This window comes from Diaphorina citri, unplaced genomic scaffold (genome assembly GCF_000475195.1).
Source record: "Diaphorina citri unplaced genomic scaffold, Diaci psyllid genome assembly version 1.1 scaffold651, whole genome shotgun sequence".
Classification (NCBI taxonomy): domain Eukaryota; kingdom Metazoa; phylum Arthropoda; class Insecta; order Hemiptera; family Psyllidae; genus Diaphorina; species Diaphorina citri.
The window spans coordinates 1-72,089 of NW_007378084.1; the positions used below are offsets into that span (position 1 = coordinate 1).

A 72,089-nucleotide genomic window follows, 5' to 3' on the forward strand; every position below is an offset into this window, starting at 1 on the left:
AAATGTATAGAAATATAAATTATACAATGTAGGTATCCCCTAGCAATATCCAATTATAATTATTTATATCAATGTCATGGTATAGATATAGAATCTATAGATCATGACCTTTGTATATTGACATCATGTCACGGCGCGGGGACGGGGGGGCAATCAGAACATATCTGTGCAGTGTGCATCTCTCATGTAGGTACCTACGAATATGTAAATAAAATAAAAATAAAAAGAGGTTTGATAGCGGAAACTGTAACTGCTCAGTTCTTATCGTCCTAAAAGCGAAGAGAGAAGGAAGAAAGGATAGGAGAAAGCCATCAGCCGTTCCGAGAACGAACCTTATCTATTTAGGATAAAGTCCTCCCCGGGCGGGAATAGAACCCAAGACCTGGCACGAGCTACCAACTAAGCTAACTAGACGGGAATTCTTACTTAATTAAATTTGTCTTATCAGTGGGCTTTAAAATCTAGCTGCTACCTTACATCATGATTACGCCATCTAACTCTGGGGCGTTTGACGACAATCTAGATAGGTACATACATCGTACAATCTGCATAATCTCTATCGAGATTTGTCTCTTTTGAGCAAAGATCGCAGCACCCAACAAAATGGAGAGGGAGAATCACTAACTGTATCTCGTCTGGCAACATTGAACTTCTAATGTTAGATGAATACTAATAATACCTACTGTATTTCTATTGGAACAGTTCTGCATTCCAATTTGATCAGTAGAAGTTCGTCTCCCATATGTTTCTTATCTCGCTATGTGTTATCACGTTGTTTATCTACTAAACGCCGACCCGTAGTACCTACTCTGTTTTTATTTTAATTCTGTCATCTACATAATTATTATTGTTCAACAAATTCTTATTAGTTGATACGTATGTAGGTACGTAGTGTTTGATAATAAATAAATAATCGACAGTATCTTTATTATTTTCAACCGTGATTTATCTAATTTCCCCAATATTGTTTGTCTACTACCTAATTACCTATAGCTTTTTATTACCTATTATTTTAAAAAGTTAAACAGAGTTTAAAAAAAAGGTTTAATAGAGAGAACTGTAACCACGGAGATCTCATCATCTCGGAATTGAAGAGAGAAAACGGAAAGGATACAAGAAAACCAGGCGGTCTGAGGACAAACCTTATCTGTTTAACATAAAGTTCGCCTCGAGCGGGAATCAAACTCGCGACCTAGCTGTTACAGGGCAGGCGCCCTAACTTGCAATCTAACTAGGCTGGCGTAGCTTGGACATAGATAGTTGTATAATAAACCTGTTTATTTTTACTCGTGTTATCAACACTAGTCAACTAGGGAGAGAAAAATAAAAACAAACAAAATAAGAAGTTTACAACTATAACTATATCGCCTACTTAATTTCTTAGTGCGTAGTAATTAGTGGTCGTTTATACGAGAGAAATTGTGACGCGGTGTTTCGATCTAGAAAAAGTGAAAATGGTTGACACCCCTGGAATAACCTGGATCCGTTGATTGGGTGCGTGACCATATCTCGGTACCTTACTTATTCCTAGACTTGAACTTAAATTATTACAATACCTATCATCTTACCTAGAATATTTACTTATTACCTAGGTACCTGGTGAACTTATAAACCTACATGTCTAGAAAATAACTGCGCGCTTGATTCCCGCTGATTCCTGTAATCCTGGTAATAATGGACAACATGAAACACGTCCTATGGATACTGACAGTGATCTGCTTGTTATTCCTGGAGAATTCCTGTGCATTCCCACCTTACTCATTCCTAGACTTGAACTTAAATTATTACAATACCTATCATCTTACCTATAATATTTACTTATTACCTAGGTACCTGGTGAACTTAATGTGTCAATGTAACTTACATGTCTAGAAAATAACCGCACGCTTGATTCCCGCTGATTCCTGTAATCCTGGTAATAATGTACAACATGAAACACGTCCTATGGATACTGACAGTGATCTGCTTGTTATTCCTGGAGAATTCCTGTGCATTCCGCATCCATTTAATGGTGGGATTTATAGCAAAATTCCCACAAAAATCTCGTCCTCAACACGCTCCCCTGTGCCAGATCCGGGGAAGTGGAATGAAAAACACGCGTTAGTTCACGTCGGGTACGCATCGCACCCACGCCCACGTCGGAATGAAAAACAGACCTATACCACACACACACACACGCGGATTTTCAAAAATTCGAAATTTCCCGCGCAGAAGTGATAAGTGATGTCAAAAAAAGACTGTAGAGCGCAGCACTGTATTGATTGTGGTAGAAATCGTGAACACAGCTGAGTGCTGTTTTCTGTTTTGATTTCGGTTCGGATTTTTGCATTTTGCCTGTCCTCGTTTCCTGCAGCTGTTGTTTTATCTTTTGTATTTTTTTGATCCTTCAAAATTAAATAAAAATCTATTTAACCATTTTAAAACAAATATATTTTAAAAATAGAAAGTAATAAAACACTATGGTATTGAACAAAGTTCAGTTACTAAAGTGATACACTTTGAAAGTTGTGTGGTCTGCATCTCATCTTGATTGACGTGTTTCTCTCCCATTAGAAATAGAACAGAACGCGAAGTGGAAAATGTCCCGTCATGAGGGTAGGTGTTTCATATTGAAATTCTTAACATTTAGTCTTGTCTAAAAACCCTAACAATGTACTGGACCCCCCTGGGCAGGTCATGAAGTTACGTAAACTTTAGTCATAAATAATCTAACTGCAATGTTAGTAAGTAGTTGGACAGTTAGACTTGATCACAGTCAGTGATGAACCTACCCAACCACACTTTTGCCTTCTGCAACAATTCAAGTATTGATTTTTGAAGGAAAGCTTTTACATTCAACATAGTTAGTTTGGAAGATAGCAGGACTACCTTGTAAACACTAGGTCAGGGTTCTATTACCGCCCAAAGAACAACCTCTTTTCACCTTAAATCTATTATTTCATGTCTGTTCAATGTGCATAGTCATATCTTACCTTTGTAGTTTTCTCTGTGGATCTCTTGAGTCGTGATAATTTATCCATTGAAAATTCTCAACATTTTGTCTTGTCTCATAACCCTAACAATGTACTGGACCCCCTGGGCAGGTCATAAAGTTACGTAAACTTTAGTCATAATTCATAAATAATCTAACTTCAATGTTAGTAAGTAGTTGGACAGTTAGACTTGATCACAGTCAGTGATGAACCTACCCAACCACACTTTTGCCTTCTGCAACAATTCAGTCCAGTTATTATGAGCATATTTCTTAGGTCCACCTTTCACTCGGTCAGATATATTCATAGATGCAGTGTGAGGTTCTTCATTGGAATCACCAGGCTGTTGCTTGTTCTCCTCATTTGTTTTGATAATAGTGTTATCTTCCACATGAGCATCAGGTATGTTTTGTACATTATCATAAGGAGAGGCAGTTGTATCTCTATCATAGGGAATAGGAGCATGTATTTTGTCACCAATGAGATTGCACTAAGGAACCTCTTAAATAGCTCTTGATCTAGAAATATTTGAAAATAACTTGAATTTCAGGTGTAAGCTGTGACTCATGCTTGAAAGGCAACTTCCGAGGCAGAAGATACAAGTGCCTTGTTTGTTACGATTATGATCTGTGTGGGGCATGCTATGATGCTGGTGCTACTACAACAAGGCATACAACAGAACATCCAATGCAATGTATTCTTACAAGAAATGATTTAGGTAAGTTTTGAAATGATTTCTGGGTTAACACAGTTATGCCCCCTGGACTACATATAGGACAGCAGAGGTTCTCTTTGTTTTTGATTTTTCTAATTAATTCAGCAAAACTTTCAAGATCAATTTTTTAACACATCCATTCACAACAAAATAGACAATGCATCACATTACAGTTTTAGTAAGGGCAATGACAAAATAGGAAGGTCTGAAATTGGAGAAAAAATTTCTCTTTTGTAGAGCCTTGGATTTGGACAGACAAACTTGAATAACTAGTTCATTATTTAATATTGTGAACTATTTATAATGTAGCTTCCAAACAATATTTTTTAAGATGTAGATCGGTCTCTGTGAGGGTCTGACAGACCTAAGCCGTGATGGATCAATGCTATTCTACCAATGGACAATTACTTTACTTGATAGTAAAACCATTTTATAAAAAAAGGTCCAAAAATGGATTGAGCGAATGTCCTTTGGGTGCTGAAAACGTTAGTTCAGGAGTTATGGTGAAACAAACAAACAAACAAACAGACAGACAGACACTCTAAAGGAAAAATGGTCGAGCTAAAACTTAGAACGACTTGGCTCAACAATACTTACCCCTTTGGATTTGAAAACGAGTTCTATAAGTTGATACAATAGTTGTTCACTCTGACTTGTAGCTCCTGAGCGAATGTCCTTTGGGTGCTGAAAACGTTAGTTCAGGAGTTATGGTGAAACAAACAAACAGACAGACAGACAGACAGACACTCTAAAGGAAAAATGGTCGAGCTAAAACTTAGACCGACTTGGCTCAACAATACTTACCCCTTTGGATTTGAAAACGAGTTCTATAAGTTGATACAATAGTTGTTCACTCTGACTTGTAGCTCGATGTATCATGGACTGAATGAAACCGTAGAAACACTTCTTATCCTCATTATCACTGAAACAGATAGGGATATAATATTGTACCTACTGCTACCTTTTACTATTACTTTGCTCAAGACACCTTAACTTTAACACTTATTATACAAATCATGTCTGTTACACTAAAAGACCGGTTTTTGTCTACTTTTCAGTGGGAAAAGATCGACAGGTTTCCACAAAAAAAATGTGGTTATTAAGAAGAAAAATAATGTATAGAATACAAGTTATACCTACTTACTTGAAATCATGTGGTTATTAAGAAGAAAAATAATGTATAGAATACAAGTTATACCTACTTGAAATCATCATAGGATACTTACAATGTGAAAGGTGTAAGCAACTCTATCTCATGCATGTAGTTGCTATCTTCACTGCAGTAGAACTTGAAATCATCATAGGATACTTACAATGTGAAAGGTGTAAGCAACTCTATCTCATGCATGTAGTTGCTATCTTCACTGCAGTAGACCTATGTATTTTGTCACCAATGAGATTGCACTAAGGAACCTCTTAAATAGCTCTTGATCTAGAAATATTTGAAAATAACTTGAATTTCAGGTGTAAGCTGTGACTCATGCTTGAAAGGCAACTTCCGAGGCAGAAGATACAAGTGCCTTGTTTGTTACGATTATGATCTGTGTGGGGCATGCTATGATGCTGGTGCTACTACAACAAGGCATACAACAGAACATCCAATGCAATGTATTCTTACAAGAAATGATTTAGGTAAGTTTTGAAATGATTTCTGGGTTAACACAGTTATGCCCCCTGGACTACATATAGGACAGCAGAGGTTCTCTTTGTTTTTGATTTTTCTAATTAATTCAGCAAAACTTTCAAGATCAATTTTTTAACACATCCATTCACAACAAAATAGACAATGCATCACATTACAGTTTTAGTAAGGGCAATGACAAAATAGGAAGGTCTGAAATTGGAGAAAAAATTTCTCTTTTGTAGAGCCTTGGATTTGGACAGACAAACTTGAATAACTAGTTCATTATTTAATATTGTGAACTATTTATAATGTAGCTTCCAAACAATATTTTTTAAGATGTAGATCGGTCTCTGTGAGGGTCTGACAGACCTAAGCCCCAAGCTTTTTCCGCCACACACATTCCGACGGTCTGACACCGTGGTCTGAGTGCAAGTGGCTGGCCTGACAAGGTACTTGATCTGAAAAGTGATGCACTTTAGTCGTATCTGTCAATCCCACCCTTACAGGCAGTACTTGTTATAGTGACAGATTAGAAAGAACTGTTGAATATGTATACATATTAGGGATTTCTTTTTGGCCACCACCCTTACAGGCAGTACTTGTTATAGTGACAGATTAGAAAGAACTGTTGAATATGTATACATATTAGGGATTTCTTTTTGGCCTGACCGAATCTTTGAACTTCAAAAGGGGATTTGTCCCTTAACCCTTTAAATCCCCAATAGTAAACTCGTCTGAGCGTGAGAGGCGGGCAATAGGACTGGTTGCTGACTGTCTTGTTGTCATACCAAAGCTCTAAATGAGTGTCAAAAGCATGATCTGACGATACACATCAAACATTTTGTTGAATATCACAGAAAATATGGGATTTCATAAGATTTTCCAATGAGACTGCCATTTAATTTAAAATTATAATGGGTTCAACCAAATTTTCTTAAAAATAAATATATTCAAAACTAAAGAATATGATTCAAAATTCCACAATTTTTAATGACTTCTTACAGCATTTTCCTATAATACCTCAATTCCCAAAACCTTGGGCATTTGTGCCCACTGGACTATATATATAGGACACTGCTTTTTGGCATAACGACGGGCGGTAATTCTTCTTTTCCTTCATATATGTTCTTCTGAACACTAAAGGATCTCATATTTCAATTTTCATCAAAATCGGAAACAAAAAGTTTTCCGGGCATATCTGGGTTAAGTAACATGTAAAAAAGTCTGAGGTGAATCACCCTCTTATCAAACTAATAAATCCCTCTTTGGACACTTGAAAAAAATTCCTGTCAGCCATTGGTAAAACTCACCAGTATTAAGTAGTTAAGTACTCAATACTTCCTATTTATCAATTAGGTGCCAGTTTTAATGAATTTATTTAATTTTGACAGTAGGTGCCAGTTATTATAAAAAGAGGATTTCAAAAGTGAAATATTATTTTGTTACAGAACTGTACTATGAAGGAGAGGGATTGGAGCAGCAGCAATCATTCACATGTCCGTTCTGTGGTAAGATGGGCTTCACTGAGTCGGCACTTCATGAACATGTCACCGCTGATCATACGGTGTCTACATTTGAAGTTGTAAGTATCGGGTCCGTTGTAAATACAACCAACATATAAAACAGAAAGATTATTCTTATTCTCACCTCCTGTGTCTGGTTAAAAAAACGAAGAAGACAGGGAAAAGCAAGAGAACAATGACAAAAAGATTTTTTATTTTATCAGTCCTTTGCAATAGGTATTCAATTTTTTTTGTCTCAACTGATTTCAAGATTCAGAAAAACTTGAATTTAGTGCCTGCAGATAATAATTCCATTCCATTCTCTGTTTTATTTGCAGGTGTGTCCAATCTGTGCTGCACAACCAGGTGGTGATCCAAACTTAATCACCGATGATTTTGCATCTCATCTGAGCTTAGAACATCGGTCAGGTCCTCGGGATTTGATTTCCTTCCTGGATGAACCATCTGGTTCTAGACACTCTGTGCGGAGAATACCTCATCCTACTCGCGGCATGGGAAGCAGTAGGAACCGGAATCGAACCAACATGCACTTTAGGTGAATATAGACAAGTGGTCCAGAATATAGACATTAGAAAGGGGCCCCAGCAAGACCTTCAAAGGAGCCAGGCCCATATTTAATGAGAAAATTTCCTTTATGTGGTAAACAGACTTGTCAAGTTAATCTCTTCGGCATTTACAGTAAAACAAACAATGCTACACACAATCTGAAAGAATAATTGTTGAGTCAAAACTAACTTCATTTGTAAAGGATAATTTTCACTTTTCATTCCGTTCAAGACAGAGAGAGGAAGATGAAAAATTCTGTTTGTGTTCTATGAAAATTTTGTCTGAATGATATTATGACATTGTGTTTCTGTTCTCTTCCTACAGTTCTTCTGGCAATGCAACTTCTTCACTCACTACTCGCGAAACTGTGGATCCTATTGCAGAACTTTTGTCTCAACTGAGTGGCGTCCGTCGTAACACAGGCTCAAATAGTTCTACATCACCGAATGATATTATGACATTGTTTTTCTGTTCTCTTCCTACAGTTCTTCTGGCAATGCAACTTCTTCACTCACTACTCGTGAAACTGTGGATCCTATTGCAGAACTTTTGTCTCAACTGAGTGGCGTCCGTCGTAACACAGGCTCAAATAGTTCTACATCACAGCTAGCACAAATCCAGATGCAGCTGCAAATAGAAAGACAGCAAGTCAGGGTGAGTAATCATATCAACTAATCATGTAGTGTACTTAATCAACCTTGTATCTACATTATTTAGACCCTGTTTTACCCTGTGACAAGCTACCTTCCTCAATGGGTGACTTTAACCTCACCCAGTCTGAAACTCAGAATAGAGCTGCAATGCCAGCAGTTGATAATTGATGTCCAGGAGGTCAGAGGTCACCCATTCGGATACCTACCTCGCGCTATGTTGCTTAGCTTTAATGGGAACATTGACAACTGAAATGATCTATGATGCTTTACTTAAATTTGTCATTACCACTTTTAAAGATGGGTAAGATAAAATTTCCATTATTGTTATGTACTTATTGTATTGAATGAATTTGACAGGCCGCCAGGCAACAGTTGGAGAGATTACCGCGTAGACAGAACCAGACATCAAGCTCTGGTGCAAATCATACAGGCAGTGCATCTACCAATAGTCATAGCAATGCCATGGGCAATACCAATAGCGAGAGTACTGCCACTAGCGGACAAAACAAGCAACATGAGTTTCTGCTATCCAAGTAAGTACCTTCCCCAACAACTTGCTTTTGGCCGTGGTTATGAACAGGGCTGAGATAGGCCATTCTGAGATGTTCTTGGCAAGTGGAAAATGATGTGGTAACTTAACACAGAGAGCATGTTTCTAGTAAAATCAACATTCCATTGAACAGTTTCCAGGATAATCAGATTTGTCAGTTTGAATATTTCAAACGGCTGTCATTTTGTTGTTTCCATCATTATTGATCAAAAACACGGAACACGATTTTTTAGATCTCTTTTTGTGGGTCTTTGCCTCATTTTTACATTCCTTATCCTATGAGATATAATCAAGAGGTTATCAAACCATTTTAAGCTCAAATCAAAAATGGACTTCTTTTTAATGCTCTACAATCCGTTTTCATAGTAACCCAAAACATTGTATACCTACCTCACCTCATTGTGTATCCTTTTTATTTTTTATTTTTCAACATGTAATTGACGATTATACTGTACTTACTTACCTATGTTAAGCTACCCTTCATAGGTAGACAACATGGATTTTATAAAGAAAGTAATTTCTTGTTTCAGAACATTGAGTGAGAGTGTGAGTGAGGGGGAGAAGAATAAGCAGGAGCAGGAGAAGTTACGCCGTCTAGTGTATGTTCATTCTATTCTCCTCTCATCTCTACGTAGTGGTGTTAAGCTTGGTTCTAATCAGGATATGGGCACACATCTGCCTCAGCTAGAACTACTGAGTCTATCTGCCCCAGCTACTAGCTCTGATGAACAGGGTGTCACTAATATCACCGTGGGTGATACACCCTGTACTCAGGTGAGTCTGAACATACAACAAGTCTTAGTTATACCTTAGCCTGAGGAAAATGACCTGATAGTGAATTCCCAGCATTTGATACCAACCATACCTTAGCCTAGTTAGCTTCGAAGATAGCGCACCTGCTTTGTAGACACTAGTTTGCGGGTTCGATTCCTGCCCGGGGTGAACTTTATCTCAAACAGATAACGTTCGTTCTCAAAGCAGCTGGCTTTTCCTATCCTGTCTTCCTTCTCTTTTCGATTCCGGAAGGATAAGACCACCGGTGTTACAGTTTCCTCCCCATATATGATCCTTTGGGCTGAATGAATATCTGTTGGTATCTTAATGAGTTGATTATAATTCCAGATGGCGTCAGTGAACCCCACCCCGATGACTGGTCCTATCCTGTCTTTCTTGTCTTTTCGATTCCGGAACGATAAGACCACCGGTCTTACAGTTTCCTCCCCATATATGCTCCTTCGGGGTGAATGAATATCTGTTGGTATCTTAATGAGTTGATTATAATTCCAGATGGCGTCAGTGAACCCCACCCCGATGACTGGAGGGGTGTCACCCATCCCGACTGCCACTAGCACCCCCACCCCTACTCCTACCCCTCTCACGAGAACCATTTCTATTTCCCCTCCAACCAATCCGAGTGATGTGAGCAATATTGAACCAACCAATGGCATGGCGAGGTCTACCAATGCCAAGATCCTATTGGCTAATCGACTAGTGAACAATACGCGACCTACAGGAATAGGTATGTACTATGTAGATGTACCTACTATTTGTTGGTACCTAATAGGGGATTAACTTATCGTTTGCCATAGAAAGGCACACCTTCAAGTCTTCAACACACATTACACACATTTTGAGTGTAGTTTGGTATAAAATGGAGGGGCAAATCATTATGTTAACAGAACGTTATCTTTCTCAATCGAATTTATATTTCGCCGACTTCAAACACAATTTCAAGTACAATTAAATAGGTGAAATCCCAGTAGAAAAACTATGATCTAATTCACACAATAATATTAGGGGTGTCACCCATCCCGACTGCCACTAGCACCCCCACCCCTACTCCTACCCCTCTCACGAGAACCATTTCTATTTCCCCTCCAACCAATCCGAGTGATGTGAGCAATATTGAACCAACCAATGGCATGGCGAGGTCTACCAATGCCAAGATCCTATTGGCTAATCGACTAGTGAACAATACGCGACCTACAGGAATAGGTATGTACTATGTAGATGTACCTACTATTTGTTGGTACCTAATAGGGGGTTAATTTATCGTTTGCCATAGAAAGGCACACCTTCAAGTCTTCAACACACATTACACACATTTTGAGTGTAGTTTGGTATAAAATGGAGGGGCAAATAATTATGTTAACAGAACGTTATCTTTCTCAATCGAATTTATATTTTCGCCGACTTCAAACACAATTTCAAGTACAATTAAATAGGTGAAATCCCAGTAGAAAAACTATGATCTAATTCACACAATAATATTGTTCACTTTACAGGTAACATTCGACAGATGGTTGCCGCTAAATCTAGGGCCGCCCAGAAGAAACCAGACCCCCCCTGTGTTAGAACTGCTATACAAGTGAGATCTACCCCGAACTGAAATCCAGGCACCACAAGACACAGAGGGAGGCGTTGTGTACTATTCTTCCCCTAAACCAAATGCTTTGTCCCGTGTGAATGATTCCTGAACTACCTGTGAGTTATGAAATGAAACTGATATAGTTACCTAATCCATATAAACTGAAACTAGATAACAAATGTCACTTAGGTCCTACTCCATTCATAAAGGAGAAGAACATAAACAATGAATTTTTCTTTAATTTGCTATAAAACTAAAATGAAATGAAATACTGAAAAAATGTTCATCAAGACCATTACGATTTATAGAAGGTGTTTAAATTGGTAAGCTTTCAATATGACTCAGGATATCATCATCAGAAATGAAATGCTCTTGCTTTGTTATAGCATATCACTGTACACTCAGGATATCATCATTAGAAATGAAATGATCTTGCTTTGTTATAACATATGACTGTACAGCTGTACACTTATGAAAATATGAAATGCTCTTGCTTTGTTATAGCATATGACTGTACACTTATGAAATGCTCTTGGTTTGTCATAGCGTATGACTACACTTGGGGCCGGCTCCCTCACCTGCTAATAATTCGAGGCAGATTGTCTTTGAAACTCATTTACATATCTTTTGAATCTCATCGGAACTTGAATTTGGAACCCTATCAATAAATAATGTTTACATGAAAAATAGGACTAACTGTGCATATAAAACCAAAGGCGGTACCTCTTAGGTTCTAATTTCATTTTTCAATAAACCTTAGCTGTGTCCACACATAGTCGACAGTTCATACTGCCTTGACAACATACAACATAGATTCACCTCGTCGATTGACGCAACGTCCGGTCGACTGTTGAAACACACCTTTCGTTTTTTTTTTACATTCAGAAAAGGCTGTGATTGTTAAGGGCTGACTGGTCCGAATTCTTTGCTCTCAAATGAATAGTTCATAAGGCACTACAAGCAACAAGCAAATAATTCAATACAACTCCCTCCACATCCTATGTTTGGTTTGAACGTTTTTCCTTGTACCGTTCCTGTTATCTCCTTAATAAGAAAGGTACAGCAGACTGAAGCTAATATTTCAAGATTACGATACTTGCTTGTAAAATATGAATGAGACGGTATGTTTCCTTCTACTTCTACCCTTATCTCAGGCTCAGATCTAAGAGTCCAATCCTTTCTCCAAATGAAACGAACTGACCTCAGGCAGTCAGCGGCGAGGCGATAGTATTTTGAATAATAAAGTTCCCAATGAAGCACAGAAGTTAAGCAACGTTACGCGTGGTATCCGAGTGGACAATCACGTGCTGCTATCTTTTCCCGGCTTTTCAAGTGATACGCTCCCTGACTATCCAGACACTCGTCACACTCGACTCTGCTTAACGTGGGTGTTCTATTTGTATATTTGGTGTAACGAAATTATAATAATGAAATTGTCCCTGCCAGTATTGACCGTTCTATTTTCAATTCCCAGCATTTGATACCAACCATACCTTAGCCTAGTTAGCTCCGAAGATAGCGCACCTGCTTTGTAGACACTAGTTTGCGGGTTCGATTCTTGCCCGGGGTGAACTTTATCTCACACAGATAACATTCGTTCTCAAAGCAGCTGGCTTTTTCCTATCCTGTCTTCCTTCTCTTTTCGATTCCGGAAGGATAAGACCTCCGGTGTTACAGTTTCCTCCCCATATATGCTCCTTTGGGCTGAATGAATATCTGTTGGTATCTTAATGAGTTGATTATAATTCCAGATGGCGTCAGTGAACCCCACCCCGATGACTGGTACAAAATGTATAGAAATATAAATTATACAATGTAGGTATCCCCTAGCAATATCCAATTATAATTATTTATATCAATGTCATAGTATAGATATAGAATCTATAGATCATGACCTTTGTATATTGACAACATCATGTCACGGCGCGGGGGCGGGGGGGCAATCAGAACATATCTGTGCAGTGTGCATCTCTCATGTAGGTACCTACGAATATGTAAATAAAAAAATAAAAAGAGGTTTGATAGCGGAAACTTTAACTGCTCAGGTCTTATCGTCGTAAAAGCGAAGAGGGAAGACAGGATAGGAGAAAGCCATCAACCGTTCCGAGAACGAACCTTATCTATTTAGGATAAAGTCCTCCCCGGGCGGGAATAGAACCCAAGATCTGGTACGAGCTACCAACTAAGCTAACTAGACGGGAATTCTTACTTAATTAAATTTGTCTTATCAGTGGGCTTTAAAATCTAGCTGCTATTTTACATCATGATTACGTCATCTAACCCTGGGGCGTTTGATTACAATCTAGATAGGTACATACATCGTACAATCTGCATAATCTCTATCGAGATTTGTATGATTTGAGCAAAGATCGCAGCACCCAACAAAATGGAGAGGGAGAATCACTAACTATAATTATCTCGTCTGGCAACATTGAACTTCTAATGTTAGATGAATACTAATATTACTGTATATCTATTGGAACAGTTCTGCATTCCAATTTGATCAGTAGAAGTTCGTCTCCCATATGTTTCTTATCTCGCTACCTATGTGTTATCACGTTGTTTATCTACTAAACGCCGACCCGTAGTACCTACACTGTTTTTATTTTTATTCTGTCATCTACATAATTATTATTGTTCAACAAATTCTTATTAGTTGATACGTAGGTACGTAGTGTTTGATAATAAATAAATAATCGACAGTATCTTTATTATTTTCAACCGTGATTTATCTAATTTCCCCAATATTATTTGTCTACTACCTAATTACCTTTAGCTTTTTATTACCTATTAGTTTAAAAAGTTAAACAGAGTTAAAAAAAAAAGTTTAGTAGAGAGAACTGTAACCACGGAGATCTCATCATCTCGAAATTGAAGAGAGAAAACGGAAAGGATACAAGAAAACCAGCCGATCTGAGGACAAACCTTATCTGTTTAACATAAAGTTCGCCTCGAGCGGGTATCAAACTCGCGACCTAGCGGTTACAGTCCGGACTTCAAATCTAACTAGGCTGGCGTAGCTTGGACATATAGATAGTTGTATCATAAACCCGTTTATTTTTACTCGTGTTATCAACACTAGTCAACTAGGGAGAGAAAAATAAAAACAAACAAAATAAGAAGTTTACAACTATAACTATATCGCCTACTTAATTTCTTAGTGCGTAGTAAGTAGGTAGTAATTAGTGGTCGTTTATACGAGAGAAATTGTGACGCGGTGTTTCGATCTAGAAAAAGTGAAAATGGTTGACACCCCTGGAATAACCTGGATCCGTTGATTGGGTGCGTGACCATATATCGGTACTCCTACCTTACTCATTCCTAGACTTGAACTTAAATTATTACAATACCTATCATCTTACCTAGAATATTTACTTATTACCTAGGTACCTGGTGAACTTATAAACTTATATGTCTAGAAAATAACCGCACGCTTGATTCCCGCTGATTCCTGTTATCCTGGTAATAATGGACAACATGAAACACGTCCTATGGATACTGACAGTGATCTGCTTGTTATTCCTGGAGAATTCCTGTGCATTCCATGTTCAAACCTACATGTCTAGAAAATAACCGCACGCTTGATTCCCGCTGATTCCTGTAATCCTGGTAATAATGTACAATATGAAACACGTCCTATGGATACTGACAGTGATCTGCTTGTTATTCCTGGAGAATTCCTGTGCATTCCGCATCCTGGTGCTGTGTCCACACATCAGTCGGAGTCACTTCACTATATTTGAGTCTATTGCTAAAGGTACGTATAGTGTTGTGTAAGCCCAGTAGCTACAATCACCAGTCCACTCTGCATATTCTAGTACCTATGTACTGGCGAACGCGGTGTATCCGGTTTCGCATTTTGACGAAATGGGGCAAATAATTTCAACACCTAAGGATTCTATTGGACTTAATCATGCCCTGGAGAGCTCCATACGGACTTTTTCTGTAAGCGTTCTACAGTTCAATGAACAACTAGTAGGTAAGTTCTTATGCTTATTGAGCTTGATGTTCATTTAGACAACGAGCAACAAGCTGTTAACAGCTTATGGCGGACCACAAGCCACTAATCAAATATATATCCACTCATCCCTACCTCTAGTACCTATGTACTGGCGAACGCGGTGTATCCGATTTCGCATTTTGACGAAATGGGGCAAATAATTTCAACACCTAAGGATTTTATTGGACTTAATCATGCCCTGGAGAGCTCCATACGGACTTTTTCTGTGAGCGTTCTACAGTTCAATGAACAACTAGTAGGTAAGTTCTTATGCTTATTGAGCTCAGGTACATACATCGTACAATCTGCATAATCTCTATCGAGATTTGTCTGATTTGAGCAAAGATCGCAGCACCCAACAAAATGGAGAGGGAGAATCACTAACTGTATCTCGTCTGGCAACATTGAACTTCTAATGTTAGATGAATACTAATAATACTGTATATCTATTGGAACAGTTCTGCATTCCAATTTGATCAGTAGAAGTTCGTCTCCCATATGTTTCTTATCTCGCTACCTATGTGATGCTGCTGTCTTTTCCCGGCTTTTCAAGTGATACGCTCCCTGACTATCCAGACACTCGTCACACTCGACTGTGCTTAACGTGGGTGTTCTATTTGTATATTTGGAGTTTGGAGTAACGAAATTATAATAATGAAATTGTCCCTGCCAGTATTGACCGTTCTATTTTCAAATATGTCACATTGACCCGATTTACAAAATGTATAGAAATATAAATTATACAATGTAGGTATCCCCTAGCAATATCCAATTATAATTATTTATATCAATGTCATAGTATAGATATAGAATCTATAGATCATGACCTTTGTATATTGACAACATCATGTCACGGCGCGGGGGCGGGGGGGCAATCAGAACATATCTGTGCAGTGTGCATCTCTCATGTAGGTACCTACGAATATGTAAATAAAAAAATAAAAAGAGGTTTGATAGCGGAAACTGTAACTGCTTTTTCATACGAGTAATATTGTTAGTCACCAACAGAATAAATATTCTTCAATATACATAATTATGTACGTACTGACCTAAATACATGTTAGTATCCCATATACTAATTTAGTATGCACCATGTACACTCACCTGCTAATAATTCGAGGCAGATTGTCTTTGAAACTTATTTATCTTTTGAATCTCATCGGAACTTGAATTTGGAACTTAATATCAATAAATAATGTTTACATGAAAAATAGGACCAACTCTGCATATAAAACCAAAGGCGGTACCTCTTAGGTTCTAATTTCATGTTTCAATAAACCTTAGCTGTGTCCACACATAGTCGACCGTTCATACTGCCTCGACAACATAGATTCACCTCGTCGATTGACGCAACGTCCGGTCGACTGTTGAAACACACCTTTCGTCTTTTTTTTACATTCAGAAAAGGCTGTGATTGTTAAGGGCTGACTGGTCCGAATTCTTTGTTCTCAAGTGTATAGTTCATAAGGCACTACAAGCAACAAGCAAATAATTCAATACAACTCCCTCCACATCTAGGTATGTTTGGTTTGAACGTTTTTCCTTGTACCGTTCCTGTTATCTCCTTAATAAGAAAGGTACAGCAGACTGAAGCTAATATTTCAAGATTACGATACTTGCTTGTAAAATATGAATGAGAAGGTATGTTTCCTTCTACTTCTACCCTTATCTCAAGAGTCCAATCCTTTCTCCAAATGAGACGAACTGACCTCAGGCAGTCAGCGGCGAGGCGATAGTATTTTGAATAATAAAGTTCCCAATGAAGCACAGAAGTTAAGCAACGTTACGCTAAGAGTCCAATCCTTCCTCCAAATGGGACGAACTGACCTCAGGCAGTCAGCAGCGATTGAATAATAAAGTTCCCAATGAAGCACAGAAGTTAAGCAACGTTACGCGTGGTATCCGAGTGGACAATCACGTGCTGCTATCTTTTCCCGGCTTTTCAAGTAATACGCTCCCTGACTATCCAGACACTCGACTGTGCTTAACGTGGGTGTTCTATTTGTATATTTGGTGTAACGAAATTATAATAATGAAATTGTCCCTGCCAGTATTGACGAGTCTAGGATAGTAATAGTTCAGTCAGTCGTTAGGAAAAGGGTCTCCGAACTCCCCGATGGCTCAATAGGGCCTAAAAACTCCAGTAAATTCCTATATGTATACAGTGAACATTTTTGCCAACTTTCATCGAATTCGGATAAATCGCGGAATGTCCGATTTCGATAAAGGGCAAAAATGTTCACTGTCTAGAGGAATTTGTTGTCTTTTTAGGCCCCATTGAGGCATCAATGACCCTTTTTCTAACGATTCACATTCCAGACATACAGGGATCAAACAGTAAATCGTCCATTTGAAACTAGGAACTTTTTTGTTCTATCTCAGTTTAACTCTCGGATGAATCAACCTGATTGGTTGATTTTTAAAATTTTCAAAAATGTAGTCAAATTAGTCAATCAAATTGCTTAAACTGAGATTAAAACTTAAAGGGAGTTTAAACTCATTTTGGGGAGCCGGCCCCAAGTGTAGTCATACGCTATGACAAACCAAGAGCATTTCATAAGTGACATAAGTGTACAGTCATATGCTATAACAAAGCAAGAGCATTTCATGTCTGATGATGATATCCTGAGTGTACAGTGATATGCTATAACATACTGGTGAGTTTTACCAGTGGCTGACAGGAATTTTTTTTCAAGTGTCCAAAGAGGGATTTATTAGTTTGATAAGAGGGTGATTCACCTCAGACTTTTTTACTTTTTTTACATGTTACTTAACCCAGATATGCCCGGAAAACTTTTTGTTTCCAAGAGCATTTCATAAGTGTACAGTCATATGCTATAACAAAGCAAGAGCATTTCATGTCTGATGATGATATCCTGAGTGTACAGTGATATGCTATAACAAAGCAAGAGCATTTCATTTCTGATGATGATATCCTGAGTCATATTGAAAGCTTACCAATTTAAACACCTTCTATAAATCGTAATGGTCTTGATGAACATTTTTTCAGTATTTCATTTCATTTTAGTTTTATAGCAAATTAAAGAAAATTCATTTGTTCATGTTCTTCTCCTTTATGAATGGAGTAGGACCTAAGTGACATTTGTTATCTAGTTCCAGTCCATATGGATTAGGTATATCAGTTTCATTTCATAACTCACAGGTAGTTCAGGAATCATTCACACGGGACAAAGCATTTGGTTTAGGGGAAGAATAGTACACACAAGTGACATTTGTTATGTAGTTCCAGTCCATATGGATTAGGCATATCAGTTTCATTTCATAACTCACAGGTAGTTCAGGAATCATTCACACGGGACAAAGCATTTGGTTTAGGGGAAGAATAGTACACAACGCCTCCCTCTGTGTCTTGTGGTGCCTGGATTTCAGTTCGGGGTAGATCTCACTTGTATAGCAGTTCTAACACAGGGGGGGTCTGGTTTCTTCTGGGCGGCCCTAGATTTAGCGGCAACCATCTGTCGAATGTTACCTGTAAAGTGAACAATATTATTGTGTGAATTAGATCATAGTTTTTCTACTGGGATTTCACCTATTTAATTGTACTTGAAATTGTGTTTGAAGTCGGCGAAAATATAAATTCGATTGAGAAAGATAACGTTCTGTTAACATAATTATTTGCCCCTCCATTTTATACCAAACTACACTCAAAATGTGTGTAATGTGTGTTGAAGACTTGAAGGTGTGCCTTTCTATGGCAAACGATAAGTTAATCCCCTATTAGGTACCAACAAATAGTAGGTACATCTACAAATCTACATAGTACATACCTATTCCTGTAGGTCGCGTATTGTTCACTAGTCGATTAGCCAATAGGATCTTGGCATTGGTAGACCTCGCCATGCCATTGGTTGGTTCAATATTGCTCACATCACTCGGATTGGTTGGAGGGGAAATAGAAATGGTTCTCGTGAGAGGGGTAGGAGTAGGGGTGGGGGTGCTAGTGGCAGTCGGGATGGGTGACACCCCTCCAGTCATCGGGGTGGGGTTCACTGACGCCATCTGGAATTATAATCAACTCATTAAGATACCAACAGATATTCATTCAGCCCAAAGGATCATATATGGGGAGGAAACTGTAACACCGGTGGTCTTATCCTTCCGGAATCGAAAAGAGAAGGAAGACAGGATAGGAAAAAAAATCTACTTTTATGTATTTTTTATCTAGCATACCTCCAAAGCTATTTCCTTAAGTGCACCAAAAACTTGTGTTCTTATCCTATGTTATAGGTACAGAAATAGATTTTTCTGCTAGGTAGCATCGACTTATGCACTGAGATTTTTTATAGGAGTCTCATGCATCAAGCTGCGAGGTACTAAGATTCCTATGAGGGTCTCATGTACCAGACTACAAGGTACTGAGATACTCCTAGGGATCACGTGGCATCCAATGTGTTGAATAATTTGCTGCGTGGCATCCAATGTGTTAAATAATTTGCTGTGTGTTTTCCTAAACATTATTATCTGATTTGATTAAGTACTTTCTCAAAATTTAAAGATCGAGCTTTCCACATAATTATAGCCCATCCTTATGCCTAAAATTATAATGACTCGGATGTGTCTATAATCTGGATGAATATTGTACAGACAGGTTTTACTATTCATTTTACATATTGTTCATTGTAAGCTCAAAGCAGTGAGAGAATAAAATTCTTTCCAAGGAAAAACAGCAGACAGACCCCGTTCTAAATAACACTGCACTTCTTAAAAGTTCTGACATAATAATACAAAAGGCTTGATAAAGAGAGACTTTCGGTGTATACGTAGGCCGAGTCACAAATGTTTGATTTGTAAAATTATAAAACTAGAAAAGTAAAATTATATTATAAAATCAATTAAATTATTATCTTTGTAATTCCTACCCACTTTTCTTATTTTCATTTTAGTTTCAGAGCTTTCATATGTGAATCAGATTTATTTACTAATTCTTCATTAGACTGCCCAAAACATTTTTGTACGCTACCTGACCCTATGAGAAATATTAGACATGATAGTGCACCTTATTGATAGAATAAATGAGTTCCAAATTTCAACCATTTACGTTTTAACATATCTTCTGAATAATACATGTATGTTAAATTTGATAAACTTGTTCAAACACAAAAGAAAATGCTGAATACACTACTACTACTACTAACTTGAATAATTCATCGCGTACTACAGTCCTAAAATTGACGATATATTTAGTGAGGTTATGACTATGGAAGTCGCTTTATCTTCTGACTGATATATGTATGTTAAATTTGATAAACTTGTTCAAACACAAAAGAAAATGCTGAATACACTACTACTACTAACTTGAATAATTCATCGCGTACTACAGTCCTAAAATTGACGATATATTTAGTGAGGTTATGACTATGGAAGTCGCACAGATTTCTTTTCCATTAATGTCATTGTTTTGCATTGTGTTGTTAATGAGTGTGATGTAGGTATATTGTATTTGTATAGCACATCACCAGGCAGGCAGAGGCAGCAGGAACACCTCTGTCATTTAGCATCTTACATTTCACATCAATCTTATTTTGACACCATCACCACCAGGCAGGCAGAGGCAGCAGGAACACCTCTGTCATTTAGCATCTTACATTTCACATCAATCTTATTTTGACAATATTGTTTCAAGACATCACCAGGCAGGCAGAGGCAGCAGGAACACCTCTGTCATTTAGCATCTTACATTTCACATCAATCTTATTTTGACAATATTGTTTCAGGAGGCAAAGAGTTTTCTCTTCTTCATTTAGTCGACAACTTGATTTGCATATTTTCATCCATTTCTCTCATCCCATCCTATTTATTCTTTCTTCTCCACTGTTGAGAATGAGGTTTCTCTATTTTCTTCCTGTCTGTCTGTCTTTTAGATTAAATGAATGGTTTTTGTGTTTGTTTTTCCATCTCGGAGGTTTCTGCTCTTCCTCTCCTGTCTTGTGGTCTTTTAGATTAAATGAATGGTTTTTGTGTTTGTTTTTCCATCTCGGAGGTTTCTGCTCTTCCTCTCCTGTCTTGTGCCCTTGTATCTAGAACAGTATCAAACGTTTTGTATCAAATGGATTTAGCTGCACGCTGGATTTTGAACACTCTGATAATTAGGTATCTTACTACAGTATCAAACGTTTTGTATCAAATAGATTTAGCTGCACGCTGGATTTTGAAGACTCTGATAATTATCTCACGGGCTCTGATATACGTACGAGAGGTTAGGTATAGTTTATCAAACTCGACAGTAGATAATACTATCAGACAGTAGCCATGCCTTTTTTCTATTGCATTTTGGAACATGAGAGCAACACTCTTTATGCCACTTCACCTCATTGCTACGGTTTCAGTCCTCAAGAAGCTGAGTAGATGCAACACATGATGTCCCATTCGGTCACCCGTCGTTATATTCACGCACGACACGTTGCTCAAGTCAAGTGGTCTGGTGCATTGAATATCGCGTGTCTAAACGAACTTGCTTGAATAAATATGACAGTAAATATATATACATAGGTAAATACGAGTAATATTGTTAGTCACCAACAGAATAAATATTCTTCAATATACATATGTACGTATCTCTCCCTTACTGACCTAAATACATGTTAGTATCCCATATATCTACTAATTTAGTATGCACCATGTACACTCACCTGCTAATAATTCGAGGCAGATTGTCTTTGAAACTCATTTACATATCTTTTGAATCTCATCGGAACTTGAATTTGGAACCCTATCAATAAATAATGTTTACATGAAAAATAGGACTAACTGTGCATATAAAACCAAAGGCGGTACCTCTTAGGTTCTAATTTCATTTTTTCTATTGCATTTTGGAACATGAGAGCAACACTCTTTATGCCACTTCACCTCATTGCTACGGTTTCAACTGCTCAAAATTGTCCTCAAGAAGCTGAGTAGATGCAACACATGATGTCCCATTCGGTCACCCGTCGTTGTATTCACGCACGACACGTTGCTTAAGTCAAGTGGTCTGGTGCATTGAATATCGCGTGTCTAAACGAACTTGCTTGAATAAATATGACAGTAAATATATATACATAGGTAAATACGAGTAATATTGTTAGTCACCAACAGAATAAATATTCTTCAATATACATATGTACGTATCTTTCCCTTACTGACCTAAATATATGTTAGTATCCCATATACTAATTTAGTATGCACCATGTACATTCACCTGCTAATAATTCGAGGCAGATTGTCTTTGAAACTTATATTTATCTTTTGAATCTCATCGGAACTTGAATGTTGGAACTTATCAATAAATAATGTTTACATGAAAAATAGGACTAACTGTGCATATAAAACCAAAGGCGGTACCTCTTAGGTTCTAATTTCATGTTTCAATAAACCTTAGCTGAGTCCACACATAGTCGACCGTTCACACTGCCTTGACAACATAGATTCACCTCGTCGATTGACGCAACGTCCGGTCGACTGTTTAGACACACCTTTCGTCTTTTTTTTTTTTACATTCAGAAAAGGCTGTGATTGTTAAGGGCTGACTGGTCCGAATTCTTTGCTCTCAAGTGTATAGTTCATAAGGCACTACAAGCAACAAGCAAATAATTCAATACAACTCCCTCCACATCCTATGTTTGGTTTGAACGTTTTTCCTTGTACCGTTCCTGTTATCTCCTTAATAAGAAAGGTACAGACTGAAGCTAATATTTCAAGATTACGATACTTGCTTGTAAAATATGAATGAGACGGTATGTTTCCTTCTACTTCTACCCTTATCTCAAGAGTCCAATCCTTCCTCCAAATGGGACGAACTGACCTCAGGCAGTCAGCAGCGATTGAATAATAAAGTTCCCAATGAAGCACAGAATTTGTTCTATCGATTGTGTTCAGCTAACTTCAGCATAATACTCGTTGTGTGTTCCAGGATATTAAAAAGTTCCTGGATGAGTCAGTGAATGGCGTCATCTACTTCTCCATGGGTTCCATCATTCAGGGCAAATCCTTTCCATCAGACAAGAGGAAAGCGTTCCTGCGGGCATTCGAGCAGATTCCTCAGAGAGTTATCTGGAAGTGGGAGGGAGAGAATATGTCTGGGAAGATAGACAAGATTCTTCTCAAGTCTTGGGCACCGCAGCGAGATATTCTGGGTAAGTTTGAAGCCGAGGGGTTTTCCGGTCTAACCTTCGAATCCAGTTGGTATTAGTGCACCAATTATAAATGGCTTTGTTCTCTAACAACTCCTTTCTTTCCCTCTGTTCATACTTCTATCTCCGGTCTATAGATAAATTGGATCTGCCAAGATTATTTCCACAATCTAAGTACCAATCTAGTGGCTACTTACTAACGATAATTTATTTTATTATGAGTGCTCTCACCGTCACAAACATGTTTTATTTGTCTCCAGATCATCCCAATGTGAAAGTGTTCATATCCCATGGTGGTTTTCTCGGTACAACTGAAGCACTGTACTCCGGAGTTCCTATCATAGGAATACCCATGTTTGGGGATCAGAAAGCAAATATTCGCGTAGTAGAGAAAGCTGGCTTTGGAGTGACTCTTCCTTATGATCAGATCACGGAGGAAACTGTGCTGGTTGCCTTGAGGACTGTGCTGGGTAACCCAAGGTAAGAAGAGACATAATTATCCCATACGATGTAGGTAGCTCATATAAATTGTGCAACTTCTAATATAGGTATAACTATCTGTAGCATCACATTCAGTTTGCAATCTCTCGTAGGCCAAGATGAAGTTTAGGTAAGTATTTAGGCTCTCTTGGATTTCCGGGCACACAGCCCTCAATGAGTAGATATACCCATACATACATACTATCGTATACGTCACACTCTTAGTAACACACTGCTTCATTGCTTTTGTTTCAGTTATAAGAAGAGAGCGGAGAAGGTAGCCAGGTTATTTCAAGACCGTCCCATGCCTCCCCTAGACACGGCAATCTATTGGATAGAACATGTCATACGGCATGGTGGAGGTGCACATCTGAGACCTGCTAGTCTAGAACTTTACTGGTGGCAATATATTCTACTTGATGTTATTATAGCCCTTATCCTACTGATTGCTGCTATGGTTTGGTCTATACAGTGGTTAGTGAGATATGCTCTCATTACTTACTACAATACAGTCGATGATAAGAAGAGGAATTGAGATACGACCTGGTCTATACACTGACCCCTGACACTGGAGTTATACTGTTGTTGTGATCAGGTTGATTGACTGCTGACGTAAATGGACTTTCAACTGATGTGTAGGTAATGATTTCAATAGAATTGAAATCTATTTTACCTCCCCTCCAGTCGAAGACCAACGCGTAGGTATGACTGACTCTGAAATTTGAACTTGATTCGATGACGTGTTGGGTAAACAGAAAATTGATCTGAAATTCAACACCTCTCATTTGACAGCTTGGGGTTTTAGGTTTTTCTGAGAAGGTGATGAAAACACTTCTAAGTTTTCCATAGGTTACGCCTGACGAGGTGACTACAGTTTTAAATGGGGTGATTTTTCGAGGGGAAAATAATACGGTGAAGGTGTGAAAACTCAAATGAGATTAATTTCAAATTAAGTTTCATTTAGGCCTGGGGGTGTGAAGGATTAGGATTGTAGGGTTTGTTGAATTGTGAAGGGGGCGTGATCTAAGACATCCATACTGTTTTGTTAGTTCTTCATGTTTATGATATTCTACACATAAAGTTCACAAGAACCTCTGTATAATATTATGAACGTAACTTCAAACAGATGAAACAATTGAAACATAGAGCAGCTGCACTGGGGGAGTTATCTCCGTAGCTACGTGGTAGAAATCACAGGAAACCAGTAAGCTTGCTTCAACCTGGGTTACAAAGTAGGTAAGCTTGCTTCAACCGGGGTTACAAAGTAATCTTGCTTCCTGGGTTACAAAGTAAGCTTGCTTCAACCTGGGTTACAAAGTAATCTTGCTTCCTGGGTTACAAATGTTTACCAGACGAGCGCCTTGACCACTACACCACCGAGGTAGGAGTACGGTAGATTTCGCATATTACCTAACCCTGTAATGTTATTCCGGGAACACATAATATGGATTGTAAATAGGACAGGGCGTTAGGTTTAGGAGCCGGGTTTGAATTTTCACACCGCGTTAAATTTTGCTTACAAAGGAAGGAAGTCACCCCCGTTCTGTCTGCACAGAGAGTTGACCTCTATGATAATGATAAGCGCCGTATGTACATACTCCTAGTCATCAAGTGTTATGTGAGCTAGTTACTGGTTCAATATACATGGTGCTTACTGGTTCAATATACATAGGTAGTGCAGTAATGTTTACTATGTGATACATTAACATACGACTTGGATATTGTGAGGCGTGCACTGGTTCAATATAGGTACATAGTGCTTACTGGTTCAATATACATAGGTAGTGCAGTAATGTTTACTATGTGATACATTAACATACGACTTGGATATTGTGAGGCGTGCAATACATACTCCCAGTCATCAAGTGTTATGTGAGCTAGTTACTGGTTCATTATACATAGTGCAGTAATGTTTACTATGTGATACATTAACATACGACTTGGATATTGTGAGGCGTGCAGACCAAATAGAGGATACGTGAATGTTGTGTTACTAAACGTGACTTATGAAGGTTCATTGGTTAGCGTGACATTACCTTTTAGCGGCATTTTTTTCTCCTTATTGGATATTTGGCAAGCCTAGTATTAGGTATACAAATCCGTAAAACTAAATGCTTATGCCACGGTTAGGGAAAATCTCACCGGCGTATTAGGTATACAAATCCGTAAAACTAAATGCTTATGCCACGGTTAGGGAAAATCTCACCGGCGTTTTAATGGTGTCCTACATTAGGGGTCATCTAACTCATTGGATAACCTGTCATAGAATAACCTGTGAACATCCGGATATGAGATAGGACAATCTCCTTATTTCTTAAATTTTCGATATATAACTATCTAATAAAAAATGCAATATGGTATTACGTATACAAATCCGTAAAACTAAATGCTTATGCCACGATTAGGGAAAATCTCACCGTGTTTCTAATGGTGTCCTACATTAGGGGTCATCTAACTCATTGGATAACCTGTCATAGAATAACCTGTGAACATCCGGATATGAGATAGGACAATGCTACTCAATGTGTGACTCGGAACTATTATTATTATTACTCAACCTTCACTTCCGCGTAGGAAATTATGCTGAAAATCCTAGGGTGACCACTCGAGTGTGAATTCAGACTCCCTACTCAACCTTCACTTCCGCGTAGGAAATTATGCTGAAAATCCTAGGGTGACCACTCGAGTGTGAATTCAGACTCCCTACCCCCCTCCTCACTTCTCCACCTCAGCTTTATTTATTTATTTTTCACATTTTTCCTACGCGTTCAACATCAACCGACGAGATAATTCTCGAGTTACATTGAAAATAAATAGTCGTTTTCGGGGGGCACCTTTTAAAAGAATATTACTCTTCTATGCTAAGAATTGCAATTGGCTCTCGCGCTGAAAGTTATTTCCAATGTTTCACTTCTGATGAAAAAGTAAAAACCACAAAAAATTTCCATTTCAAAATGTTGATTTTTTACTGTACCTACTAAAACTGAAAAATTTCCAAATTGCATTAAAAATTTAGTTTCTTTTGCCTCCCTATTTCTTCCAATAAATTCTTCCTCTAAAAGGCCACGGCTATACTGTTGAATGATTGCATATTGCATAGGGATGCGCGCGGCACGGCGCTATGATTGCAGACCGCGTGGCGAGGAGAAAAGTTTCATACATTTTATCATACTCCTCTCAATCTCAATGCTGACACTTGCTCAGACATTTTCTCCTTTTCATTTCAGTTCGCTTTCATACGCGCTTGAGATAGCACGCCACGGTGGAAAAAAAAGTTGTTTTCATTTACGATTTTTCTCATTTGAAAATAAATTCCATCTACCTCTGCGAATTCTGAGTGTTTCTAATTTATTAAATATTTGCATTATCCTTAATTTCTTTAGGAAAAAATGAGCTGGTCCCTTGGATTTTCGTTTATCCAGGTTCGACTGTATTTTGTTTATCTGTTTTTAATAATAGGTATTCACCTATCGTTAACCTAACTGTATAAAATTATATATACATAAATAGATTTTTAGCTAAATCCCCTTTTCTTTAGTAGCAAAAATTTAGTAACATCTGTGCTTTTGTGCTCCATGTACATAACTACTGTTTAGTTCCGAAATCAATTTATCTACCTACTTTAATAATATTTATTCGCATTTTGACTATTTTCACGTTTTAACCCATTAATCTACTTATTCATATATTAAGCTAGGTATACACTTATCTACCGATTCATTTTATCCATTGCAACACCGAAAAGGAGCACGATAAAAGTTCTAGTACCTACGATAGGTATTGGTGTTTCTACTTTTATGAGAATGTGAGCTCACAACTTTTTCTCAAAAGTTACTGTAAACCAAAGTGAGAGGTGAAAAAAAGTGGCTTAGAAGGACGACATTTGACGCTGATAATTATGAAGTGGCTATCTGTACACACATGGATTATCCAACTTTTGTTTTTACTTCATGAAAAAGGTGAGTGAAAATTTGAAGAGTAAGCTTGCTTCAACCTGGGTTACAAAGAGTGGGCGACTTATCAAAAGGAACGCTGATTAAAAACAAATTTGAATATAATATCAAAATTATGTTTTTAAAAATTAAAATAAAACCCACAATGTTCAAAGAAGTTGAAATTGAATTTGCATGGAGTTTTCTTTAATTTTGAAAATTTCCTAAAGAAAAGATAAAGTTAGGTAAAGGAGGGAGAAGGCGGGGGGTATGTTAGGATTTGAGCGACAATATTTCGTGACCCGAATAGCAAGTAGATAATGTTCATCAGTGGATCTCATGCGGTGCAGGTGAGTTGAGTCCCCTGTGAAATATTAGGATGTCACCACCCAGCCCGGGATACAATTTACCTGTAAATAGAACCTGGGACGCAACACGTATGCCACTGTCTCAATATGAAGGAGGGAGGATTATAGTGATCATGAATTCTTCTCATTTTCTTCTTCATGGAAATATAACCTTGTCGTTACGTTATGCGGTAGTACACTGTATGTTTGTAATATCTCCCCATCAGATTGGCGGGGAGAAGATTATCTTGAACCACCCTGTTGTTAGAAAGTTTTCCAAATGAAAGATGACCTGAGTAGCACTAAGTTGCGTGTCACTCGTTTATATTTATTCAGGGAATATTATTTCCAAACTAGAAAGCGTTTCTGATACGGAAGAAATACTAGAGAGAAGTTTTGAAAAGCGATTCCAGGCGGTGATAACGGGGTGGAATTTATCGCAATGTCGTGCACTCTCAATCATGTGAAAATATTTGTCCCCCTCAGTCCAGTGGTGTGTTGGGAATTTGGCTTGAAACTAATTAGGGTAATAGCCCGATACTGCATGACCTTAGGGATTTGGTATGTTATAGTGACAAGCCTATCTAGACTCTAGGAACTCTTCACAGATAGGTAGGTAGTAGGCACCTGCCTAGATTTAGGAAGGAATATGAGATCTGTTTGGATAAAGAATTCTGACATGTTTTCGTTTCCAAACTCAATGATACCGGTTTGGACAGAGTGAAGAGCGCGTGTGGCTTTTATTCAAAGGAATGCCAGGTAATATATCATGGGGAAAAATTTCATTTGACCAGAGCAACTTTTGAACTCCAGGGAGTGTCCACATTCTAAGAATATTTCACATACGAGTTAGTATTAGTACACTTGCTAATAGATACTTCATTGTACCTAAGTTAGTTTTGTTCCATTTAATTCTACCACAACAAGAATTACCTCAGCTTACATATAACTACTTGTAAAAGGAGTAGTAGGGAGGGAAAACAATCTTAAATAATGACATCTTGGTTTCTGGTTGTCCTTGTCATCTATAATTCTATATTATAAAGCTTACATTGAATACCCTGTATTGTTATTTTTTGCTTCAGGCCTGAATGTTGGCCTGACGTTTTCAGGGGTCTGTTTCATTGACATTTCGTTTTGATAATAGTATTTGATACACCTGCCTAGATTTAGGAAGGAATATGAGATCTGTTTGGATAAAGAATTCTGACATGTTTTCGTTTCCAAACTCAATGATACCGGTTTGGACAGAGTGAAGAGCGCGTGTGGCTTTTATTCAAAGGAATGCCAGGTAATATATCATGGGGAAAAATTTCATTTGACCAGAGCAACTTTTGAACTCCAGGGAGTGTCCACATTCTAAGAATATTTCACATACGAGTTAGTATTAGTACACTTGCTAATAGATACTTCATTGTACCTAAGTTAGTTTTGTTCCATTTAATTCTACCACAACAAGAATTACCTCAGCTTACATATAACTACTTGTAAAAGGAGTAGTAGGGAGGGAAAACAATCTTAAATAATGACATCTTGGTTTCTGGTTGTCCTTGTCATCTATAATTCTATATTATAAAGCTTACATTGAATACCCTGTATTGTTATTTTTTGCTTCAGGCCTGAATGTTGGCCTGACGTTTTCAGGGGTCTGTTTCATTGACATTTCGTTTTGATAATAGTATTTGATAAACATAATTGACAAATGCAATACATCTTTTTCCAAAGGGAGACAGGCCTCCCAATGAAAACAAAGTAGAATGGCTAGGGGCTCATTTGATTAGGAATGGGAATTATACAGGAGGGAACAATGCAGCAGTTGTGAAGGTTATTTTAATTTGTTAAGTGGGTCCCTCGGGATCACCAAGTCATCCCCTGAACTCATGCAAACTATTGAGTATTGCCAACTCTGATGTGAAAATATCACCCCTGTATCTGTAACTAAATGTTGAATTGTTTATTAAGTTCTGCGCAAGAACGCGAAACGTGAAAAAATTTATCTAATATCAAGATGAAGTCAACATAACACTGTATAGATCCGAGGGTTAAAATAGCGGAGTTTTATTCGAATTGCATTGATCAAACTTTGGCTCTCTGCTAATCATGTAGTAATAGTAATAATAGTGCTTATTTATACTGCTCGCATAGGACTGAAAAGTCCCTTTACTCCAGCAGTAGGCTACTACTATTATTGTGGTCAATTTTTTTTTTTTTTTCACATTTTCTCACACAAAATAATGAGCTCTGATCTTGAAATTTGTCGCGACGACCTATGAACTCAAAGCGAGTAAGTTTTAGATAACACTTCAGTCGATCATTTAAGCCCGGTTTTAGCGTTACCTATGTTAAGCTACGCCGAGGAAGGCCAATAAATGGGTGGGTGGCTTAAAGTTAATTGGGTAATTGTATTTTTTTTTTTTTTTTCACATTTTCTCACACAAAATAATGAGCTCTGATCTTGAAATTTGTCGCGACGACCTATGAACTCAAAGCGAGTAAGTTTTAGATAACACTTCAGTCGATCATTTAAGACCGGTTTTAGCGTTATCTATGTTAAGCTACGCCGAGCAAGGCCAATAAATGGATGGGTGACTTAAAGTTAATTGAGTAATTGTGGGATTTTTTTTTCACATTTTCTCACACAATTGAGCTCTGATCTTGAAATTTGTCGCGACGACCTATGAACTCAAAGCGAGAAAGTTTTAGATAACACTTCAGTCGATCATTTAAGACCGGTTTTAGCGTTACCTATGTTAAGCTACGCCGAGCAAGGCCAATAAATGGATGGGTGACTTAAACCTTATATTGGGAATAAAGGGAGAACGGGCTCTAGTCTTGATTTTAAATCATTACATGAAAGTAAAATCAATAAATCAAATCAAGAATGATAATAAACTGAATATTAAACAAATTAGGTAGGTACATAGGTACCTACTGATTTTCTCTAATCACTACGGGCTGAAAAATTCCCGGAGGGACGGACCCTGCTTGTTTCGTTTAAGGCGGTAAATACAACATTTTCTCGTTTATAAAGGTTTAGCAAAGTGGAAGAGCAAACTGATGAAAGCATGACAAATTTAAACAAGTTAGAGAAAATTCTGTTTTTGAGATTATTTTAAAGTTTAAAAACGTCTCCCGAATTTTTTCTGGGACAAAAACGGAAATTCGGGACAAAACGCCCCAAAATGAAAAACTGAACGGGACGCCGGGACACCCCTTGAATTTCGGGACTGTCCCGGCCCATTCGGGACGTTTGGCAAGCCTACCTAATACCATATTGCATTTTTTATTAGATGGTTATATATCGAAAATTTAAGAAATAAGGAGAAAAAAATGCCGCTAAAAGGTCATTCACGCTAACCAATGACAATGAACCTTCATAAGTCACGTTTAGTAACACAACATTCACGTGTCCTCTATTTGGTCTGCACGCCTCACAATATCCAAGTCGTATGTTAATGTATCACATAGGTAGTAAACATTACTGCACTATGTATATTGAACCACTATGTATATTAACTAGCTCACATAACACTTGATGACTCGGAGTATGTACATACGGCGCTTATCATTATCATAGAGGTCAACTCTCTGTGCAGACAGATTAAGTGGGTCCCTCGGGATCACCAAGTCATCCCCTAAACTCATGCAAACTATTGAGTATTGCCAACTCTGATGTGAAAATATCACCCCTGTATCTGTAACTAAATGTTGAATTGTTTATTAAGTTCTGCGCAAGAACGTGAAATGTTCTGAAATTTATCTAATATCAAGATGAATTCAACATAACACTGTAGATCCGAGCTTTATTCGAATTCCATTGATCAAACTTTGGCTCTCTGCTAATCATGTAGTACGGTAGATTTCGCATGTTACCTAACCCTGTAATGTTATTCCGGGAAACACATAATATGGAGTGTAAATAGGACAGGGCGTTAGGTTTAGGAGCCGGGTTTGAATTTTCACACCGCGTTAAATTTTGCTTACAAAGGAAGGAAGTCACCCAAGATTATTACCTATTTCTTTTTCAAAATTTAATCATAAAAAAAACCTACACTTAAATCTACTATCACATCACAGTCACAATGCACTGATGGAAAAATAAATACCTACCTACATAAAAAAAAAGAGTTAAATCTGATTAAAATATAAAAACTCTTTGTATGTACTTTATCTATGTGATTATTTTCAACACGGTTTATTTAAATTAGTCTGGAACCAGAACATAAATGAATTCACTTAAATTAAATTTCCCACCTACCTACCTGTTTAATTTGTCGAATAAATTAAGTAGGCACATGGAGCATACAGGGTTTTTACGACATAGCTTGTATCCAAAACTGCTAAAATCTAGAGGTACATAATTTGTTATTGGGTTCAGTTTAAATAGGAAAATACCAGCACTAAAAGGCTGGTGTGTAGGTAGTGGTGAAATTGGAATTTGGTAATGGCCCGATACTGACCTTAGGGATTTGGTATGTTATAGTGAATATAGTGGCAAGCCTACCTCGTCTCTAGGAACTCTTCCCAGATAGGTAGGTACCTAGATTTAGGAAGGATAATAAGATCTGTTTGGATAAAGAATTCTGACATGTTTTCGTTTCCAAACTCAATGATACCTATGTACGTATCTATGTAGACTGAGTGAATAACGCGTGTGGCTTTTATTCAAATGAATGCCAGGTAATATATCATGGGGAAAATTCCATTTGACCAGAGCAACTTTTGAACTCCAGGGAGTGTCCACATAATTGGAATTCAAACAAAATTAAACGAAAAACATAATAATTAACACAAAACACACAAAGCTAGGTACATTAAAAAATATTTGCACATAATGAAAAACAAAAACCTATCTAGTTATTGCAGCAGGGTAGGTTGGTATTGGTACCTGTAGTTTTAATTAAAAATTGAATAGAGAAGAACTCAGCTTCAGCATTGCTCAATTTTGTGTTTTCGTTGTCATTAGATCCACAGGTATTGTACCTAAGTTAGTTTTGTTCCATTTCATTCTACCACAACAAGAATTACCTCAGCTTACATATTATGTATAATTACTTGTAAAAGGAGTAGTAGGGAGGGAAAACAATCTTAAATAATGACATCTTGGTTTCTGGTTGTCCTTGTCATCTATAATTCTATATTATAAAGCTTACTTTAGCCAGCCTAGTTAGCTTAGTTGGTAGTGCGTCTGCCTTGTAAGCGCTAGGCCGCGGGTTCGATTCCCGCCCGGGGCGGATTAAAATTTGAAAAAAATTACCACTTGACAAGACTTCATTTTCAGAACCTTCGTACATTATCTCTCCACAGAAACATCGCAATTTTTACTTTCCTTATCCTATATTTCTGGATTCTTAAGAATAAACCGCGACTACAAGCGAATTTGCGATATCCACAAAAAGTTCGCGGTTTCTTTCGTTCCAAAATGGTGGAGATGTCAGATTTACAATATTCATGTTATTGGTGGAGATGTCAGATTTACAATATTCAAGTTATTGGTGGAGATGTCAGATTTACAATATTCAAGTAGGTAATTGGTGGAGACGTCAGAGTTACAATGTTATGGGTAATTAGTGGAAATGTCAGATCTACCATAGGGGTATTTTTTTTGTTTGAATGTGATGAATCCATCGAATCCAGATTTATTGGATTCGATGTTTAAAATTAGTGGAGATATGTATCAGATATACAATGATAAATTTGGTGGATATGTCAATTTTGCAATTAGTGAAGATGTCAGATTGAAAATATTACAATTGGTGGAGATGTCAGATATAAAATGGTGAAATTGGTGGGTATATCAGATTTACAATGGTAAGAAATGGTGGAGATGTCAGATTTACCAAGTAGGTATACCTATTATAAAAATTGGAAAAGATTATTAGGTGATTGGTGTGTCTGTGCTGGTTGATGATACTACAGAGGAAGTTGCTGGTAATGTTGAGACCGACATGGATGCTAACACTAGTGTCCGATATGTCACTACTAAGGGTATCCCTCATCATGCTGAGGTTCCTGACTGTGATGTTACTAGCAGTGTACAACGTTATCGTGATTGGTGTGTCTGTGCTGGTTGATGATACTACAGAGGAAGCTGCTGGTAATGTTGAAACCGACATGGATGCTAGCACTAGTGTCCGATATGTCACTACTAAGGGTATCCCTCATCATGCTGAGGTTCCTGACTGTGATGTTACTAGCAGTGTACAACGTTATGGTGAATTAACAATAGATCATGAGGAAGTAGTAGATGAAGATGAAGAGGAGTATGCGAGGTTCATAGTGTTCTGATTGAATTAACCTGTGATATTAATATCAGTGTTTTCATTAATAAAGTTATGAGTATTAAGCTTGGACTATGAAAGCTTCGTTTTTTTTAATATTTGGTAGACTCACCGGATGAAAGTTACCTGTGGGTTTATTTACTACCTACTATAAAGTTGGTATTTCCATGAATATTTACAAATACGTACATTAAATATCTATACATATGTAGAGATCTACATATTATATGGAAATTGGAAAAGTGAACATTGAGATTGTTTTAAATGGCTCTGAATGTCTCGTTTCCTTGCTGTTTTATTTCATATAAAATAAACGTAACTAATGTTCGCCATATTGCCATGATGACTTATGTATTGTACATATTATACATTACTTACATAAATAATATTATATGAAATGTTAAGATCTGCAATATGGTGTCTGGTCTCTGTTCTTCTTGCTTTTAAATTAAATTACTCAAAGGAAATGTTTGTCTGAGCTGGAAAGGTGCCTAATAAGGTTTTGGGAGTTCCGCATTCACGGCCTCAAAATTGTTCTTTCAGTCCAAAAACTGCATACCTCACAGCTATTATTAGGTACTCGGATTAATTGGAACGCCAGAAGATATGAAAACCATTTGGCCACATAGTGAAGTGTTCAATGGAGTGTTAAGTCATTATTGCATAATATTATTTTTTATCGAGTGTTTTATAGTTTTTTACGAGCATGCTATTTCAGTCCAAAAACTGCATACCTCGCAGCTATTATTAGGTACTCAGATTAATTGGAACGCCAGAAGATATGAAAACCATTTGGCCGCATAGTGAAGTGTTCAATGGAGTGTTAAGTCATTATTGCATAATATTATTTTTTATCGAGTGTTTTATAGTTTTTTACGAGCATGCTAATTTGTTCTTTCAGTCCAAAAACTGCATACCTCACAGCTATTATTAGGTACTCGGCTTAATTGGAACGCCAGAAGATATGAAAACGATTTGGCCACATAGTGAAGTGTTCAATGGAGTGTTAAGTCATTATTGTATAATATTATTTTTTATCGAGTGTTTTATAGTTTTTTACGAGCATGCTAATAGCATCATTACACAGCACACATGTTTTCATATTAATTTTCTCCCGAATGCAATTTAGCTTTTTTTATATCTCTCAACAAACATGGATTTCCATAATAGGTATTAAAAAAAAAATTGATTGTATCAGATTGTAAAATGTCTGAATCGATTACAAAATGCGCCAATATGCAAAAATACTCATACCTATACATATACACACAGGTATTCCTCAATATGTAATACCTAGTTATGCTGTCAATGCCAATGATGTTCATTTTAAAAACAGAGGAGGGACCATGAACTCATCTCATCACCGAATACTAAATTGTTCGAAAATCATCTCCCGAGGGTTCCGCAAATGTTTAGCCTTATTTCAATGAAATGTAACGTACCTAATCTGAGATGAAGCAAGTACCTACACATACCAGAATTCCAATTGTGCGCAAAAGTTCTTAACGACTGAGATTGTAAAACAAACTAAAGCACAACACAACATCAATGAAAATCTGCATTGTTTAAGTATGTACATGTACAATTGTACATCCGATGCGATGTTTACTACTTGTAAACCAAAACATTATTAGGGACATTTATCTCGAGCAGTTCTGAACTCAATTTGTGATTGTAAGTACCTATTACCTAACTACTTCATAAATTCAATTGCACGTAATCAGTTTGATTGTATCAGATTGTAAAATGTCTGAATCGATTACAAAATGCGCCAATATGCAAAAATACTCATATACATATGTATACACAGGTATTCCTCAATATGTAATAGTTATGCTGTCAATACCAATGATGTTCATTTTAAAAACAGAGGAGGGACCATGAACTCATCTCATCACCGAATACTAAATTGTTCGAAAATCATCTCCCGAGGGGTTATAAACAAGGAAGAAAACTAGAATGTCTACAGATGGGATAACAAAGGTGTTGCCATGGCAACCTACGAAAAAGAAAAAAGATACACTGGAATGCAAACTAGAAAAACAGTAAAAAGTCAATCAATTACTGCATTTTACTGCAGTTTCGTACTCACGAACCAACCAGCACACTATAAGGAATCACTATGCAAAAATTCAGATTAAATTAGGCACTTTTTCCACCAAAAATATAGAAAAGAAACACAACGAAAAATCAGACGTGTCGACACGACGAAGCAGCAACCGGGAATGAAGACACTCCTTTCTTCAACAAATTGGAAGGAATTTTCTAACGCTGTCAAATCGTTTGATGTTGTTATCTACAAGGTGGTTAGTTCTAATCTACTTTGACTGAAATGTTTAGAACTACCATCTCGACCTTTAAAGTCTTTCTAACTATGACTATGAAACTAATTGTCAAAGTCATAACTATGAAGAGAAGAAAGAAAGGAGGACCTTTTTCAATGGAAAATAGAACAACAATGACCCTCTTTTCAAAGATGTCCTCAATACTCTTAGACCAGGGGCACTGAAAAGTGCTGCAAAGGTTTTGCTGCAAACATTTGAATTTCATCGCCATTAAGTTTCTTCTTCGGAGATAATTATTTTATATTGTTTTTTAAAAGACAACATGGCTCGAGCACCCCATGTCGTTTCAGAAGAATAAAACTTAATTGCTCCGGAAAAAACTAAAGTGTTTTGAAAGAGAACCTACCTTCCTATAGGTACTTGGGTAAACAACATTTAAAACGAAGGAAAATGAGGAGTGGGAACAAGAAGGAAGTCAATTATTATATTATGCTTGTGTTCCTGGGCTAAGTGATATAGGTTGGGTGGAAGAGCTTGAGGAAAAACTAAAAGTAGTAGGTAACATAATTATGCATGTCATATACATAGGTCCCCAGGTATCGTGGAAAAGCCTGATAATGCCTTGTCTTTTTTCCCCAAGGATGATGACGGACGTATTTTTTTAAAAGGACAGCATTAGAACGAGCCAAAAATATTTCAAGTTTTAATCTTCCAAAATATGTTTTTTTACTCCCAGTTCCCAATGTTAAGTGGTTCGTTCCTGTTAGTATGTATATTAAGATCGCTGAAGATCTTTCTTTATTATGTTCTTTAGGTATTGTTTATTTCTTGGCCAAAATGGATTGGTGTTGGTGGCCTCAATAGCTTGCTGTATGGAGGTACTTTACCTCTACTAATTTTAGCCAGCCAATCTGACTTTTCCAAATAAAATACTCAGTACTCACTACTATGAGACAAGTGCTTTTAAATCACACCTCAAGAAACTTTCAAGTGGCCCCTTTTCTCTCTTTCTCACTCCCAATATAACAAAGGAATCTGAACATCACCCAAGTAAGCGCAACTGATCTATTGTTTATTAACGCGAGATGTTCTGAAATTTATCTAATATCAAGATGAAGTCAACATAACACTGTAGATCCGAGGGTTAAAATATCGGAATTTTATTCGAATTCCATTGATCAAACTTTGGCTCTCTGCTAATCATGTAGTACGGTAGATTTCGCATGTTACCTAACCCTGTAATGTTATAGCTGAGCAGGGTCGGCTGGGTTTCTCGCAGCCTCGTCAACATTTTCGTTGCCCCTGATTCCGCAATGGGAAGGACACCATATGAACTGAACTTCTTTATTATTCGTTGACAAAAGTTCCCAACAAGAATAAACTTTAGAGACCAGAGGGTTGGTGAAACCTATATTTGAGAGAGCAGAAAGGACACTTCTGGAATCAGATGCAACTAGAAATTGGTATGAAGGGTGATCTTTGATGGCTTCAAGACACAGTAAAATGGCGATAAGCTCGGCTGAAAATATGGAAATAATTGGGTTCAGTCGTTTCGAACAGATTGTGCCATCAACACTGAAGGCGCAACTGGTAACATCGGCGGTTTTTGAGCCGTCTGTGAAACACATAATGTGGTTAGCGTATTTTGTGCTGATTGTCTCGGCAAATTGCTGTTGGTATATGACAGGGGGGGTGTTTTTTTTAAGTCCTTTGCCGAGACTTAGATCAACAGGTGGTGAACTATTGAGCCATGGGGGTACTGTTCTTACGTAGGGAGCGAACGAACTGGAGGAAACGTGGTACCTAGCAACGAGTACCGGAAATCCCCTCCCCATCTTAATACATTGTGCATTTTATTTTATTGTTTTCTGAGACACATTACATGACTGCAAGAGACATTTGACTCCTATTTCAATTGTATAGCTATAGGTAAGGTACCTCGGTACAATTGAAAGCTAGTTTGTATGTCGTGTTGTTCTAGTTGCATAGTAATATGTTTCTAGGTAACTTTGCTTAGCATAACATGAGTACCTGCATAATATCAATGATATTGAATGTCAACTTCAGTAGTACCACCATGTAACCTAACTGTATAAAATTATATATACATAAATAGATTTTTAGCTAAATCCCCTTTTTCCCCTTTTCTTTAGTAGCAAAAATTTAGTAACATCTGTGCTTTTGTGCTCCATGTAGCTACTGTTTAGTTCCGAAATCAATTTATCTACTTTAATAATATTTATTCGCATTTTGACTATTTTCACGTTTTAACCCATTAATCTACTTATTCATATATTAGGCTAGGTATACACTTATTATCTACCGATTCATTTTATCCATTGCAACACCGAAAAGGAGCACGATAAAAGTTCTAGTACCTACGATAGGTATTGGTGTTTCTACGGTATAGTACCACCATCATCATGCTAATAAATATTATTCACTATTCAAGTGGTACCTAACTACCTACACATTTTATCTTGTTTTAGTCAAGAGGAAATCTAGATCTACATGATATAAAAGATAGGTAACAACCACGCACGCGGTAGCTGAATTTCAGGGATCTGTCAAGCGTCGGGAGACTCGGGAGGCTTTTTGTAGGTATTGTAAATTTTAACTGGGCGCCGTTGAGGGTTAACGTTGGTGTGACTGTTTTTCTTAATCTGTGAAAATCGATACAAACAGATTTCCCTGGGTCTGTAGAAAAGGTGACTCCATTCATCTCAGACCATTTTTGAACATCATCCAAGGTACGTTGGAAGCGGTCTAGGACAATATCCATATTTTTGCCCCTCGCGATGATCAATAGGTCGTCGATGAATAAAGTGCGTTTTAGGGGCGGCTTGATGATGTCAAAAATGTCGTTCATGAACACTATGAATAACAGAGGACTCAACGACGAGCCCTGTACAATCCCGTTTTGGAGGTCAAATTTGTCAGAAGCTTGCCCATTGCATTTTACAGATATCTTTCTATTGTTCAAAAAGTTGTGCAGATACTTTAGCATGAATCCATTGATGCCGAAGCTTTCGAGGGTCTTTATAATCTTGAGCCGCCAGGTGACGTCAAAAGCTTTTTGGATGTCCAAAAATGCCGCCACTGTGTGCTCTTTTTGGGCAAATCCTTTGGCAACTTCATTTTCCAAAATTACTAAATTGTCCATGGTTGAACGCCTGAGCCGCCCACCACTTTGAAACGGACTGAGAAGATTTTTCTTCTCCAAAGACCAGAAAAGTCTCTTGTTGACCATTTTTTCCATGATCTTGCCTGAGCAGTTAAGAAGTGAGATGGGTCTGTAGCTCGATGGAAGTAAACGATCTTTCCCTGGTTTCAAGAGCGGAATAATAAGTGCTTCGCCCCAAGATTTGGGAAATATTCCATAGCGCCATATCAGGTTATAAAAGATTAGCAGTTTCTTTAGGGCTTCCACAGGTAAGTGTTTAAGGAATATAAAAGAAATGCCGTCAGATCCGGCGGCTTTAGACACACAAGTACTCAGAGCAGAGGACAGTTCAGGGTAAGTAAGAGGGCTGTTATAATCTTGATTGGAACTGAAGTCAAAGACAATAGGTGTAGCCTCGGAGGATAGTTTGTGGTTCAAAAATTGGGTAGAATAATTGTCATTGGATGAGACAGAAGCGTATTGTAATGCTAGAGATCTGGCAATGGAGGGGGTATCATAATTAACCTTTGTAGGATCCGAGGGGTCTTGAAGAGCTGTGATGTGTCTTGGGGAATATTTTGAAGACATGTATTATAGTGAGGATTACATGGAAGAGCATCAGTCTGTCATGTTCCAATATGAGGAGGCTGTTACTGTTATCACTGGGGATGATGTGGTGATTGGTGTGTCTGTGCTGGTTGATGATACTACAGAGGAAGTTGCTGGTAATGTTGAGACCGACATGGATGCTAACACTAGTGTCCGATATGTCACTACTAAGGGTATCCCTCATCATGCTGAGGTTCCTGACTGTGATGTTACTAGCAGTGTACAACGTTATGGTGAATTAACAATAGATCATGAGGAAGTAGTAGATGAAGATGAAGAGGAGTATGCGAGGTTCATAGTGTTCTGATTGAATTAACCTGTGATATTAATATCAGTGTTTTCATTAATAAAGTTATGAGTATTAAGCTTGGACTATGAAAGCTTCGTTTTTTTTAATATTTGGTAGACTCACCGGATGAAAGTTACCTGTGGGTTTATTTACTACCTACTATAAAGTTGGTATTTCCATGAATATTTACAAATACGTACATTAAATATCTATACATATGTAGAGATCTACATATTATATGGAAATTGGAAAAGTGAACATTGAGATTGTTTTAAATGGCTCTGAATGTCTCGTTTCCTTGCTGTTTTATTTCATATAAAATAAACGTAACTAATGTTCGCCATATTGCCATGATAACTTATGTATTGTACATATTATACATTACTTACATAAATAATATTATATGAAATGTTAAGATCTGCAATATGGTGTCTGGTCTCTGTTCTTCTTGCTTTTAAATTAAATTACTCAAAGGAAATGTTTGTCTGAGCTCTACATTTATTTTCTGCCATTATAAACATACCTACTAATAGCAACAATTTTTTTCCTTGGCTTTTGGACTTAATGTAGAGCGAGAAAAAAATGTCAGCTTTCATTTTAAAAGGGTAAAAAAAACTAATACCTCTAAATGTCTGACAAAATGACTGACTAATTTCATGACGAAAATGGCTCTCCGTTTTTTATTTCCTTTGAATTTATTTCTGCCTTGTAATTTTGATCCTAATTAATGTGACTTGAAACTGGAGAGAAAAGTAATTAAAAGCTAAGACCAAGATGACATGATAATAATTACTACCCATTATCATTTTTATTACCTCTTTTGTGTTCCTGTGTCGATCTATCATCCTTTCACTGCATTGGAATTGAGTGGGTCATTGGGTATACTGTCCCTTATCCTTGTAGGTAGGTTGATGATGAGTCATCAAGTCTTCATAAGTACCTACTGTGGAAATCATCATTTTAAATTCTATATTTTTAATTTTTCTCTCTGTCACTTGAATTGGAAGAATTTTCGATGTAGAATAGAAAGTTATTAAAATTAAAGTTCACCGTAGTAAACTGAATACAAAATTCTATACCTACATACTTATCTACCCGTAGCGTAGGAAAAATCAGAAGGTATGTTAGATATAGGTACGTTAAAACGTTTATAGGTCTTGAAAGCAGAGATATATATTTCAGATGACAGAAGCATTAGGAATCCATTTCCTTTGCGTCACTAACGTGGAAATTCGGGGTTTTGAATGTTTTAATGGAGATACATACCTACCTACTTGGTATTTGTTTCTTAGAGTTTTTACTGATGCTAAGATACAAATAATATTTAGAGTAAATATCTAATAACTGGACTGATCTTGTCGTAAAGATACCCTTAGGATTGTTCAATTACTGGATGGAAAGGTGCCTAATAAGGTTTTGGGAGTTCCGCATTCACGGCCTCAAATTTGTTCTTCATTTCCTTTATGCTCCTGAGTCCTGACACAATTGACATTGTATAGATTGGAACTTTCATCCCGGAACATTAGATATAAGGGAAGGCAAGGGTTTGAGTGTTCAATGAATTGGAAATTCCCTCGGGATAACACTGAACAGTGAAACAAAGGCCTCTGTACACAGTCTAACAAGAAAATAAAAAATAATAGACTTGCCTGGCATAATGAAATGAAAATGACAGGTTGAGTCTAATTCTGTAACGAGTTAAATTTACTTTCGGCTGAGGAGGAAAATTGAAAACGGAGGGAAATTCTTTTTTCTTTCCGAAAAAACCCTTTTACCGGCCCTTTCGTTCCGTCGTGTGGTGAAAAGCCTGTTTCCTGTTCAAATTACCCACTACTTCCTGTTTAAAAGTCCTTTACCATCAAAATTTAAAATAGCTCTATTACTTATAGCTACTATCAAAGCTTGTATTTTATTTTATTTAGATAAAATAAAATACAAGCTTTATTTATTTATTTTTTTTTTTAGACAGGTATTCCTCAATATGTAATACCTAGTTATGCTGTCAATGCCAATGATGTTCATTTTAAAAACAGAGGAGGGACCATGAACTCATCTCATCACCGAATACTAAATTGTTCGAAAATCATCTCCCGAGGGTTCTGCAAATGTTTAGCCTTATTTCAATGAAATGTAACGTACCTAATCTGAGATGAAGCAAGTAGGTACACATACCAGAATTCCAATTGCGCGCAAAAGTTCTTAACGACTGAGATTGTATATATTGTAAAACAAACTAAAGCACAACACAACATCAATGAAAATCTGCATTGTTTAGGTATGTACATGTACATCCGATGCGATGTTTACTACTTGTAAACCAAAACATTATTAGGGACATTAATCTCGAGCAGTGATTTCCTCTCCTAGGTAGGTATGTAGCATTTGTGTCGTACAGTCAACTGAGTAGGTCCTTACGCACTTACCTGATGTTGACCTACTTACCTTAACTTTGAAGTTTAATTCAAATTAAGCAGTGTTGTTAGGGAAATACTTTTGCTTTCCAACTTGGAAGGTTTCTGATCAATTTTCCTCTGAACTACCGAATAAATAATAAATACAATATGTCAATATACCACTTCTAGAAGGAATAGATACAGTTTCCTTTCCTTTTCCCTTGGTTGATAAGTACAGACAGAGCAGGTTAGAGTTACCTCTGTATATTTCATTTTCCATATTGTTCTACAACTTTTCACCTCGACGTTAAAATATGACATCGGAGAGTTCTATTTGAAATAAATTATGATTTCCCTTTTCAATATAAATCATCATCTCCTACCATACCACCTTCCCCTCACAGAAAAGAAGAAAAAAAGGCATAGACAAGCAAGGTAAGGGGGAAATTCCTTTATTTATTAAAAATAAAATAAATCAAATTGAAGTGAAAAAACAAAAGCACAAAGAGGAAGGTGTGGGGGGTAATGGAAAGGCGTGAGAGGGGTCGAGGGGACCCCACATCTCAGCAGCAACACTCATAAAACAAAAATTCTTGACTTTAGCACGCGAAAGTTTTATTTGTTATGTATTGCTAGGGTACAGTTTGCATTAATTGTCTTTTTATAGTGAGATTACACAGTACCGGTATAGCATTACCAGGAGCAGTAGTAATAATAGCAGTTACACTACTAGCAGCAGCAGCAGCAGCAGTAGTAGGTACAGGAAAGCAAAAGAAGGGTAATAAAACAGTGCATTGCATTCTGAAGGCAACTGCCCCCGTAGCATTACCAGGAGCAGTAGTAATAATAGCAGTAACACTACTAGCAGCAGCAGTAGCAGTAGTAGGTACAGGAAAGCAAAAGAAGGGTAATAAAACAGTGCATTGCATTCTGAAGGCAACTGCCCCCCTCCCACCTAGCAACTATTGGAATCCAAACAAAATTAAACGAAAAACATAATAATTAACACAAAACACACAAAGTTAGGTACATTAAAAAATATTTGCACATAATGAAAAACAAAACCCTATCTAGTTATTGCAGCAGGGTAGGTTGGTATTGGTATACCTGTAGTTTTAATTAAAAATTGAATAGAGAAGAACTCAGCTTCAGCATTGCTCAATTTTGTGTTTTCGTTGTCATTAGATCCACAAATGTGTTGGTTTGTTATGTGTGGTTTAGTATTTCCAATAGAGAGAAACTTAAATTTGAATTTTTTTGTCATTAGTTTCACAAAATGTGTTTGTAATTTTGTGTGTACAATAAAATATGCTTCCTGAATACATCTTGGGTAGGTAGGTACCTACTTAGAAAGAAATTTCCTGAAAATTTCCAACACATTTTCATGTTCTACGTTAGGGTCAAGAACACATTTTCCAAATTATGCTGAAACACCAGTTCACACATTTTTCAGATAACAAGAAGAAGGTAGGGACAAGTGCTTTTAAATCACACCTCAAGAAACTTTCAAGTGGCCCCTTTTCTCTCTTTCTCACTCCCAATATAACAAAGGAATCTCTCTCTCTCTCTCTCTCAGCAATACGGTTTCACAGAGTACCTACCTACGAGGGTTTCCTGGAAAACCTAATTTAATTTCAATCAGAAGCCTGAACACGAGGTTTTTTTAGCATGATAAAAGAAAGAAAGAAAGCAAATATATTTTCGTGGGAAATAAAATGGCGAGGAAGTGCCAAAAACGTGTTGTGAAATGCAAATAGTTACCATTACTTGAAAGAAGTATAAATATCACATATCTACTTGCTTGGATTGTAAAGAAATAAAACATAACTGCAGAGGTGCATACAGTAAGTTAGCGTCACTAATCAGAAGCCTGAACACGAGGTTTTTTTAGCATGATAAAAGAAAGAAAGAAAGCAAATATATTTTCGTGGGAAATAAAATGGCGAGGAAGCGCCAAAAACGTGTTGTGAAATGCAAATAGTTACCATTACTTGAAAAAAGTATAAATATCACATATCTACTTGCTTGGATTGTAAAGAAATAAAACATAACTGCAGAGGTGCATACAGTAAGTTAGCGTCACTAACATTTTATGTTCTTACCTATACCATTACCACCTACACAACGTTCATCAACATATTGTACCTGGATAATTATGTAGGTAGGTACCTACCTATACTTAGGTACATATCTACCCACGTAGTTACCTACCTACCTATACTTAGGTACATATCTACCCACGTAGTTACCTACCTACCTATACTTATCTACCCACGTAGTTACCTACCTACCTACCTATACTTATCTACCCACGACTCCCAGTTCCCAATGTTAAGTGGTTCGTTCCTGTTAGTATGTATATTAAGATCGCTGAAGATCTTTCTTTATTATGTTCTATGAAAATGCCCAATAGCTAGCTAAATATTTTTTAGGGCGTTTGAAAGTTGATTTCTGTTGGCTGGTGCCTTTCTGCTTAATGATACTGACCAAAAAACCTCCTCATGATAACTATATAAAATTATCATCTTAGGTACGTTGGTACTACCTAATACCAGCCCATTGAATACACAAGTATGTACAAACCTATACAACTATACATGTAGGTACATTTTGTAAACTCTAATAGGATTTGAAGTATGATTCCATTAGTTTAATTGTGTAGTAAATTTTAATACCTAACCTATACTTCCAACTTTTTCTCCCCAAAACATATTTCCTTGTACGAATATCGAATATGAAGTTTTTTTCACAACATACGAGGTGGGGGTATAAACTTTTATAATAGGTACATATTATAATATTAGAAATTAGATGAATGTACTCTATCTAAATTACCATAAATCTGCGAGTATGTCGTATGTTGCATATCAGTGTATACGTAAAATACGTTATATGTGTGTCTTGGACTTTCTGCTAAGGGTGATTTTTAGATTTAGATACCCAACTTTTTTTTTTTTTTAATGAGTTTAAATTTATCCATTGCTATACTTAGATTATTGAGGGTTTCCTTTACCTGCATAAATCTGCGAGTAGGTATGTCGTATGTTGGATATCAGTGTACGTAAAATACGTTATATTTATGTGTGTGTGTCTTGGACTTTCTGCTAAGGGTGATTTTTAGATTAGGATACCCAACTTTTTTACTTTCTATTACTACAGTATAGCGGAGCTATACTAGTAATGAAAGTATTGCAATCGGTCCAAATTTTCAAAATCGGGATTGTATCATATGAAGCTATACTGGGGTACGTAAAATTGATAGGACTTACATATTTCCGCTCGATTGCTGATAAAATGTGGCAAACGATTCCCTTTATGCTTTTCCTATCAACATTAACCTTGACACAACGTTATGATGCAATGGCCAAATGCTCAAATCAAAGGGGGGGGGGAATTCCTTGTCTCGGCTGGGATTTGAACCAGTGCCCTCACGCTTATGAAGTGAACACCTTCCCACAAGGTATAGTGTATACCTATCACTTTATACATACACAGAAATGAAAAGTGATAGGTTATACCTACGTACCTATGTTTGTATAAACATTAGAACACATAACACAGAGGTTTATATCTACCGACATATAGCGGTATATAGATATTTACATAGGACGTGAAAGTGTATTGATGATGGCAGAAAGCATCATGTTCAATTATTGGAAGTGCTTTTCCAGGATAATGTAAACCCTCTTCCACCACTCTATATATCCATATCCACTACCTTCATATCCACTGGAGAAACATCTTTCTCAATTGATCTTGCCAGGTTAAAGTCCTCTTGATTCAGGGTTTACCTTTTTTCTCTTTAACAATAGAGAGAGAGAGAGAGAGAGAGAGAGAGAGAGGGAAACACAATACAGAGAGAGAGAGAGAGAGAGAGAGAGAGAGAGAGAGAGAGAAAGGGAAAGAGAGAACCCTGAGAACTGAACTTTAAGTTGAATTAAACTTTTGCTCCTTTTTTGTTCTCCTCTTTCAACAAAAAAAAAATAGAGGGAGAGAGAGAGAGAGAGAGAGAGAGAGGGAAAAGAGAGAACCCTGAGAACTGAACTTTAAGTTGAATTAAACTTTTGCTCATTTTTTGTTCTCCTCTTTCAACAAAAAAAAAGAAGTTTGTCGGAATTTTATCGGAAAGTCAAGCAGGTTCAATGGTCATGTTGTGCACATTTTGACAATCTTCTTTCTTTGAAGTTTGTCGGAATTTTATCGGAAAGTCAAGCAGGTTCAATGGTCATGTTGTGCACATTTTGACAATCTTCTTTCTTTTTACTTTCCATAACATTCCTGACAAGTGTTGGAATCGAGTCAAATTTTCAAGCAATAGAATCGAAATCTGCAAATAATAAGTGGAAATATCCGTTTTTGAGGTCCCCTGGTCTGAAAAAGTGATTTTTATTATCACTTGATGGCGTGTAGGTAGGTATCTGGAGATTGTTGTATCTTAGCTTTTGTCCCTTTCATGTGGGCTGTGGGGTCATTTATCTTGGGTTCATTTTCAAAAGTCCGAAATATTTTTTTCTTTGTCAAAATTTTTCTTTCGAAATTAATTTTTTACAGTTACTTTGTAGTTAATGTAATAGAAAGTCGTGTGATGTTCAGACCAGACTTTTTTTATTTGATGAACAATATGATGGTATTTGTCTGTGCCTTTGTGTAAAGGTCGATTGAGCATTGAGCATTTGCTAGATTGAGCCTCAGTGATGTGAAACTGATCTGCTTGTTCGTTGAGTTTGGAAACCATGATGCACATTAGGACAATCATGTTTCATGACGTGGTATTATGGATATACCTACATTATACCTACATACATATGTACATACATAGTAGGTAGGTATGTATGTTTTGTATCTCATGAAAAAAATTTTTAACCCAGGATATTTTCCCATGATTATGAGAACTTAAGAACACTGGTAACAAATTTATTTAAAGGCCGCTTAGCGCCTAGTTAGCTTGGAAGGTAGCTCACCTGCTTCCTAAACTCTTGGTCCTGGGCTCGATTTCCGTCCGGGGCGAATTTTATCCAAAGCGAATAAAGTTCGTTCTGGCTTCATCCTATCCTGTTTTCGTTGTCTCCTAGGTATGTACCTCGGCTGTTGGCTCTTGCGGCAATTCCTTTGCCCTTATAAACAACTTAACAAATTGGAAGCTTTTATGAAGAATATTTTCGCTCTCATTTCGGTTGTTCAACTTTTGAACTCATAATTCATTGGCGACACCATCATAAAAAACAACTTATTATTATTCCTTGCTCGCATTGTCTTTTCCTGTTAGTTTTTCTTTAACAACCTACTTTTACTTTCTTATAAAAAGAGCAGCAAGTTTTCTACAATATCCATTCTAGGTAAGAAGGGGAGAGAGAGAGAGAAGCTAGGACCGAATTTGTTTCCCTCCTTTTCTGATTTTTTTTTTCTCTCAACTCATTTAAACTTTTTAAATTAAAATTTCAAATGTAATATCACACTTATTTATATTTCAACTAAATACTATGATTATACCTACATACATACATAGTAGGTAGGTATGTATATTTTATATCTCATGAGAAAAATTTTTAACCCAGGATATTTTCCCATGATTATGAGAACTTAAGAACACTGGTAACAAATTTATTTAAAGGCCGCTTAGCGCCTAGTTAGCTTGGGAGGTAGCTCACCTGCTTTCTAAACTCTTGGTCGTGGGCTCGATTTCCGTCCGGGGCGAATATTATCCTAAGCGAATAAGGTTCGTTTTGGCTTCATCCTATCCTGTTTTCGTTGTCTCCTAGGTACATACCTCGGCTGTTGGCTCTTGCGGTAATTCCTTTGCCCTTATAAACAACTTAACAAATTGGAAGCTTTTATGAAGAATATTTTCGCTCTCATTTCGGTTGTTCAACTTTTGAACTCATAATTCATTGGCGACACCATCATAAAAAACAACTTATTATTCCTTGCTCGCATTGTCTTTTCCTGTTAGTTTTTCTTTAACAACCTACTTTTACTTTTTACTTTCTTATAAAAAGAGCAGCAAGTTTTCTACAATATCCATTGTAGGTAAGAAGGAGAGAGAGAGAGAAGCTAGGACCGAATTTGTTTCCCTCCTTTTCTGACTTTTTTTTTCTCTCAACTCATTTAAACTTTTTAAATTAAAATTTCAAATGTAATATCACACTTATTTATATTTCAACTAAATACTATGACACCTGCACCTGACGATTTTTCTTTGCTTTCGTTTGTGCCTTATTATGTTTCTAAATTTTTCCTTCTAGTTACTTTCACATCCTTCAAATTCTTACTTCCCTAATTCTTCTTCCTAATGTTAAGGATGGGATTGACATAGGGGACATAATAATTATGTATCTTAGGAAATAGACCTATTTCTCTAAAACGAAGAGCATACTTGGCTATACATATACCTGCTTATTAGGTATAAAACTATAAATCCTGAAATTGTGGTGCCTTTGTTATGTTTCTAAATTTTTCCTTCTAGTTATTTTCACATCCTTCAAATTCTTACTTCCGTTATTCTTCTTCCTAATGTTAAGGATGGGATTGACATAGGGCACATAATAATTATGTATCTTAGGGAGATAGACCTATTTCTCTAAAACGAAGAGCATACTTGGCTATACATATACATATACATACCTGCTTATTAGGTATAAAACTATAAATCCTGAAATTGTGGTCTGTTTTTGGTACCTACTCGTGTACTGAGGGTGTAAAGGGACTTGTAGGATGTACGTCTTGGATTACAAAGTCTTGCCTCTTTTTCCTCTCCGATTCCTCTTTATGATGGAACATAAATTTTTATTTGTCTATCAATTACAATGTAGATACCTACCTAAAAAGGAGAAAAAAGTTGTAGGGGAAGAGGAAGAGGAAGAAGAAGAAGAAGAAGAAGAAGAAGAAGAAGAAAAAGAAGAAGAAGAAGAGGAAGAAGAAAGTGACGGTTAGTTGTAAAAAACTGAACGTTAATTGATCGAACGATGGGAATTTCAAGTCTATTTATTCGTTCCGTGATGGTAACTATCTCTCAAAAGGTTTGCTCTGTTTTGTTGAAGTTCGGCAAAAACGTTAAACAATCATGATGCCTTAAAGGAAAGAATACTCAATAGATATTGTGAAAAACGAGACACGAGCTGCTCAGAAACACAAGATGTTCATCACGTGGAAGATAAGGTTGAAACGAAGAGGAAAAGTTATTAAATTAAAAGTAAAGAATAAAGAAAAGCCAGAGAGTAATCCAATACGAAACATTAAAGCCAGGATTCCACGGAACGTCACAATACTTCCAGGAAATCTCGGAATATTTCCAGGAATCGTAACAAGTGGAAAGAATACTCCCTAGATATTGTGAAAAACGAGACACGAGCTGCTCATAAACACAAGATGTTCATCACGTGGAAGATGGGTAAGGTTGAAACGAAGAAGAAAAGTTATTAAATTAAAAGTAAAGAATAAAGAAAAGCCAGAGAGTAATCCAATACGAAACACAGGATTAAAGCCAGGATTCCACGGAACGTCACAATACTTCCAGGAAATCTCGGAATATTTCCAGGAATCGTAACAAGTGGAACTAAGCAACCAAGTCCACAAAAACCGAAGTTTTTCTCATTACTTTATTGTGGGGTAAGAATTAGGGATCCACATGCTTCCCAGGGTAATAGCTGAAACATTACTTGGGTATCTGGGTTAAGGTGCAGAAGTTTTATTCTAGAAAAAATCACAGCAGTACCTAAGTATGTACCTACCTACTCGTATATTAGGTACTGGGATATCTTAAACTGAAACATCTCAAAGAAGATATCTAAGTGCAGAATCTAGACATGGTTAAAGGTTTGTGAAATGCCATGGGGAGATGATACTGGTGAGTTAAGGTGCAGAAGTTTTATTCTAGGAAAAATCACAGCAGTAAGTATGTGTATATTAGGTACTGGGATATCTTACACTGAAACATCTCAAAGAAGATATCTAAGTGCAGAATCTAGACATGGTTAAAGGTTTGTGAAATGCCATGGGGAGATGATACTGGTGAGTGACTTGATCAAGGAAAATGCATATCAAAGCCAAATGAAGTGAAAGCCTTGGAGCTGTATTGAACTTGTTCCTAGCTTACCTAGTAATAGAAGTGAGTGGACACCTAGGTAGCAACAAGGTTCTGAAGAGAATATTAGGAAGCGAAGAACTAAACCGAGACGAAGCAGAAATATAGAAGAAATATGAAAATAATAAAAATACTTGCATGAAAGTAATTGAAAATGAAATAAGAAAGATAAAAGAAAGAGAAGAGAAAAAAAAGGAGCGAAGTTTCCTACGTGCATGGAATTACAGAGGAACATTTTCATTGTAAATGTATTTCGAATTTGCCATGCAGCCCGTCCGCAGTTTCTCTATTGCCATCCCTACACCTTCAGAACATGTAGTAGTGCCTCAAGAATTTCCAAGTATTTGCCATCAGGGCCAGAGCTAGTATTCTGGTGAGTCAGAGGCCTTAGAATAGTCCCTGGTTTCAATTCCATTTCCCTTGTTCCTCTCATCTCTTAGAATAGTGCCTGGTTTTAATTCCATTTCCCTTGTTCCTCTCACCTCTTAGAATAGTGCCTGGTTTCAATTCCATTTCCCTTGTTCCTCTCATCTCTTAGAATAGTCCCTGGTTTCAATTCCATTTCCCTTGTTTAATATAGTGACGACATTGCAAAAGTCAAAAGTTATCAGTCTGTAACATTTGGTATTAACACAACTCAGCCCCCTCTCTCTCTCTCTCTCTGAGACAGATCTCTTTCTTTCTTTCCATTTCTCTCTCTCTCTCTCTCTCTCTCTACATTATATCAGTCATGTTCTAGAGTGCCTATATTTATTTATAGGTTCAGTGCTGTTTGTTATTGAAATATGTAGGTAGGTTAGAGGTTATCTATTTGCATTCATTATTAGACTAGTACCTAGTTCTGTGAACTGTAGACCTCACTCAGATTCTTTTGATTCTTTTTGCAATCGCGAGTTATAGCGGAACAAACACACAAAGTCCTAAACCAAATGCTTTGTTCCTCTCATCTCTTAGAATAGTCCCTGGTTTCAATTACATTTCCCTTGTTCCTTAGGTAGGATGTGCGTCTTGGATTACAAAGTCTTACCTCTTTTTCCTCTCCGATTCCTCTTTATGATGGAACATAAATTTTTATTTGTCTAACAAACACAGGCACAGGGTTTCTATAGTCGAATGTAGGCTGTGCACGAGGCAGAGGAATGCTATCTTCTAGATCTTGGCATTCCTACACAATAGTGATGCTTTCAGCTTGAAATGAGAATATAATTATTATATTTGAGGCGTGCTGCTGGGAGAATGCATGCTATTACAGGACTGGTATGGACAGGACAAATGTACCTCAATGAGTATTAGGAGAGGGAGGTACTGAGGTAGTATTGAATTACTTCGAGGGAAAATTAATGAGAAGAAGGCACATATTGGATAATGATATGAATAGCTTTTTCTTCAAAGTCAAAGGTATTGAATGCATGCTATTACAGGACTGGTATGGACAGGACAAATGTACCTCAATGATTATTAGGAGGGGGAGGTAGGTACTATTGAATTACTTCGAGGGAAAATTAATGAGAAGAAGGCACATATTGGATAATGATATGAATAGCTTTTTCTTCAAAGTCAAAGGTATAGAATGCATGCTATTACAGGACTGGTATGGACAGGACAAATGTACCTCAATGAGTATTAGGAGGGGGAGGTACTATTGAATTACTTCGAGGGAAAATTAATGAGAAGAAGGCACATATTGGATAATGATATGAATAACTTTTTCTTCAAAGTCAAAGGTATAAGAACGGCGTGAACGACCTGGTATTCCAGAGTTAAAGCGCCTCAAAGGGGGGAAAAAAGGTATAAGAACAGATTTGTCCCTGCCAGTAATACCTCCTTCATTATTTCAGCAATGCCCACAGTTTTTCCCCAAAGAATACAAACCTATCTGATACACTCTGATACAGCTTACTCAAAACCGCTTAAAAATTAAAGGTCAGGAACGTGTAAGTAACCTAATCCGTGGACTCTTTCCATGATAATAATAGACATAGCTATCTGATAATAGGTAAGACATATTTACCTGATAATAATATAGCTTATATAGCTATATTAGTCTACGTCAGCTCCCAAACGGTAGAGGATTAGGCAAACAGGCTAAGCCTTGCGGTCAATGAAACCATCCTTCCAACCTCTCCTTCACAACCTTTAGCCTTCCCTTTATCCTTTCTTACCTTAACCTTACCTAACCTAACCATTTCCAGTTTTAAACTATACCCTTCTTCTTAATCCTAAGACATAGATAATAACCCTATCCTCTTTGTCTTACTTTACCTTACCCACTTCCTATATACCTTTGTTCATTTCCAATTTTAACCTTACTTTATCCTTCCCTCTTCCTAACGTATCCTACCTAGTTCCAACTTTATCCTTCTCTCCCTTTGCAATGGGGCACATCCCCATTTGTTTGTCAATCCACAAATCTCGAATGTTGCCGATTTATCTTCTTCTGCTTTCTCTAAAGCTAAACTTTATCCCATTCTGTGTGGCATCGGATGCCGACCTATCTAATACATAAATAATTAAATATGTAATATAAACATTAGGAGGTATCTAATAATATTATCTATTTCTAGTGACTCTCCTCTTCACTCCAGTTCTATATTTCCCCAACTCCTTGGTTTTATTTCTTCCCTCACGTCTCTCTACGTCTTCTCTTCGTCTCCTTCATTCTTCTAACTCCAACTATTCTTCCGTTCTTTCTCGCACCTTCTTCATCCATTCTTTATCTTCTCCTCTCTCCCTGCCTCTACCATCTCTATTGAATTCTACCTTTCCTCCTGTACCCCTCCTCCTCTCCTATCCTTATCAACCTCCCTTCTCTCGACCAGTTTGTTATCCATTCTTCTCTTCTCCCTATCCTTGTACATGTATAGTTTCCAGAGTCGTCTCTCTACGTCTTCTCTTTGTCTCCTTCATTCTTCTAACTCCAACTATTTTTCCGTTCTTTCTCGCACCTTCTTCATCCATTCTTTATGTTCTCCTCTCTCCCTACCTCTACCATCTCTATTGAATCCTACCTTTCCTCCTGTACCCCTCCTCCTTTCCTATCCTTATCAACCTCCCTTCTCTCGACCAGTTTGCAACCATTCTTTCGTTCTTTCTCGCACCTTCTTCATCCATTCTTTATCTTCTCTTCTCTCCCTACCTCTACCATTTCTATTGAATCCTACCTTTCCTCCTGTACCCCTCCTCCTTTCCTATCCTTATCAACCTCCCTTCTCTCGACCAGTTTGTTATCCATTCTTCTCTTCTCCCTATCCTTGTACATGTATAGTTTCCAGAGTCTTGTTCAGAAGATCTTGTTTCTCGAGGTAGAAAATTGTTTGCCTTCGTTTTATAAAGTGGCTTTGACCATGAAACAAAGGGATGAGAGAGAGAAAGAGAGAGAGAGAGAGAGAGAGAGAGAGAGAGAGAGAGAGAGAGAGAGAGAGAGAGAGAGAGAGATCTATTGAATCCTACCTTTCCTCCTGTACCCCTCCTCCTTTCCTATCCTTATCAACCTCCCTTCTCTCGACCAGTTTGTTATCCATTCTTCTCTTCTCCCTATCCTTGTACATGTATAGTTTCCAGAGTCTTGTTCAGAAGATCTTGTTTCTCGAGGTAGAAAATTGTTTGCCTTCGTTTTATAAAGTGGCTTTGACCATGAAACAAAGGGATGAGAGAGAGAGAAAGAGAGATAGAGAGAGAGAGAAGGAGAGAGAGCTTCGATTAAGGAATGAGGAACAGAGATGAGAGGTGTGGAAAGGAGAAGGAAAATAACAAATAGAAAAGGAATTAATGCCAACAGGAAATAAAACTTTTTGCTGTTGGCAAATTAAAAAAGAAGAACAAGTCTTAGTCTCTTTTGTTTTTAAAGTCTGAGGAAAATGACTTAAAATAAATAAAAATAAATAAATACCTAGAAGTATTTTCAATTTATTTATATATGAACACATACCTACCTACCGATAATATCTAGTTAAATATTAGATTAGATAACAATACATTAATAAGAACTTAAAATTAAAATAAGTTTGAACACAGATTATGGCCAGGTAAGTTTGGACCTAAAATTACACGGATATGTTCTGATTTGATCTATTTCTGAGTTTCACATAGTAGGTACCAAGGTACCTAATTAACTAATGTATTTGGTTTGGTACCTACTTCATGTTAAAATCTCTAATTTCAACTAATTCACCATTGTTTTTGTGTTACAGGTACGTTGTTTGCAATTTCTGCCAGTTGACCAATAGGACAAGAGGATGGAGACTTCTCAAGTATCTTTAGTTCAAATTTTACCTACTTTCTAGAATTCTAGATGATGGTAGGTTTACTTTTTCGTGTTTTTCTTACGCCTAGCTCAATAACTTCAGTAATATCATCTTTCTGTACAGGACATTTCTTTGTGGGTTAAGACGTGAGAATTTTTTATCGACTGTAAAAAAAGAAGAAAAAAAAAAAACCTTTCAAACCGAGCATGTTTTTTGTGTATCTGTGAAGTAGGTCTTAAAACAACATACATATGAATTCGCATAAAAAGTGGACTTTTTTAAGAGAAAAAAAAAAAAGAAGAAAGAAATGCATGTGGCCAGTGAAAAACTTCGGCCTTAGAGATTGTGACCTAAATGGGGGAGAGATAGTATTGTGTATAGCTCGAAGCTTTTGTATTGTTCAAGCCGGAAAAATAATACTCAATCAGAAGAAAAAGAGAAAAATTTAATCTAAGAATATCTTGAGAGAGAGAGAGAGAGAGAGAGAGAGAGAGAGAAAGAAAGATGGGCATCATCAGTGTATAAACAGGGATATTATAATAAAGAAAAATGTCCAAATAAACTTTTGAAGCCATTGCACAAAAATAAAGTTCAAAGTTGAGAATTTATTTAAATCTTATTAGTGGAGATGCCATTGATACATTTTGTTTTCAAGATTGTTGCACAGCCACAGTCTATTACCATTAGGTCTTTTGTTTGATATACGATAAAATGTGTTAGTACGACCGGCTCCTTCTTTCTTCGCTTTCAGAACGATGGAAACAGTCACAGTTCTTTCTATCAAACATCTTTAAAAAAATCTTATTAGTGGAGATGCCATTGATACATTTTGTTTTCAAGATTGTTGCACAGCCTTTACTTTCTATGACCATTAGGTCTTTTGTTTGCTATACGAAAAAATGTGTTAATACGACCGGTTGTTTCCTACATTCCTATATACATACAATCAAGCGTATCCCCATATGCCGTTCAAGTAACAGTATGCTCACTCCCATTTATTCACCGTGCGTTGAACTGTGACTGGAGGATTGGAGCATGGTCTGAACGGATAATGTGACGTAGGTAATATACAAGATCCTGTGAACTCCCCATAGGTTAAACTTTCCTGAGGAAGCAAGGAAGCAAAATATGCGGGGGAAAGAAAAGCTGAGGAAATAAAATAACAAAAGCAACAACCAAGGAGAGAGAAGAGAGAAAGTATTTTGTGTTTTTATTATTGTCATTGTTTTTTTCTTCTTCGTAACGAAAACAAAAAGAAGAATGAAGAACGCAGAAAAAAAAAAAATAAATAAAAAAACATAAAAGAAAACTGGACACAACACATAGAGAAGAAATGTCACCCTAATTTTGAAAATCTGCTTCTTTTCGCATGCCTTTTCATTCCGAAAAACTAATTTGGTCACTCGTTTTGGCGGGTGCGCTTGTCCAAGTTTGCGAAATTTTGGCATTTTGCAATAAAATTCTTAAATACCTGTAAGTTATAGGTACTATACATTTCATACCAGTTATGACAATGTTCTCGAGCAATCTTTTCTTTGAGATTGAGGATGAGTTATCGTTTCTATTTTGCCTGAGATATAAAATGACCACTAGGTAGTCAAAGGCTCATTGAATGGAATTTTCCTTTTAGTTTTAAAGGAGATGAACATTATTTAACCCGTCTAAAACCCAATTTTCCAAAGTACCTACCTACCTACCTATTGCAATCAATGATAGTAATGTACTTTTCGAATGTTGAGTTTTCTCTTGAGTTAGGCCTCTCGTATAGGAACTTTTACTATTGTATTTACCTTTTTTTTTCTCAAGAGGTTTGACAGAGGGAACTGTAACTGCTATGGTCTTAACGCCCCCAAATCGAAGAGAGAAGGAAGACAGGATAGGAGAAAGCCAGCCGTTCCGAGAACGAACATTATCCCATCAGGATAAAATCCGCCCCGGGCGGGAATCAAACCCGCGGCCTAGCGCTTACAAAGCAGACGCACTACCAACTAAGCTAAGTAGGCTGGCTGTAACCTTCACATAACCTTCACAAAGGGTTAAAGGAAGCATTAAGAGATAAGATTTGTTTTTAAAAATATAGTGACGACATTGCAAAAGTCAAAAGTTATCAGTCTGTAACATTTGGTATTAACACAACTCAGCCCCCCTCTCTCTCTCTCTGAGACAGATCTCTTTTTTTCTTTCCATTTCTCTCTCTCTCTACATTATATCAGTCAAGTTCTAGAGTGCCTATATTTATTTACTTAAAGGTTCAGTGCTGTTTGTTATTGAAATATGTAGGTAGGTTAGAGGTTATCTATTTGCATTCATTATTAGACTAGTAGTTCTGTGAACTGTAGACCTCACTCTGATTCTTTTTGCAATCGCGAGTTATAGCGGAACAAACACACAAAGTCACAAACATCTAAACCAAATGCAAAATGGTCGAGTTAAAAAATAGACCTTCACTTCGTTCGGTCAATTATTATAAAGTCCAAGTTTCAACTCGACCATTTTTTTTTTTTTTTTAGGTTCGTCTGTTTGTTCTAGCAAGAATAACAAACTCTCAAACTGTTTGTCAGATTTCAACACCAAAATATATAGCTGATTATAGCTACATAAATTTTGACAAAATATTGAACATCTAAAGGAAACCATTTCTCATCAATATTTGGGCCCAATTCGGTTCTTCTAGGAAATAGAAATCAGTATTGCAGTTTTTTCCAAATCAGTATTGCAGTTCACTGATCTCCATCTGTAATAACTCTTGTCTGATCTATCTTAACATTTATACCTATTAACAGGTGGCTAATTATTTATTTATCAAAGCTGAGGTTTCGTTATGTAATATAACGGCCTTTGTGTTGTTGAGGAGAGCAGGTATTGAATTTAATAAACATTTCCTTTAGCGCTTTAGCCTTCCATTTGTGATAAGCTATAGATAGGTAGACTCGCAGAAACTTAACCCATCCTTTAGGGGTTTATTTTATTTTATTTTTTTTTTTAAGGCTTTAATGGCAGGATTCTCACCTATACGACCGGTTGTTTCCTTCATACAATCAAGCGTATCCCCATATTATGTCGTTCTAGTAACAGTATGCTCACTCCCATTTATTCACCGTGTGTTGAACTGTGACTGGAGGACTGGAGCATGGTCTGAACGGATAATGTGACGTAGGTAGTACAAGATCCTGTGAACTCCCCACAGGTTAAACATTCCTGAGGAAGCAAAGAAGCAAAAAATGCGGGGGAAAGAAAAGCTGAGGAAATAAAATAACAAAAGCAACAACCAAGGAGAGAGAAGTCCAATATGACCAATATTCTCAGGAATGACAATGTTATAACGAGGGATCATATGTTAGGTAGGGATTTATACTACGTATGTAGAGGTATACTATTACGTGTGGCCATTTTAGGGTTTTCCAACCGCTTGGATAAGTTTCATCAAAATCGGTCCAGCCGTTTCGGTTGTGCGTTGATTATGAACGATTTTTAGTAGTTTTTTGGTCATAGTTTGGAAACCACTGCGAGTTTCGGAAAATCCGTTTTAGTGGGCCTATTCAAATCAAAAGGAAGCTATTCTCGAAGTTTCATCAAAATCGGTCCAGCCGATTCGGCTGTGCGTTGATTATGAATGAATGTATGAGTCAGGGTTTACTCTTTTAATATAGATTTTAGACTGTCAGTTTAGGGACCAGAGTCCCTAGTATGTTTTTCAATAGAAAGGGAAAAAAGAGGTAGATACCTATCTACTAATAGGTACCTATACTTTTACTGACCTCTTGATTTTATTTATTTTTAATGATCCAACTCCAACTTCAACTTGTTTAAACTCCAACTTGTAGCGCGTATCAATGTTGTTGTGTTGATTAGGCAAATTCTTTAGATTATTCTCTAACTCTAGGTGAGTTCTAGAGATCACTGAACAACTCTCCAATCATCAACTTTTATTCAATTTCGAATCCTCTTTGAAAAATCAAAAATCTAAAAAACCCGGCGGATGTTACACAATAAGCAGTATAATGGTTATGAATTAATTTTCATTCTAAATAATAACACACAAAAAATGAAAGATACACTTTGGGAACATAACAAAAGGATAAGATATTTTCCCAAACAAAAGGGCAAATATTTCTCTCTATCTTGATACTGCTGAACTGAAAGGTTTGAAAGTATTTTCAATTTATTTATATATGAACACATACCTACCTACCGATAATATCTAGTTAAATATTAGATTAGATAACAATACATTAATAAGAACTTAAAATTAAAATAAGTTTGAACACAGATTATGGCCAGGTAAGTTTGGACCTAAAATTACACGGGTATGTTCTGATTTGATCTATTTCTGAGTTTCACATAGTAGGTACCTAATTAACTAATGTACTTGGTATGGTACCTACTTCATGTTAAAATCTCTAATTTCAACTAATTCACCATTGTTTTTGTGTTACAGGTACGTTGTTTGCAATTTCTGCCAGATATGTTCTGATGATTTGATTTGATTTGATCTATTTCTGAGTTTCACATAGTAGGTACCTTTGTTAACTAATGTACTTGGTATGGTACCTACTTCATGTTAAAATCTCTAATTTCAACTAATCCACCATTGTTTTTGTGTTACAGGTACGTTGTTTGCAATTTCTGCCAGTTGACCAATAGGACAAGAGGATGGAGACTTCTCAAGTATCTTTAGTTCAAATTTTACCTACTTTCTAGAATTCTAGATGATGGTAGGTTTACTTTTTCGTGTTTTTCTTACGCCTAGCTCAATAACTTCAGTAATATCATCTTTCTGTACAGGACATTTCTTTGTGGGTTAAGACGTGAGAATTTTTTATCGACTGTAAAAAAAGAAGAAAAAAAAAAAACCTTTCAAACCGAGCATGTTTTTTGTGTATCTGTGAAGTAGGTCTTAAAACAACATACATATGAATTCGCATAAAAAGTGGACTTTTTTAAGAGAAAAAAAAAAAAGAAGAAAGAAATGCATGTGGCCAGTGAAAAACTTCGGCCTTAGAGATTGTGACCTAAATGGGGGAGAGATAGTATTGTGTATAGCTCGAAGCTTTTGTATTGTTCAAGCCGGAAAAATAATACTCAATCAGAAGAAAAAGAGAAAAATTTAATCTAAGAATATCTTGAGAGAGAGAGAGAGAGAGAGAGAGAGAGAGAGAAAGAAAGAGGGAGGGAGAAAATGCTTTAAATAAGAATAAGAGGGTGATATGTTATGGAGGATAATATGAAGGTCCTTTGCTCGCTCGAAGAAGAGATAAGGATAAGAAAATAGTAGGAAAACCTTTACTATACCTAAATATAAATGATTATTCACCGTACCTTGATGTGAAAGTACAGGTAAGATGGGCAGTCTAGTTAGTTTGGAGAGTAGAGCGTCTGCCTTGTAAGCGTTCATTCGATTCCCACCCGAGGCGGATATTATCCTGAACCCTCTTTCTTCTTCTTCTTCTTCTTCTTCTTCTTCTTCTTCTTCTTTTCCTCCTCTTTCTTCTTCTCCAGTATTTAGAAACGTGGTAACTACCTAAGCACATTACATTCGTAATATGTTCCTTCTTTCTTCGCTTTCAGGACAATAGTCACAGTTCCTTCTATCAAACATCTTTAAAAAAAAATTTGGACCGATTGCAATACTTTCATTACTAGTATAGCTCGCTATACTGTAGTAATAGAAAGTAAAAATCTTATTAGTGGAGATGCCATTGATACATTTTGTTTTCAAGATTGTTGCACAGCCACAGTCTATTACCATTAGGTCTTTTGTTTGAGTCATTCAGAACTGAGGGGGGGTAATGAATCCGGAAATGACACTTTACGCTCTGTGAAATCCCCATTCGCCCATTGTGAATTGGAAAAAATATAAGGTTACTTTTCTACTTTTTTATTTTTATTCAATACAAGATATTGACGTCTTTCATTTTGACATTTCACTTTACTTGTCATTTTCATTTCATTGCCGTCTTCTCTTTCTTCTTCTTCTTTTCCTCCTCTTTCTTCTTCTTCTTCTTCTTCTTTTCCTCCTCTTTCTTCTTCTTCTTCTTCTTCTTTTCCTCCTCTTTCTTCTTCTCCAGTATTTAGAAACGTGGTAACTACGTAAGCACATTACATTCGTAATATGTACAGGAAATAAGTCGAAGGAAAAGAAAGACGCAGACAAAATTATTAATTTCCATTTCTATTGACTTTTCCTCCTCTTTCTTCTTCTCCAGTATTTAGAAACGTGGTAACTACCTAAGCACATTACATTCGTAATATGTACAGGAAATAAGTCGAAGGAAAAGAAAGACGCAGACAAAATTATTAATTTCCATTTCTATTGAAATTTCAGACTGGAATGACGTTGGGGAAAAACATGATGCGGTTTTGAATTGAAAACTAGAAAGTAAAAATGAAATAGTAGGAAAACCTTTACTATACCTAAATATAAATGATTATTCACCGTACCTTGATGTGAAAGTACAGGTAGGATGGGCAGTCTTGTTAGCTTGGAGAGTAGAGCGTCTGCCTTGTAAGCGTTCATTCGATTCCCACCTGAGGCGGATATTATCCTGAACGGATAGGATTTGTTCTCCTATCCTGTCCTCCTTGTTTCTTCGCTTTCAGGACGATAAGACCTTAACAGTCACAGTTCCTTCTATCAAACATCTTAAAAAAAATCTTATTAGTGGATAGATGTAAAAGAAATAACTTATACTCTTCACTGGGTTGGTAGGGTATTTTTATTATAGAAAAACAGACATGTTTCGCATTGGAAATGAGCATGGCGCGTGTATGGGTTATAGCTTTGTAATATTGGCATACAATTACAATATTATACACATTACCTACCTATACATATTACAACAAATCATAGTCCTAAGGTATAACAACCAGACGTTCAATGAGCTGGTAGAGCTCGATTGTTAAAAAAAAATTGCCTGTGCGGTGTAACCACTAACCATAGGCAAATAGACATAGGGCCGATCGATCCCAAAATCTAATGATACTGACTTACTGACCAAATTTCCATAAGGTGTTGTGAACATATTAGCCGAATTTCATAAAAATCGAACAAACCGTTCGGGAGTTATGGCAGAACAAATAAACATACAAACTATAGCAGTTACAGTTCCCTCTATCAAACCTCTTTAAAAAATGCAATATCGTCGAGTTATAACTTGGAATTCACTTCGTACGTTGAATTAGATCTATAACTAGAGACCTGTGTAAAGGATTGATACGTGACATATTCGATGCAATATCGTCGAGTTCTAACTTGAAATTCACTTCGTACGTTGAATTAGATCTATAACTGGAGACCTGTGTAAAGGATTGATACGTGACATATTCGACAAGTGTATGAACCTTGTTCAATTGAGTTGCTACAGAGAACTGACCGACTAAACGCCTAATTGATCAATTGACAGGCGTTCTCAGGGCCATATCACATTTTGGCATTTTGCAATAAAATTCTTAAATACCTGTTAACTTATAGGTACTATACATTTCATACCAGTTATCACAATGTTCTCGAGCAATCTTTTCTTTGAGATTGAGGATGAGTTATCGTTTCTATTTTGCCTGAGATATAAAATGACCACTAGGTAGTTTTTGCAGTAAAATTCTTAAATACCTGTTAACTTATAGGTACTATACATTTCATACCAGTTATGACTTATGACAATGTTCTCGAGCAATCTTTTCTTTGAGATTGAGGATGAGTTATCGTTTCTATTTTGCCTGAGATATAAAATGACCACTAGGTAGTCAAAGGCTCATTGAATGGAATTTTCCTTTTAGTTTTAAAGGAGATGAACATTATTTAACCCGTCTAAAACCCAATTTTCCAAAGTACCTACCTAGCTACATCTTGCAATCAATGATAGTAATGTACTTTTCGAATGTTGAGTTTTCTCTTGAATTAGGCTTCTCGTATAGGAACATATACTATTGTATTTACCTTTTTTCCAAGAGGTTTGACAGAGGGAACTGTAACTGCTATGGTCTTATCGCCCCGAAATCGAAGAGAGAAGGAAGACAGGATAGGAGAAAGCCAGCATAGTCATGTTATATGAATGAACTATACGAGTAATAGCTAAAGTATGTACATAACTATAGATAGGTCTGAAGAAGTTTATATACTATTGGAGGGTTTTGACACTAAATATTTGGGAAGTAAAAACAAACAAGGTAAACAAATGTCAACTAATAAATAAACAAATTGTCAGCAAAAATATAAAAGGTCAAGAAGTACTCATGAGCATGTAGGTACCTATGCAGCAGGAAAATGATTTCTGTCAGAAGGTTGCAGTTGGTCGACGTCAATTGACATCGACTGAAACTCAATATATTAGATAACTTCAAAGTTCAAAGGATTTTCGTTAGATAACAAAAGGTTATACCTAGTGTGGACATGATGTCAATCGACCATTGTGTTATAGGCGCTGTTTAATGTGGGGAGAGTGGAGGTGTTGGAAAGTTATTTTTGATATTTGGGTATCATGAATAAATGAGAAGGTTGAGAAAGCTATACTTGCTACTGTTTGGGTGAAAGAGAAATCCTTCTATCCTGTCAGGCAGTCAATTAGAACAAAAGATAAACGAGGAATGACTTGATTTTTCTAATTTCCTCCTAACTTCAAAGTTCAAAGGATTTTCGTTAGATAACAAAAGGTTATACCTACCTAGTGTGGACATGATGTCAATCGACCATTGTGGTAGGCGCTGTTTAATGTGGGGAGAGTGGAGCTGTTGGAAAGTTATTTTTGATATTTGGGTATCATGAATAAATGAGAAGGTTGAGAAAGCTATACTTGCTACTGGTTGGGTGAAAGAGAAATCCTTCTATCCTGTCAGGCAGTCAATTAGAACAAAAGATAAACGAGGAATGACTTGATTTTTCTAATTTCCTCTCCTGTCATGAAATAAGTTCAGGGCTTGCGAACATGTCAATTACTTTTCCTTTATCTTGATCTTCGTCAGTCAGTCAGGACTTGTTGTATTCGGGGACAAGTTAAGAAGTGTCTCAAGTTGAAAAAGAAAAGAAGGAGAGAGAAGAGGAAGGATCAGGACTTGTTGTATTCGGGGACAAGTTAAGAAGTGTCTCAAGTTGAAAAAGAAAAAAAGGAGAGAGAAGAGGGAGGAAGAGAAAAAATGGGATTAAAAAAGGAAAGAAAGAGATCTCTTTTGACTGTTTTTATTTCTAATCAGAAAATCATTTTTCACGAAATTCTGAAAATACGCCTTTCCTTCGCGTGACATCATATAAATATAAACATATTCAACATGAATAGTTGCCTTTTCTAGAGGAAGGAAGAGAAAAAATGGGATTAAAAAAAGGAAAGAAAGAGATCTCTTTTGACTGTTTTTTTTTTTTGCTAATCAGAAAATAATTTTTCACGAAATTCTGAAAATACGCCTTTCCTTCGCGTGACATCATATAAATATAAACATATTCAACATGAATAGTTGCCTTTTCTAACTATTAGGTATACACAGAATCCACAAACTCATAATATTTTACATACATAAATAGATATTATAGTTGTTATCAAGTTACTTGTTAGCTCATTAGGGAATATTATTTCGTATTTACATACTAGGATCACTATTCCACCTCCTCTCCTCCCAAGTTTCTTTGCTCTTCATCCTCCCCCCTCCCCTCCCTCCTTCTCAGTATACTCTCAAGTTGAACATAGTTATTCTCTTGAGAAGTTGAAAACAGTTGCCTTTCCCACAAAGAAAAGTCCTTGATAAGATCCTCCCCCCTCCCCTCCCTCTCTCAGTATACTCTCAAGTTGAACATAGTTATTCTCTTGAGAAGTTGAAAACAGTTGCCTTTCCCACAAAGAAAAGTCCTTGATAAGAATTTCTTTCCCATTTTTTTTCTCCTCTCTTTGCCATACTTTTTCATAACTTGAGATTCTTTCCAACTTTCCTTTTCTTAATTAAAATCTTAAACAAAAATATCATGAAGGATGGAAAGGGGGGGAGATTGTACAAATGCTCATTGCTTGTGCGGAATGGTTCATTATGACATGAGGGATTGGGTTTCTCCTCTCTTTGCCATACTTTTTCATAACTTGAGATTCTTTCCAACTTTCCTTTTCTTAATTAAAATCTTAAACAAAAATATCATGAAGGATGGAAAGGGGGGGAGATTGTACAAATGCTCATTGCTTGTGCGGAATGGTTCATTATGACATGAGGGATTGGGCTTTCAATATTTGGTGCTTAATCCTTGAACTCACATCAATGTCCAAATGAAAACTTCTTTGAAGGGATTAATTTATTTGAGTTTCATTTTACAAATAATGGTCCTCCTCTGATTCAAATGATTCAATTATTTTATGTCCCTGCCAGGGTTCGAAACACAGGCAGTCAATTATGATTCCAAGACCTGAACAAAATGTCCTGTACTGAAACACTTTGATACAGACTGTCTTTTTACAAATGAAAACTTCTTTGAAGGGATTAATTTATTTGAGTTTCATTTTACAAATGGTCCTCCTCTGATTCAAATGATTCGATTATTTTATGTCCCTGCCATGCCAGGGTTCGAAACACAGGCAGTCAATTATGATTCCAAGACCTGAACAAAATGTCCTAGTGAAACACTTTGATACAGACTGTCTTTTTATTTCCATTGTAGCCTTCTGTTAAGACTTCATGTATAAGTTTACTTTACATTCTCAAGGCGTTTGTAACTTGCAGCTACAATTGCCTTTCTTGCTTCATTGGATATTCCAAATGAAAACTTCTTTGAAGGGATTAATTTATTTGAGTTTCATTTTACAAAAATGGTCCTCCTCTGATTCAAATGATTTGATTATTTTATGTCCCTGCCATGCCAGGGTTCGAAACACAGGCAGTCAATTATGATTCCAAGACCTGAACAAAATGTCCTACTGAAACACTTTGATACAGACTGTCTTTTTATTTCCATTGTAGCCTTCTGTTAAGACTTCATGTAGGTATAAGTTTACTTTACATTCTCAAGGCGTTTGTAACTTGCAGCTACAATTGCCTTTCTTACAGCAAAAGCATCCACCATGATCCATGATACTCTCGGTTTTTCACACATTTCCACGTTTTTTTCATATTTTCTGCTCATCACATCATTATTTCCAACACTCTTTCTATTCCCCGGTTCATTTTTATGTTCTCACAGATTTCCACGTTTTTTTTCATATTTTCTGCTCATCACATCATTATTTCCAACACTCTTTCTATTCCCCGGTTCATTTTTATTTCCTTTAGCATTCTTCTCATTCCTTATACCTATTTTCATTTGCCTTCTTCTTCTTATCCTCCTTTTTCTTCTCTCACGATTTCTTCCTCTGTCTGTTCTTTTCCTCTTCTTCCACATTTTTTTTTTTTTCATTTCCCTTTACTTCATCTTCTTGTTTGCTTCTGATAAGGAAAAGTTTCATTGTATCTTCCTTTAGCATTCTTCTCATTCCTTACCTATTTTCATTTGCCTTCATCTTCTTCTTCTTCTTCTTCTTCTTCTTCTTCTTCTTATCCTCCTTTCTCTTCTCTCACGATTTCTTCCTCTGTCTATTCTTTTCCTCTTCTTCCACATTTTTTTTTTTCATTTCCCTTTACTTCATCTTCTTGTTTGCTTCTGATAAGGAAAAGTTTCATTGTATTTTTTTATGTTCATTTTTTTCCTCTCTCCTTGACTTGCCAGTATAATATTCATCATAATCTCATTATCCTAAATGAGGGTCTCCTCTAGGCAGTAAATTTAAATTTGGAACTTCATCAGATCATGGGGGGATGCTGTGTGTTCTGTGGAAAATAATGGATTCAGTCAGAATACAAGAGCTGATGTTACAGTAGATGTTGAGAGAACCATGTGTTCTCTTTCTGTAAACGGAACTGAATTGCGATTGTGCTGTAAGTTGTACGCGTAGGTATGATGTTATTTAGATTTCCTTGTCTTCATGTGTTATGTTGCCTACATTTCAAAAGAAGTCTCATAATATGAAAACTTCTTTGAAGGGATTAATTTATTTGAGTTTCACTTTACAAATGGTCCTCCTCTGATTCGATTGATTCGATTATTTTATGTCCCTGCCATGCCAGGGTTGACAGGCAGTCAATTATGATTCCAAGACCTGAACAAAATGTCCTACTGAAACACTTTGATACAGACTGTCTTTTTATTTCTATTGTAGCCTTCTGTTAAGACTTCATGTATAAGTTTACTTTACATTCTCAAGGCGTTTGTAACTTGCAGCTACAATTGCCTTTCTTGCAGCAAAAGCATCCACCATGATCCATGATACTCTCGGTTTTTCACACATTTCCACGTTTTTTTTTCTTCATATTTTCTGCTCATCACATCATTATTTCCAACACTCTTTCTATTCCCCGGTTCATTTTTATTCTCCCCGAACGCTCCTAGCAATCTTTAAGACACAAAATTCGAGATTGATTTTCATCTAAATTTTCCCACAAGATGAAATTCATTTCATTTCTTATTTCTTCACGGAGGCATGTTTTCCGCACACCCACACCCCCCATTCCTTCACTTCCTCGTCATCCCCTTTCACACCCACCATCTCCTTCCCACCCACACTCTGTATAATTCTCTCATCCCCCCTCCCTCTCTCCCCTCCTTCAATCAAATGATATTACAAGATGTCACTCCTTGGCTGAAGTATTGTGTGAAGGGATATACATAGGGATAGATTGATATAGATATACAAGTACAAGGATACACAGTATCAGAGAATACAATATCAGATATTCCTGATATAGATATACAAGTACAAGGATACACAGTATCAGAGAATACAATATCAGATATTCCGGGGCGTCTGTACTGATGGTGATGCCTTGTCAGGAGTGAAATATGGTGGTCGGGCTGACTGCTGACATTTCAGTTCATAAATTTGCTGATGATACTGACCAAATTTCCATAAGGTGTTGAACATATTTGCCGAATTTCATAAAAATCGGTCAAACCGTTCGAGAGTTATGGCAGAACAAATAAACATACAAACTAGGTCACGAATTCCATTCCTGTTCCGGGCGGATTGTATCAGATAAAGTTCGTTCTCGGAACGGCTGGCTTTCTCCTATCCTGTCTTGATTCTCGGAATGACAAGACCATAGCAGTTACAGTTCCCTCTATCAAACCTCTTTAAAAAAATACAATATCCTCGAGTTATAACTTGGAATTCACTTCGTACGTTGAATTAGATCTATAACTAGAGACCTGTGTAAAGGATTGATACGTGACATATTCGACAAGTGTATGAACCTTGTTCAATTGAGTTGCTACAGAGAACTGACCGACTAAACGCCTAATTGATCAATTGACAGGCGTTCTCAGGGCCATATCAACTATCCCAATACTGTAGATAGTTATAGTCATGGTATATGAATGAACTATACGAGTAATAGCTAAAGTATGTACATAACTGTAGATAAGTCTGAAGAAGTTTATACTATTGGAGGGTTTTGACACTAAATATTTGGGAAGTAAAAACAAACAAGGTAAACAAATGTCAACTAATAAAAATATTTGGGAAGTAAAAACAAACAAGGTAAACAAAAAAATGTCAACTAATAAATAAACAAATTGTCAGCAAAAATATAAAAGGTCAAGAAGTACTCATGAGCATGTAGGTACCTATGCAGCAGGAAAATGATTTCTGTCAGAAGGTTGCAGTTGGTCGACGTCAATTGACATCGACTGAAACTCAATATATTAGATACCTAACTTCACCCCTATACCAGCAAAGAATCTCCTGCAAATAAGTCGAAAACTCGAAAGTGTAATCATTCCTACAGTAATACATTGATTTCCAAGAGATATTTTTTACGTTGTAGGTATTTATTTGCGCCCTATGTGTCTGTGTCTATTCCCCCTCCTCCCAATCTAACGGCACCCTTACTATAAAATACAAACCCCCGACACCCCAGGTTGGGAATCACTGATATAGATTGTCGAGAAATTGGCGACGAGGAAAATCAAGATACCTGACAACCTAAACTGTACAACACGTCGCACGTTGCGTGCTAAATGATTCGTACGTAATGGCGAAAATTATTCTACTTTTTTTCCCCATGTTTACATAGCTTAGAGAGAAAGAAATATGCTTTTGCGCCTCCTTTTCTTCCTCTATTTCCCCAAGTGTTCGTTATCTCTTTACAGTTTACATGCTTGTTCGGTACTCGAGGCTTTGAACTTGAGGTTCAGGATTTGAAGCTCGCCAGAATTGCCAAATGAAGAGCACAGGTATGGTTTGTTCAACAGCTGCTTCAAATTATTAGTCATCAAAAGTTCTATATTTCAGGACGCCTTGAGGAATTCTATCTTTGTCTTTTCGTCACGTCTTCCTAAAGTCTTACTCCAAATTCTGTCTTACTGAAATAACACGGTCATTAGAATTGTCGTACATCCAAGTACAACATTTCATTTACTTTCAAATAGATTATTTCCTTCCTTCAATCCTCATTCTCTCTCTCTCCCTCCCTCTTTCCTCTCTCATTCTCTCTCTTTCTCTAGTCTGAATGTTTAGATGTCGAGTGTTGTGTTATTATGAATTGCAGGAAAATCCTCGTTATACACCGCCATAATATAAATGTTATCTCTCATTCTCTCTCTTTCTAGTCTGAATGTTGAGATGTCGAGTGTTGTGTTATTATGAATTGCAGGAAAATCCTCGTTATACACCGCCATAATATAAATGTTGTTGTCATTAAAAAAGAAAATAAAACCGGGAGAAAAAGAGAGAAAAAATGAGGTTAATATGTTCTTCTCTGTCCTCAGTGGGGTCTCTTCCACCCAACCTGAAGTTTAAATGGCTGTCATAGTTGTGAACATTTTCAGCTTTTAACTTTATCAATGTTTTCTGCACAGCATCATGTATTATTGTACTGTCCACACACTAGCCTTACTGAGGATTTTATGTTCTTTCATATAAATAACTTCTTTATTGTTTGTACTAGTATTATGTACATTGGTAAGTATCATACACCCAGACAATATTCTGATAAAGTTCGATAATGACAAGGTTGCAAGGTTCTAAGGGCGTTGTCAATAATAAAACCAGTCACTCATCCGAATTGTATTATCCGATATTCCTATTGGTGTATTCTTTTGTTACTTTTTACGACAGTTGCTATATGCTATTAGTTCTTCTATTTATGTTTTACGAGAGGTCGTGCAAGTTTTCATCTATTTTCTCCTGTCCGAGACATTTCAGGCACCAAGTTCTATGAAGTCCTCACTCAGATATCACTGTCAACATATAGGAGTATAAGATTATATCGAAGACTTTAGTTAACATTTAGGGCCTTCAGTTTTGTCAACAAGAGACTATCATATCAAATATGATTTCTACCCATTCTCTCCTCTACCCTTCTTTCTCTTTGCAATCCTCTATCCCTGCTCCTTCTCCACATGTACATATTTGTCTATCCTATACCACGTAGTATGTGTATGTATCGATAACGTAACGAAGTGTTTGAATGAATTCAACTTTTTTGTTTGGTGATCGCAAATTGTTCGATTTTTGTAGCATCAGCTTCATTTCTCTTCTCAAACGTTTTCTGATCAATTCAAGACAATTATGTCACTTGTAGTCTCTGTGTTCTGTTTCAAAATGGATGGGACTTTCAGTCTATGTTCCATATTGAAACATAGATTCATCCTATACCACCACGTAGTACCTATGTGTATCGATAACGTAACGAAGTGTTTTGAATGAATTCAACTTTTTGTTTGGTGGTCGCAAATTGTTCCATTTTTGTAGCATCAGCTTCATTTCTGTTCTCAACCGTTTTCTGATCAATTCAAGACAATTATGTCACTTGTAGTCTCTGTGTTCTGTTGGATGGGACTTTCGACTTTCAGTCTATGTTCCATATTGAATGGAACTTGGCAGGTACTGAATTGTCATCTCATCTCTCTACCCTATCTTATTTCTCCGTCGCATCTATTTTCTCCTGTCCGAGACATTTCAGGCACTAAGTTCTATGAAGTCCTCACTTAGATATCACTGTCAACATATACGAGTATAAGATTATATCTAAAACTTTAGTTAACATTTTAGGGCCTTCAGTTTTGTCAACAAGAGACTTATGTTCCGAGACTTTCAGTGTAAATATTCCACTCCCTCTCTCTCTCCTATATAACTTGCAGTCTGATAGACCTATGTATGTACGTATACCTATAGGTAGGGTTTTATGTTTGTTATCCGTTTGGCAATTTGCTGATGCGAACTTACCCCCGAGTGTCTGGACTTCGGTATAATTTACACATCAATCTGGAGTAGATATACGCCATGGTTAAACTTCGGGTGGCGTAGAATTTACAGAACTTTTATTTTCCTTTGAAAAGAAAACAGAGCATTGATTACTTGGTAATTTGGATGAAAAAGTGAAAGAAAAGAATCGTCCTGTAATTCTGTACCACCGTAATGGCTCCGTACTTTGAATACAAAAATCGAGAGATCCACCAAATTCTTCAGAACTGTTCACATTTGTCTTTATTCTTTTTGGTCGCTTCTCAACCAGAAATGACTTTTTACGGGATAGATGGAATTGGAATCTGGCATACTCTATCTTGAATGACAATAGGACTTTTTTTCTTCTCAATTCTCACTTGTTTTTCAATACAAACACCCATGCACCCTCTCTTCTGAGATAGGTTGGTGAAGGGGATTGCAAGCTCACAGCATGATGCAAAATGAAGTCTCTACAACTGAGGGTAGACTCTGTGTCTGCTAGGTTTGTGCTAAGAGGACACTTGATTACAGAGCTAAGTGGAGATACTCAATTAGAGATAATATAATCGGAGACTGAAGAGAGGGAGGTGATTTTAGCCTGAAGGAATTTTCTCCATCGGAATTGATTGAAAAAAAAAACCCCTTCTGGTGCTTTCGTCCGAGAGATCTAATGAGAGTTCGTG

General features: G+C 36.8%; 3 protein-coding genes and 5 long non-coding RNA genes across 17 annotated transcripts; 4 read left to right on the forward strand and 4 right to left on the reverse strand.

Moving 5' to 3' along the window:
• Positions 1-677: 677 nt before the first annotated feature.
• Positions 678-1,713, forward strand: LOC113468128. 6 transcript variants are annotated; one of them, XR_003391986.1, is made up of 2 exons: positions 678-884; positions 1,385-1,713. It is a non-coding gene; the product is annotated as an uncharacterized LOC113468128 (long non-coding RNA). The 6 variants fall into 6 exon arrangements; XR_003391982.1 differs by having other exon boundaries at positions 1,306-1,669; XR_003391983.1 differs by having other exon boundaries at positions 678-876; positions 1,306-1,669.
• Positions 1,714-2,331: 618 nt separating this feature from the next.
• LOC103510853 (E3 ubiquitin-protein ligase KCMF1) lies at positions 2,332-11,478 on the forward strand. 2 transcript variants are annotated; one of them, XM_008475553.3, is made up of 10 exons: positions 2,332-2,595; positions 3,523-3,690; positions 6,760-6,893; positions 7,152-7,369; positions 7,705-7,818; positions 7,980-8,034; positions 8,391-8,566; positions 9,114-9,357; positions 9,871-10,102; positions 10,869-11,478. In XM_008475553.3, exons 1-10 carry the CDS (start codon positions 2,580-2,582, stop codon positions 10,970-10,972), a joined length of 1,461 nt encoding a protein of 486 aa, XP_008473775.1. In that variant the 5' UTR covers positions 2,332-2,579; the 3' UTR covers positions 10,973-11,478. The 2 variants fall into 2 exon arrangements, with proteins under 2 accessions (XP_008473775.1, XP_008473776.1); XM_008475554.3 differs by lacking the exon at positions 7,705-7,818 and having other exon boundaries at positions 7,866-8,034.
• On the reverse strand, positions 4,491-4,975 carry LOC113468129. Its single transcript, XR_003391987.1, has 2 exons — positions 4,914-4,975; positions 4,491-4,609 (listed from the first exon to the last, which is right to left on the reverse strand). It is a non-coding gene; the product is annotated as an uncharacterized LOC113468129 (long non-coding RNA).
• A 1,963-nt stretch (positions 11,479-13,441) lies between the features above and the next one.
• Positions 13,442-14,396, forward strand: LOC113468127. 3 transcript variants are annotated; one of them, XR_003391978.1, is made up of 2 exons: positions 13,442-13,618; positions 14,034-14,396. It is a non-coding gene; the product is annotated as an uncharacterized LOC113468127 (long non-coding RNA). The 3 variants fall into 3 exon arrangements; XR_003391979.1 differs by having other exon boundaries at positions 13,442-13,614; XR_003391980.1 differs by having other exon boundaries at positions 13,442-13,614; positions 14,124-14,396.
• A 3,415-nt stretch (positions 14,397-17,811) lies between these two features.
• Positions 17,812-18,968, reverse strand: LOC103510854 (beta-mannanase/endoglucanase A-like). 2 transcript variants are annotated; one of them, XM_017444762.2, is made up of 3 exons: positions 18,740-18,968; positions 18,279-18,441; positions 17,812-18,148 (listed from the first exon to the last, which is right to left on the reverse strand). In XM_017444762.2, exons 1-2 carry the CDS (start codon positions 18,945-18,947, stop codon positions 18,338-18,340), a joined length of 312 nt encoding a protein of 103 aa, XP_017300251.1. In that variant the 5' UTR covers positions 18,948-18,968; the 3' UTR covers positions 17,812-18,148; positions 18,279-18,337. The 2 variants fall into 2 exon arrangements, with proteins under 2 accessions (XP_017300251.1, XP_008473777.1); XM_008475555.2 differs by having other exon boundaries at positions 17,812-18,043; positions 18,174-18,441.
• Positions 18,969-22,672: 3,704 nt separating this feature from the next.
• LOC103510855 (UDP-glucuronosyltransferase 2C1-like) lies at positions 22,673-24,784 on the forward strand. Its single transcript, XM_026824802.1, has 4 exons — positions 22,673-22,684; positions 22,837-23,083; positions 23,341-23,560; positions 23,816-24,784. Exons 1-4 carry the CDS (start codon positions 22,673-22,675, stop codon positions 24,093-24,095), a joined length of 759 nt encoding a protein of 252 aa, XP_026680603.1. The 3' UTR covers positions 24,096-24,784.
• Positions 24,785-25,862: 1,078 nt separating this feature from the next.
• On the reverse strand, positions 25,863-26,941 carry LOC113468131. Its single transcript, XR_003391989.1, has 2 exons — positions 26,196-26,941; positions 25,863-26,118 (listed from the first exon to the last, which is right to left on the reverse strand). It is a non-coding gene; the product is annotated as an uncharacterized LOC113468131 (long non-coding RNA).
• A 612-nt stretch (positions 26,942-27,553) lies between these two features.
• Positions 27,554-29,810, reverse strand: LOC113468130. Its single transcript, XR_003391988.1, has 2 exons — positions 28,999-29,810; positions 27,554-28,466 (listed from the first exon to the last, which is right to left on the reverse strand). It is a non-coding gene; the product is annotated as an uncharacterized LOC113468130 (long non-coding RNA).
• Between the last annotated feature and the right edge of the window lie 42,279 nt (positions 29,811-72,089).

Excerpts from the sequence above, each read along its gene's own strand:
- LOC103510853 (XM_008475553.3), top strand. Across the intron at positions 8,035-8,390 it reads TAGAAAGACAGCAAGTCAGG|GCCGCCAGGCAACAGTTGGA; the intron begins GTGAGTAATCAT and ends TGAATTTGACAG. Across the intron at positions 10,103-10,868 it reads TACGCGACCTACAGGAATAG|GTAACATTCGACAGATGGTT; the intron begins GTATGTACTATG and ends TTCACTTTACAG.
- LOC103510854 (XM_017444762.2), bottom strand. The coding sequence starts at position 18,947 with ATGACTGGAGGGGTGTCACCCATCCCGACTGCCACTAGCACCCCCACC. Across the intron at positions 18,442-18,739 it reads TACGCGACCTACAGGAATAG|GTAACATTCGACAGATGGTT; the intron begins GTATGTACTATG and ends TTCACTTTACAG.
- LOC103510855 (XM_026824802.1), top strand. Across the intron at positions 23,084-23,340 it reads ACCGCAGCGAGATATTCTGG|ATCATCCCAATGTGAAAGTG; the intron begins GTAAGTTTGAAG and ends ATTTGTCTCCAG. Across the intron at positions 23,561-23,815 it reads ACTGTGCTGGGTAACCCAAG|TTATAAGAAGAGAGCGGAGA; the intron begins GTAAGAAGAGAC and ends CTTTTGTTTCAG.